At 54.4% G+C, this 69,648-nt stretch overlaps 7 long non-coding RNA genes across 7 annotated transcripts; all 7 read left to right on the plus strand.

Moving 5' to 3' along the window:
• The first annotated feature begins 14,450 nt into the window (after positions 1 to 14,450).
• LOC128799557 (uncharacterized) lies at positions 14,451 to 17,025 on the plus strand. Its single transcript, XR_008434761.1, has 2 exons — positions 14,451 to 14,810; positions 16,870 to 17,025. It is a non-coding gene; the product is annotated as an uncharacterized LOC128799557 (long non-coding RNA).
• Positions 17,026 to 18,646: 1,621 nt separating this feature from the next.
• Positions 18,647 to 21,220, plus strand: LOC128799551 (uncharacterized). Its single transcript, XR_008434755.1, has 2 exons — positions 18,647 to 19,006; positions 21,065 to 21,220. It is a non-coding gene; the product is annotated as an uncharacterized LOC128799551 (long non-coding RNA).
• Positions 21,221 to 22,842: 1,622 nt separating this feature from the next.
• On the plus strand, positions 22,843 to 25,416 carry LOC128799556 (uncharacterized). Its single transcript, XR_008434760.1, has 2 exons — positions 22,843 to 23,202; positions 25,261 to 25,416. It is a non-coding gene; the product is annotated as an uncharacterized LOC128799556 (long non-coding RNA).
• Positions 25,417 to 29,128: 3,712 nt separating this feature from the next.
• On the plus strand, positions 29,129 to 33,846 carry LOC128799529 (uncharacterized). Its single transcript, XR_008434751.1, has 2 exons — positions 29,129 to 29,494; positions 33,691 to 33,846. It is a non-coding gene; the product is annotated as an uncharacterized LOC128799529 (long non-coding RNA).
• A 1,615-nt stretch (positions 33,847 to 35,461) lies between these two features.
• Positions 35,462 to 38,039, plus strand: LOC128799561 (uncharacterized). Its single transcript, XR_008434763.1, has 2 exons — positions 35,462 to 35,827; positions 37,884 to 38,039. It is a non-coding gene; the product is annotated as an uncharacterized LOC128799561 (long non-coding RNA).
• A 1,858-nt stretch (positions 38,040 to 39,897) lies between these two features.
• On the plus strand, positions 39,898 to 42,234 carry LOC128799558 (uncharacterized). Its single transcript, XR_008434762.1, has 2 exons — positions 39,898 to 40,021; positions 42,079 to 42,234. It is a non-coding gene; the product is annotated as an uncharacterized LOC128799558 (long non-coding RNA).
• Positions 42,235 to 43,855: 1,621 nt separating this feature from the next.
• Positions 43,856 to 46,470, plus strand: LOC128799553 (uncharacterized). Its single transcript, XR_008434757.1, has 2 exons — positions 43,856 to 44,215; positions 46,275 to 46,470. It is a non-coding gene; the product is annotated as an uncharacterized LOC128799553 (long non-coding RNA).
• The last annotated feature ends 23,178 nt before the right edge of the window (positions 46,471 to 69,648 follow it).

Genomic DNA, 69,648 nt, shown 5'->3' on the forward strand with positions numbered 1-69,648 from the left:
AGATGTCGCTGTCGAGCAGGACGGGAACAGAGAACTCCAGATCAGAAGGCAAAGAAAATGAGCTCTGATTTATTTCAAATATACCGCTCTATATATAGAGGACATCGAGAAGACTAATTTAATTTGTCTTAGAGTAAAAACATGTCACACCATTGGTGTACAGTGAATGACACACAGTGGCAGGGCATAGCTATAAACAATGTGAATAACAAGATAGATTAGAGAATTATTTACATTTTTCCCAACTGTTTGCCAGGCTCTTGCCTGGTCAGAAAACCTTTCTCTTTCTCTCTGACTGAGCTGAGAATATCCACATTGTTCTTCCTGGGCTGGGCCAGAGCAGTGTCCCCAGGAGCAGAGCGGTCAGCAGCAGAGAGGGGGCTCTGACAGCAGTGGCCCCTGCAGCAATGGCCCAAAGCAGGCAGGAAGCCTTCAGCCACCCTTGCTGCTGGAGCCACGGGGACTCCTGGACCGGGAGGCGGCATCGGGCCACAGGCATGCCAAATCCACCTTCATGCTCTGAAGGCCATGGCAGCCTTGGGAACTGCGGGACCCGGATCTGGGCTGCTGCAGGGGCTGATGTTTAAGGCTTGGAGCCTCCAAAGGCTCCGGGCTTCGCTTGCCAGCCCGCCTTGCACTGCCCTGTGCCCGCACCGATCAAGAGACAAAAGCCAAGCCAGGGCATCCTCACGCTGCCCCCATTCCTGCTGCTGGCAGCGGCCACTGGCCCCTGTCCCCCACTCGGCTGACAGCTGGAGGGGCAGGGCAGGCTGTGCTGGGCAGGGGGCGGGGGGCTTTGGGCCTGTGGGTGCTGCTGCTGGGGGCCATGGGCCCACGTCTACCTTTTCCCTCTCTTCCCTCCTGTCCCTTTCCCCATTTTCTCTCTCTGGGAGCTTGGCTTCTCTCTCTCCTGTCTGCATGGTCAGCCGCACGTGGGACCCTGTAGGAACTGCCTGAACTACAGGGAAGTGGGAGGAGGACTCTTTCTCAGGAACTGTAGTCACAGGACAAGGGGGAATGGGATCAAACTGCAAGAGCTGGAATAGATTTGATGATGGGAAGAAGTTCTTTCCTGGGAGGGTGGTTGTCCCTGACACAGGGAGCAGTGCAGAGAGGCTGTGGATGCCCCATCGCCAGGAACATCCAAAGCCAGCTTGGACAGGGTCCAGAGCAACCTGGTGTGGTGGGAAGTTGCTCAGGTTGAAAGCAGATGATCCTTAGGGGCCCTTGCAAGCCAAAGCATTCAAGGATTTGATCATTCCATGATCCCTATCTCTCCGTCTGGAGTGGCCCTGAAACTTCTGTGACATCACAGCTCCCAGCGTGTTGCAGGAGGAAGGTCCAGGTCCTGGAAACGAGCACAGCAGACACTTCACCTGCTGCCAGCAGCCAGTTCTCCCTCGCCCTTCGCTCTGCCCGTCAGTGCCGAGCTGTTGCTGCTGCCTGGGCTTTTCCTGACGCTTGCTCTGAAGCCAATCCCGGCAGGATGGGCACTGCTGCCCCAGTGGAGGTACAGTGCCATTCCAGGGAGGGGGGCACCCTGCTTGGGCAGGCTGCAGCCATGTGGGAATGGATGGGGTGGGACAGCAAGCCCAGCGTGAGATTGTGCTGCCTCTTGCAGACGGTCAGAGACACCCTGGAGGAGATGGAAGTGGACATGGTGGTGCATGGAGAAGAAATGATGGAGGTGGACACAGAAGACACTGCCGAGGACATGGAGGTGGACGTGGAGGACGACATCGAGGAAATGGAGGTTGATGAGAAGGATGAGGAGGAGCCCATGGTCCTCGGATGAAGATGGAGTCCCACGAGCAAGAGAAGCAGATGCTTCCCACGCCCAGCCCACCTGAGCCACTGCTGGCAGCAGAGTCCAGCGCTGCTGCATCCTTTCCTCCAGGACTGAGGGAGATGATGGACACTGATATGACCCCTTTGTACTTACGGTCTATGTTTAGAGGTTTTCTGTAAATATGTTTTAAAGTTTGTGACCCTATAGGCTCCCATGTAAATATGTTAGCAAGTTTGTTAGACTATAGGTACCCATGTAAATACGTTAGGAAGTTTGTTAGACTCTAGGTACCCATGTAAATATGTTCTGTAGATTGTTACTCTATAGGCTGCCATGTAAACATGTTCTGTAGACTGTTGTTTTTATAAGGATTGTCCAAATAAAACATCTTCTGTAAATCCTAGCTTTTGCCTATCTTTGGGAAAAAAGTACTGTTTCTTTTTAAAATCTCAGTTCTCTTTGCAATGCCTTTGGGCCCAGGCGGCGTTTGCACCCTTGTGCTTTCCACTTGTTCTGGGTTGCCGGGGCTGGAGGTCCCTGGCGGGGCTGGCACGGCCACCCCGGGGCTGGGGGTCCCTGTGCACAGGGGGTCCCACCGACACCACTCCTGGCACTGGGCACTGCTGCTCTTCCTGGGCTGGGCCAGAGCAGTGTCCCCAGGAGCAGAGCTGTCAGCAGCAGAGAGGGGGCTCTGACAGCAGTGGCCCCTGCAGCAATGGCCCAAAACAGGCAGGAAGCCTTCAGCCACCCTTGCTGCTGGAGCCACGGGGACTCCTGGACCGGGAGGCGGCATCGGGCCACAGGCATGCCAAATCCACCTTCATGCTCTGAAGGCCATGGCAGCCTTGGGAACTGCGGGACCCGGATCTGGGCTGCTGCAGGGGCTGATGTTTAAGGCTTGGAGCCTCCAAAGGCTCCGGGCTTCGCTTGCCAGCCCGCCTTGCACTGCCCTGTGCCCGCACCGATCAAGAGACAAAAGCCAAGCCAGGGCATCCTCACGCTGCCCCCATTCCTGCTGCTGGCAGCGGCCACTGGCCCCTGTCCCCCACTCGGCTGACAGCTGGAGGGGCAGGGCAGGCTGTGCTGGGCAGGGGGCGGGGGGCTTTGGGCCTGTGGGTGCTGCTGCTGGGGGCCATGGGCCCACGTCTACCTTTTCCCTCTCTTCCCTCCTGTCCCTTTCCCCATTTTCTCTCTCTGGGAGCTTGGCTTCTCTCTCTCCTGTCTGCATGGTCAGCTGCACGTGGGACCCTGCAGGAACTGCCTGAACTACAGGGAAGTGGGAGGAGGACTCTTTCTCAGGAACTGTAGTCACAGGACAAGGGGGAATGGGATCAAACTGCAAGAGCTGGAATAGATTTGATGATGGGAAGAAGTTCTTTCCTGGGAGGGTGGTTGTCCCTGACACAGGGAGCAGTGCAGAGAGGCTGTGGATGCCCCATCGCCAGGAACATCCAAGGCCAGCTTGGACAGGGTCCAGAGCAACCTGGTGTGGTGGGAAGTTGCTCAGGTTGAAAGCAGATGATCCTTAGGGGCCCTTGCAAGCCAAAGCATTCAAGGATTTGATCATTCCATGATCCCCATCTCTCCGTCTGGAGTGGCCCTGAAACTTCTGTGACATCACAGCTCCCAGCGTGTTGCAGGAGGAAGGTCCAGGTCCTGGAAACGAGCACAGCAGACACTTCACCTGCTGCCAGCGGCCAGTTCTCCCTCGCCCTTCGCTCTGCCCGTCAGTGCCGAGCTGTTGCTGCTGCCTGGGCTTTTCCTGACGCTTGCTCTGAAGCCAATCCCGGCAGGATGGGCACTGCTGCCCCAGTGGAGGTACAGTGCCATTCCAGGGAGGGGGGCACCCTGCTTGGGCAGGCTGCAGCCATGTGGGAATGGATGGGGTGGGACAGCAAGCCCAGCGTGAGATTGTGCTGCCTCTTGCAGACGGTCAGAGACACCCTGGAGGAGATGGAAGTGGACATGGTGGTGCATGGAGAAGAAATGATGGAGGTGGACACAGAAGACACTGCCGAGGACATGGAGGTGGACGTGGAGGACGACATCGAGGAAATGGAGGTTGATGAGAAGGATGAGGAGGAGCCCATGGTCCTCGGATGAAGATGGAGTCCCACGAGCAAGAGAAGCAGATGCTTCCCACGCCCAGCCCACCTGAGCCACTGCTGGCAGCAGAGTCCAGCGCTGCTGCATCCTTTCCTCCAGGACTGAGGGAGATGATGGACACTGATATGACCCCTTTGTACTTACGGTCTATGTTTAGAGGTTTTCTGTAAATATGTTTTAAAGTTTGTGACCCTATAGGCTCCCATGTAAATATGTTAGCAAGTTTGTTAGACTATAGGTACCCATGTAAATACGTTAGGAAGTTTGTTAGACTCTAGGTACCCATGTAAATATGTTCTGTAGATTGTTACTCTATAGGCTGCCATGTAAACATGTTCTGTAGACTGTTGTTTTTATAAGGATTGTCCAAATAAAACATCTTCTGTAAATCCTAGCTTTTGCCTATCTTTGGGAAAAAAAGTACTGTTTCTTTTTAAAATCTCAGTTCTCTTTGCAATGCCTTTGGGCCCAGGCGGCGTTTGCACCCTTGTGCTTTCCACTTGTTCTGGGTTGCCGGGGCTGGAGGTCCCTGGCGGGGCTGGCACGGCCACCCCGGGGCTGGGGGTCCCTGTGCACAGGGGGTCCCACCGACACCACTCCTGGCACTGGGCACTGCTGCTCTTCCTGGGCTGGGCCAGAGCAGTGTCCCCAGGAGCAGAGCTGTCAGCAGCAGAGAGGGGGCTCTGACAGCAGTGGCCCCTGCAGCAATGGCCCAAAACAGGCAGGAAGCCTTCAGCCACCCTTGCTGCTGGAGCCACGGGGACTCCTGGACCGGGAGGCGGCATCGGGCCACAGGCATGCCAAATCCACCTTCATGCTCTGAAGGCCATGGCAGCCTTGGGAACTGCGGGACCCGGATCTGGGCTGCTGCAGGGGCTGATGTTTAAGGCTTGGAGCCTCCAAAGGCTCCGGGCTTCGCTTGCCAGCCCGCCTTGCACTGCCCTGTGCCCGCACCGATCAAGAGACAAAAGCCAAGCCAGGGCATCCTCACGCTGCCCCCATTCCTGCTGCTGGCAGCGGCCACTGGCCCCTGTCCCCCACTCGGCTGACAGCTGGAGGGGCAGGGCAGGCTGTGCTGGGCAGGGGGCGGGGGGCTTTGGGCCTGTGGGTGCTGCTGCTGGGGGCCATGGGCCCACGTCTACCTTTTCCCTCTCTTCCCTCCTGTCCCTTTCCCCATTTTCTCTCTCTGGGAGCTTGGCTTCTCTCTCTCCTGTCTGCAGGGTCAGCCGCACGTGGGACCCTGCAGGAACTGCCTGAACTACAGGGAAGTGGGAGGAGGACTCTTTCTCAGGAACTGTAGTCACAGGACAAGGGGGAATGGGATCAAACTGCAAGAGCTGGAATAGATTTGATGATGGGAAGAAGTTCTTTCCTGGGAGGGTGGTTGTCCCTGACACAGGGAGCAGTGCAGAGAGGCTGTGGATGTCCCATCGCCAGGAACATCCAAGGCCAGCTTGGACAGGGTCCAGAGCAACCTGGTGTGGTGGGAAGTTGCTCAGGTTGAAAGCAGATGATCCTTAGGGGCCCTTGCAAGCCAAAGCATTCAAGGATTTGATCATTCCATGATCCCCATCTCTCCGTCTGGAGTGGCCCTGAAACTTCTGTGACATCACAGCTCCCAGCGTGTTGCAGGAGGAAGGTCCAGGTCCTGGAAACGAGCACAGCAGACACTTCACCTGCTGCCAGCGGCCAGTTCTCCCTCGCCCTTCGCTCTGCCCGTCAGTGCCGAGCTGTTGCTGCTGCCTGGGCTTTTCCTGACGCTTGCTCTGAAGCCAATCCCGGCAGGATGGGCACTGCTGCCCCAGTGGAGGTACAGTGCCATTCCAGGGAGGGTGGCACCCTGCTTGGGCAGGCTGCAGCCATGTGGGAATGGATGGGGTGGGACAGCAAGCCCAGCGTGAGATTGTGCTGCCTCTTGCAGACGGTCAGAGACACCCTGGAGGAGATGGAAGTGGACATGGTGGTGCATGGAGAAGAAATGATGGAGGTGGACACAGAAGACACTGCCGAGGACATGGAGGTGGACGTGGAGGACGACATCGAGGAAATGGAGGTTGATGAGAAGGATGAGGAGGAGCCCATGGTCCTCGGATGAAGATGGAGCCCCACGAGCAAGAGAAGCAGATGCTTCCCACGCCCAGCCCACCTGAGCCACTGCTGGCAGCAGAGTCCAGCGCTGCTGCATCCTTTCCTCCAGGACTGAGGGAGATGATGGACACTGATATGACCCCTTTGTACTTACGGTCTATGTTTAGAGGTTTTCTGTAAATATGTTTTAAAGTTTGTGACCCTATAGGCTCCCATGTAAATATGTTAGCAAGTTTGTTAGACTATAGGTACCCATGTAAATACGTTAGGAAGTTTGTTAGACTCTAGGTACCCATGTAAATATGTTCTGTAGTTTGTTAGTCTATAAGCACCCACGTAAACATGTTCTGTAGATTGTTACTCTATAGGCTGCCATGTAAACATGTTCTGTAGACTGTTGTTTTTATAAGGATTGTCCAAATAAAACATCTTCTGTAAATCCTAGCTTTTGCCTATCTTTGGGAAAAAAAGTACTGTTTCTTTTTAAAATCTCAGTTCTCTTTGCAATGCCTTTGGGCCCAGGCGGCGTTTGCACCCTTGTGCTTTCCACTTGTTCTGGGTTGCCGGGGCTGGAGGTCCCTGGCGGGGCTGGCACGGCCACCCCGGGGCTGGGGCTCCCTGTGCACAGGGGGTCCCACCGACACCACTCCTGGCACTGGGCACTGCTGCTCTTCCTGGGCTGGGCCAGAGCAGTGTCCCCAGGAGCAGAGCTGTCAGCAGCAGAGAGGGGGCTCTGACAGCAGTGGCCCCTGCAGCAATGGCCCAAAACAGGCAGGAAGCCTTCAGCCACCCTTGCTGCTGGAGCCACGGGGACTCCTGGACCGGGAGGCGGCATCGGGCCACAGGCATGCCAAATCCACCTTCATGCTCTGAAGGCCATGGCAGCCTTGGGAACTGCGGGACCCGGATCTGGGCTGCTGCAGGGGCTGATGTTTAAGGCTTGGAGCCTCCAAAGGCTCCGGGCTTCGCTTGCCAGCCCGCCTTGCACTGCCCTGTGCCCGCACCGATCAAGAGACAAAAGCCAAGCCAGGGCATCCTCACGCTGCCCCCATTCCTGCTGCTGGCAGCGGCCACTGGCCCCTGTCCCCCACTCGGCTGACAGCTGGAGGGGCAGGGCAGGCTGTGCTGGGCAGGGGGCGGGGGGCTTTGGGCCTGTGGGTGCTGCTGCTGGGGGCCATGGGCCCACGTCTACCTTTTCCCTCTCTTCCCTCCTGTCCCTTTCCCCATTTTCTCTCTCTGGGAGCTTGGCTTCTCTCTCTCCTGTCTGCAGGGTCAGCCGCACGTGGGACCCTGCAGGAACTGCCTGAACTACAGGGAAGTGGGAGGAGGACTCTTTCTCAGGAACTGTAGTCACAGGACAAGGGGGAATGGGATCAAACTGCAAGAGCTGGAATAGATTTGATGATGGGAAGAAGTTCTTTCCTGGGAGGGTGGTTGTCCCTGACACAGGGAGCAGTGCAGAGAGGCTGTGGATGTCCCATCGCCAGGAACATCCAAGGCCAGCTTGGACAGGGTCCAGAGCAACCTGGTGTGGTGGGAAGTTGCTCAGGTTGAAAGCAGATGATCCTTAGGGGCCCTTGCAAGCCAAAGCATTCAAGGATTTGATCATTCCATGATCCCCATCTCTCCGTCTGGAGTGGCCCTGAAACTTCTGTGACATCACAGCTCCCAGCGTGTTGCAGGAGGAAGGTCCAGGTCCTGGAAACGAGCACAGCAGACACTTCACCTGCTGCCAGCGGCCAGTTCTCCCTCGCCCTTCGCTCTGCCCGTCAGTGCCGAGCTGTTGCTGCTGCCTGGGCTTTTCCTGACGCTTGCTCTGAAGCCAATCCCGGCAGGATGGGCACTGCTGCCCCAGTGGAGGTACAGTGCCATTCCAGGGAGGGTGGCACCCTGCTTGGGCAGGCTGCAGCCATGTGGGAATGGATGGGGTGGGACAGCAAGCCCAGCGTGAGATTGTGCTGCCTCTTGCAGACGGTCAGAGACACCCTGGAGGAGATGGAAGTGGACATGGTGGTGCATGGAGAAGAAATGATGGAGGTGGACACAGAAGACACTGCCGAGGACATGGAGGTGGACGTGGAGGACGACATCGAGGAAATGGAGGTTGATGAGAAGGATGAGGAGGAGCCCATGGTCCTCGGATGGAGTCCCACGAGCAAGAGAAGCAGATGCTTCCCACGCCCAGCCCACCTGAGCCACTGCTGGCAGCAGAGTCCAGCGCTGCTGCATCCTTTCCTCCAGGACTGAGGGAGATGATGGACACTGATATGACCCCTTTGTACTTACGGTCTATGTTTAGAGGTTTTCTGTAAATATGTTTTAAAGTTTGTGACCCTATAGGCTCCCATGTAAATATGTTAGCAAGTTTGTTAGACTATAGGTACCCATGTAAATACGTTAGGAAGTTTGTTAGACTCTAGGTACCCATGTAAATATGTTCTGTAGTTTGTTAGTCTATAAGCACCCATGTAAACATGTTCTGTAGATTGTTACTCTATAGGCTGCCATGTAAACATGTTCTGTAGACTGTTGTTTTTATAAGGATTGTCCAAATAAAACATCTTCTGTAAATCCTAGCTTTTGCCTATCTTTGGGAAAAAAGTACTGTTTCTTTTTAAAATCTCAGTTCTCTTTGCAATGCCTTTGGGCCCAGGCGGCGTTTGCACCCTTGTGCTTTCCACTTGTTCTGGGTTGCCGGGGCTGGAGGTCCCTGGCGGGGCTGGCACGGCCACCCCGGGGCTGGGGCTCCCTGTGCACAGGGGGTCCCACCGACACCACTCCTGGCACTGGGCACTGCTGCTCTTCCTGGGCTGGGCCAGAGCAGTGTCCCCAGGAGCAGAGCTGTCAGCAGCAGAGAGGGGGCTCTGACAGCAGTGGCCCCTGCAGCAATGGCCCAAAACAGGCAGGAAGCCTTCAGCCACCCTTGCTGCTGGAGCCACGGGGACTCCTGGACCGGGAGGCGGCATCGGGCCACAGGCATGCCAAATCCACCTTCATGCTCTGAAGGCCATGGCAGCCTTGGGAACTGCGGGACCCGGATCTGGGCTGCTGCAGGGGCTGATGTTTAAGGCTTGGAGCCTCCAAAGGCTCCGGGCTTCGCTTGCCAGCCCGCCTTGCACTGCCCTGTGCCCGCACCGATCAAGAGACAAAAGCCAAGCCAGGGCATCCTCACGCTGCCCCCATTCCTGCTGCTGGCAGCGGCCACTGGCCCCTGTCCCCCACTCGGCTGACAGCTGGAGGGGCAGGGCAGGCTGTGCTGGGCAGGGGGCGGGGGGCTTTGGGCCTGTGGGTGCTGCTGCTGGGGGCCATGGGCCCACGTCTACCTTTTCCCTCTCTTCCCTCCTGTCCCTTTCCCCATTTTCTCTCTCTGGGAGCTTGGCTTCTCTCTCTCCTGTCTGCAGGGTCAGCCGCACGTGGGACCCTGCAGGAACTGCCTGAACTACAGGGAAGTGGGAGGAGGACTCTTTCTCAGGAACTGTAGTCACAGGACAAGGGGGAATGGGATCAAACTGCAAGAGCTGGAATAGATTTGATGATGGGAAGAAGTTCTTTCCTGGGAGGGTGGTTGTCCCTGACACAGGGAGCAGTGCAGAGAGGCTGTGGATGTCCCATCGCCAGGAACATCCAAGGCCAGCTTGGACAGGGTCCAGAGCAACCTGGTGTGGTGGGAAGTTGCTCAGGTTGAAAGCAGATGATCCTTAGGGGCCCTTGCAAGCCAAAGCATTCAAGGATTTGATCATTCCATGATCCCCATCTCTCCGTCTGGAGTGGCCCTGAAACTTCTGTGACATCACAGCTCCCAGCGTGTTGCAGGAGGAAGGTCCAGGTCCTGGAAACGAGCACAGCAGACACTTCACCTGCTGCCAGCGGCCAGTTCTCCCTCGCCCTTCGCTCTGCCCGTCAGTGCCGAGCTGTTGCTGCTGCCTGGGCTTTTCCTGACGCTTGCTCTGAAGCCAATCCCGGCAGGATGGGCACTGCTGCCCCAGTGGAGGTACAGTGCCATTCCAGGGAGGGTGGCACCCTGCTTGGGCAGGCTGCAGCCATGTGGGAATGGATGGGGTGGGACAGCAAGCCCAGCGTGAGATTGTGCTGCCTCTTGCAGACGGTCAGAGACACCCTGGAGGAGATGGAAGTGGACATGGTGGTGCATGGAGAAGAAATGATGGAGGTGGACACAGAAGACACTGCCGAGGACATGGAGGTGGACGTGGAGGACGACATCGAGGAAATGGAGGTTGATGAGAAGGATGAGGAGGAGCCCATGGTCCTCGGATGAAGATGGAGCCCCACGAGCAAGAGAAGCAGATGCTTCCCACGCCCAGCCCACCTGAGCCACTGCTGGCAGCAGAGTCCAGCGCTGCTGCATCCTTTCCTCCAGGACTGAGGGAGATGATGGACACTGATATGACCCCTTTGTACTTACGGTCTATGTTTAGAGGTTTTCTGTAAATATGTTTTAAAGTTTGTGACCCTATAGGCTCCCATGTAAATATGTTAGCAAGTTTGTTAGACTATAGGTACCCATGTAAATACGTTAGGAAGTTTGTTAGACTATAGGTACCCATGTAAATATGTTCTGTAGTTTGTTAGTCTATAAGCACCCATGTAAACATGTTCTGTAGATTGTTACTCTATAGGCTGCCATGTAAACATGTTCTGTAGACTGTTGTTTTTATAAGGATTGTCCAAATAAAACATCTTCTGTAAATCCTAGCTTTTGCCTATCTTTGGGAAAAAAAGTACTGTTTCTTTTTAAAATCTCAGTTCTCTTTGCAATGCCTTTGGGCCCAGGCGGCGTTTGCACCCTTGTGCTTTCCACTTGTTCTGGGTTGCCGGGGCTGGAGGTCCCTGGCGGGGCTGGCACGGCCACCCCGGGGCTGGGGGTCCCTGTGCACAGGGGGTCCCACCGACACCACTCCTGGCACTGGGCACTGCTGCTCTTCCTGGGCTGGGCCAGAGCAGTGTCCCCAGGAGCAGAGCTGTCAGCAGCAGAGAGGGGGCTCTGACAGCAGTGGCCCCTGCAGCAATGGCCCAAAACAGGCAGGAAGCCTTCAGCCACCCTTGCTGCTGGAGCCACGGGGACTCCTGGACCGGGAGGCGGCATCGGGCCACAGGCATGCCAAATCCACCTTCATGCTCTGAAGGCCATGGCAGCCTTGGGAACTGCGGGACCCGGATCTGGGCTGCTGCAGGGGCTGATGTTTAAGGCTTGGAGCCTCCAAAGGCTCCGGGCTTCGCTTGCCAGCCCGCCTTGCACTGCCCTGTGCCCGCACCGATCAAGAGACAAAAGCCAAGCCAGGGCATCCTCACGCTGCCCCCATTCCTGCTGCTGGCAGCGGCCACTGGCCCCTGTCCCCCACTCGGCTGACAGCTGGAGGGGCAGGGCAGGCTGTGCTGGGCAGGGGGCGGGGGGCTTTGGGCCTGTGGGTGCTGCTGCTGGGGGCCATGGGCCCACGTCTACCTTTTCCCTCTCTTCCCTCCTGTCCCTTTCCCCATTTTCTCTCTCTGGGAGCTTGGCTTCTCTCTCTCCTGTCTGCAGGGTCAGCCGCACGTGGGACCCTGCAGGAACTGCCTGAACTACAGGGAAGTGGGAGGAGGACTCTTTCTCAGGAACTGTAGTCACAGGACAAGGGGGAATGGGATCAAACTGCAAGAGCTGGAATAGATTTGATGATGGGAAGAAGTTCTTTCCTGGGAGGGTGGTTGTCCCTGACACAGGGAGCAGTGCAGAGAGGCTGTGGATGTCCCATCGCCAGGAACATCCAAGGCCAGCTTGGACAGGGTCCAGAGCAACCTGGTGTGGTGGGAAGTTGCTCAGGTTGAAAGCAGATGATCCTTAGGGGCCCTTGCAAGCCAAAGCATTCAAGGATTTGATCATTCCATGATCCCCATCTCTCCGTCTGGAGTGGCCCTGAAACTTCTGTGACATCACAGCTCCCAGCGTGTTGCAGGAGGAAGGTCCAGGTCCTGGAAACGAGCACAGCAGACACTTCACCTGCTGCCAGCGGCCAGTTCTCCCTCGCCCTTCGCTCTGCCCGTCAGTGCCGAGCTGTTGCTGCTGCCTGGGCTTTTCCTGACGCTTGCTCTGAAGCCAATCCCGGCAGGATGGGCACTGCTGCCCCAGTGGAGGTACAGTGCCATTCCAGGGAGGGTGGCACCCTGCTTGGGCAGGCTGCAGCCATGTGGGAATGGATGGGGTGGGACAGCAAGCCCAGCGTGAGATTGTGCTGCCTCTTGCAGACGGTCAGAGACACCCTGGAGGAGATGGAAGTGGACATGGTGGTGCATGGAGAAGAAATGATGGAGGTGGACACAGAAGACACTGCCGAGGACATGGAGGTGGACGTGGAGGACGACATCGAGGAAATGGAGGTTGATGAGAAGGATGAGGAGGAGCCCATGGTCCTCGGATGGAGTCCCACGAGCAAGAGAAGCAGATGCTTCCCACGCCCAGCCCACCTGAGCCACTGCTGGCAGCAGAGTCCAGCGCTGCTGCATCCTTTCCTCCAGGACTGAGGGAGATGATGGACACTGATATGACCCCTTTGTACTTACGGTCTATGTTTAGAGGTTTTCTGTAAATATGTTTTAAAGTTTGTGACCCTATAGGCTCCCATGTAAATATGTTAGCAAGTTTGTTAGACTATAGGTACCCATGTAAATACGTTAGGAAGTTTGTTAGACTCTAGGTACCCATGTAAATATGTTCTGTAGTTTGTTAGTCTATAAGCACCCATGTAAACATGTTCTGTAGATTGTTACTCTATAGGCTGCCATGTAAACATGTTCTGTAGACTGTTGTTTTTATAAGGATTGTCCAAATAAAACATCTTCTGTAAATCCTAGCTTTTGCCTATCTTTGGGAAAAAAAGTACTGTTTCTTTTTAAAATCTCAGTTCTCTTTGCAATGCCTTTGGGCCCAGGCGGCGTTTGCACCCTTGTGCTTTCCACTTGTTCTGGGTTGCCGGGGCTGGAGGTCCCTGGCGGGGCTGGCACGGCCACCCCGGGGCTGGGGGTCCCTGTGCACAGGGGGTCCCACCGACACCACTCCTGGCACTGGGCACTGCTGCTCTTCCTGGGCTGGGCCAGAGCAGTGTCCCCAGGAGCAGAGCTGTCAGCAGCAGAGAGGGGGCTCTGACAGCAGTGGCCCCTGCAGCAATGGCCCAAAACAGGCAGGAAGCCTTCAGCCACCCTTGCTGCTGGAGCCACGGGGACTCCTGGACCGGGAGGCGGCATCGGGCCACAGGCATGCCAAATCCACCTTCATGCTCTGAAGGCCATGGCAGCCTTGGGAACTGCGGGACCCGGATCTGGGCTGCTGCAGGGGCTGATGTTTAAGGCTTGGAGCCTCCAAAGGCTCCGGGCTTCGCTTGCCAGCCCGCCTTGCACTGCCCTGTGCCCGCACCGATCAAGAGACAAAAGCCAAGCCAGGGCATCCTCACGCTGCCCCCATTCCTGCTGCTGGCAGCGGCCACTGGCCCCTGTCCCCCACTCGGCTGACAGCTGGAGGGGCAGGGCAGGCTGTGCTGGGCAGGGGGCGGGGGGCTTTGGGCCTGTGGGTGCTGCTGCTGGGGGCCATGGGCCCACGTCTACCTTTTCCCTCTCTTCCCTCCTGTCACTTTCCCCATTTTCTCTCTCTGGGAGCTTGGCTTCTCTCTCTCCTGTCTGCAGGGTCAGCCGCACGTGGGACCCTGCAGGAACTGCCTGAACTACAGGGAAGTGGGAGGAGGACTCTTTCTCAGGAACTGTAGTCACAGGACAAGGGGGAATGGGATCAAACTGCAAGAGCTGGAATAGATTTGATGATGGGAAGAAGTTCTTTCCTGGGAGGGTGGTTGTCCCTGACACAGGGAGCAGTGCAGAGAGGCTGTGGATGCCCCATCGCCAGGAACATCCAAGGCCAGCTTGGACAGGGTCCAGAGCAACCTGGTGTGGTGGGAAGTTGCTCAGGTTGAAAGCAGATGATCCTTAGGGGCCCTTGCAAGCCAAAGCATTCAAGGATTTGATCATTCCATGATCCCCATCTCTCCGTCTGGAGTGGCCCTGAAACTTCTGTGACATCACAGCTCCCAGCGTGTTGCAGGAGGAAGGTCCAGGTCCTGGAAACGAGCACAGCAGACACTTCACCTGCTGCCAGCGGCCAGTTCTCCCTCGCCCTTCGCTCTGCCCGTCAGTGCCGAGCTGTTGCTGCTGCCTGGGCTTTTCCTGACGCTTGCTCTGAAGCCAATCCCGGCAGGATGGGCACTGCTGCCCCAGTGGAGGTACAGTGCCATTCCAGGGAGGGGGGCACCCTGCTTGGGCAGGCTGCAGCCATGTGGGAATGGATGGGGTGGGACAGCAAGCCCAGCGTGAGATTGTGCTGCCTCTTGCAGACGGTCAGAGACACCCTGGAGGAGATGGAAGTGGACATGGTGGTGCATGGAGAAGAAATGATGGAGGTGGACACAGAAGACACTGCCGAGGACATGGAGGTGGACGTGGAGGACGACATCGAGGAAATGGAGGTTGATGAGAAGGATGAGGAGGAGCCCATGGTCCTCGGATGAAGATGGAGTCCCACGAGCAAGAGAAGCAGATGCTTCCCACGCCCAGCCCACCTGAGCCACTGCTGGCAGCAGAGTCCAGCGCTGCTGCATCCTTTCCTCCAGGACTGAGGGAGATGATGGACACTGATATGACCCCTTTGTACTTACGGTCTATGTTTAGAGGTTTTCTGTAAATATGTTTTAAAGTTTGTGACCCTATAGGCTCCCATGTAAATATGTTAGCAAGTTTGTTAGACTATAGGTACCCATGTAAATACGTTAGGAAGTTTGTTAGACTATAGGTACCCATGTAAATATGTTCTGTAGATTGTTACTCTATAGGCTGCCATGTAAACATGTTCTGTAGACTGTTGTTTTTATAAGGATTGTCCAAATAAAACATCTTCTGTAAATCCTAGCTTTTGCCTATCTTTGGGAAAAAAAAGTACTGTTTCTTTTTAAAATCTCAGTTCTCTTTGCAATGCCTTTGGGCCCAGGCGGCGTTTGCACCCTTGTGCTTTCCACTTGTTCTGGGTTGCCGGGGCTGGAGGTCCCTGGCGGGGCTGGCACGGCCACCCCGGGGCTGGGGGTCCCTGTGCACAGGGGGTCCCACCGACACCACTCCTGGCACTGGGCACTGCTGCTCTTCCTGGGCTGGGCCAGAGCAGTGTCCCCAGGAGCAGAGCTGTCAGCAGCAGAGAGGGGGCTCTGACAGCAGTGGCCCCTGCAGCAATGGCCCAAAACAGGCAGGAAGCCTTCAGCCACCCTTGCTGCTGGAGCCACGGGGACTCCTGGACCGGGAGGCGGCATCGGGCCACAGGCATGCCAAATCCACCTTCATGCTCTGAAGGCCATGGCAGCCTTGGGAACTGCGGGACCCGGATCTGGGCTGCTGCAGGGGCTGATGTTTAAGGCTTGGAGCCTCCAAAGGCTCCGGGCTTCGCTTGCCAGCCCGCCTTGCACTGCCCTGTGCCCGCACCGATCAAGAGACAAAAGCCAAGCCAGGGCATCCTCACGCTGCCCCCATTCCTGCTGCTGGCAGCGGCCACTGGCCCCTGTCCCCCACTCGGCTGACAGCTGGAGGGGCAGGGCAGGCTGTGCTGGGCAGGGGGCGGGGGGCTTTGGGCCTGTGGGTGCTGCTGCTGGGGGCCATGGGCCCACGTCTACCTTTTCCCTCTCTTCCCTCCTGTCCCTTTCCCCATTTTCTCTCTCTGGGAGCTTGGCTTCTCTCTCTCCTGTCTGCAGGGTCAGCCGCACGTGGGACCCTGCAGGAACTGCCTGAACTACAGGGAAGTGGGAGGAGGACTCTTTCTCAGGAACTGTAGTCACAGGACAAGGGGGAATGGGATCAAACTGCAAGAGCTGGAATAGATTTGATGATGGGAAGAAGTTCTTTCCTGGGAGGGTGGTTGTCCCTGACACAGGGAGCAGTGCAGAGAGGCTGTGGATGTCCCATCGCCAGGAACATCCAAGGCCAGCTTGGACAGGGTCCAGAGCAACCTGGTGTGGTGGGAAGTTGCTCAGGTTGAAAGCAGATGATCCTTAGGGGCCCTTGCAAGCCAAAGCATTCAAGGATTTGATCATTCCATGATCCCCATCTCTCCGTCTGGAGTGGCCCTGAAACTTCTGTGACATCACAGCTCCCAGCGTGTTGCAGGAGGAAGGTCCAGGTCCTGGAAACGAGCACAGCAGACACTTCACCTGCTGCCAGCGGCCAGTTCTCCCTCGCCCTTCGCTCTGCCCGTCAGTGCCGAGCTGTTGCTGCTGCCTGGGCTTTTCCTGACGCTTGCTCTGAAGCCAATCCCGGCAGGATGGGCACTGCTGCCCCAGTGGAGGTACAGTGCCATTCCAGGGAGGGTGGCACCCTGCTTGGGCAGGCTGCAGCCATGTGGGAATGGATGGGGTGGGACAGCAAGCCCAGCGTGAGATTGTGCTGCCTCTTGCAGACGGTCAGAGACACCCTGGAGGAGATGGAAGTGGACATGGTGGTGCATGGAGAAGAAATGATGGAGGTGGACACAGAAGACACTGCCGAGGACATGGAGGTGGACGTGGAGGACGACATCGAGGAAATGGAGGTTGATGAGAAGGATGAGGAGGAGCCCATGGTCCTCGGATGAAGATGGAGCCCCACGAGCAAGAGAAGCAGATGCTTCCCACGCCCAGCCCACCTGAGCCACTGCTGGCAGCAGAGTCCAGCGCTGCTGCATCCTTTCCTCCAGGACTGAGGGAGATGATGGACACTGATATGACCCCTTTGTACTTACGGTCTATGTTTAGAGGTTTTCTGTAAATATGTTTTAAAGTTTGTGACCCTATAGGCTCCCATGTAAATATGTTAGCAAGTTTGTTAGACTATAGGTACCCATGTAAATACGTTAGGAAGTTTGTTAGACTATAGGTACCCATGTAAATATGTTCTGTAGATTGTTACTCTATAGGCTGCCATGTAAACATGTTCTGTAGACTGTTGTTTTTATAAGGATTGTCCAAATAAAACATCTTCTGTAAATCCTAGCTTTTGCCTATCTTTGGGAAAAAAAGTACTGTTTCTTTTTAAAATCTCAGTTCTCTTTGCAATGCCTTTGGGCCCAGGCGGCGTTTGCACCCTTGTGCTTTCCACTTGTTCTGGGTTGCCGGGGCTGGAGGTCCCTGGCGGGGCTGGCACGGCCACCCCGGGGCTGGGGGTCCCTGTGCACAGGGGGTCCCACCGACACCACTCCTGGCACTGGGCACTGCTGCTCTTCCTGGGCTGGGCCAGAGCAGTGTCCCCAGGAGCAGAGCTGTCAGCAGCAGAGAGGGGGCTCTGACAGCAGTGGCCCCTGCAGCAATGGCCCAAAACAGGCAGGAAGCCTTCAGCCACCCTTGCTGCTGGAGCCACGGGGACTCCTGGACCGGGAGGCGGCATCGGGCCACAGGCATGCCAAATCCACCTTCATGCTCTGAAGGCCATGGCAGCCTTGGGAACTGCGGGACCCGGATCTGGGCTGCTGCAGGGGCTGATGTTTAAGGCTTGGAGCCTCCAAAGGCTCCGGGCTTCGCTTGCCAGCCCGCCTTGCACTGCCCTGTGCCCGCACCGATCAAGAGACAAAAGCCAAGCCAGGGCATCCTCACGCTGCCCCCATTCCTGCTGCTGGCAGCGGCCACTGGCCCCTGTCCCCCACTCGGCTGACAGCTGGAGGGGCAGGGCAGGCTGTGCTGGGCAGGGGGCGGGGGCTTTGGGCCTGTGGGTGCTGCTGCTGGGGGCCATGGGCCCACGTCTACCTTTTCCCTCTCTTCCCTCCTGTCCCTTTCCCCATTTTCTCTCTCTGGGAGCTTGGCTTCTCTCTCTCCTGTCTGCATGGTCAGCTGCACGTGGGACCCTGCAGGAACTGCCTGAACTACAGGGAAGTGGGAGGAGGACTCTTTCTCAGGAACTGTAGTCACAGGACAAGGGGGAATGGGATCAAACTGCAAGAGCTGGAATAGATTTGATGATGGGAAGAAGTTCTTTCCTGGGAGGGTGGTTGTCCCTGACACAGGGAGCAGTGCAGAGAGGCTGTGGATGCCCCATCGCCAGGAACATCCAAGGCCAGCTTGGACAGGGTCCAGAGCAACCTGGTGTGGTGGGAAGTTGCTCAGGTTGAAAGCAGATGATCCTTAGGGGCCCTTGCAAGCCAAAGCATTCAAGGATTTGATCATTCCATGATCCCCATCTCTCCGTCTGGAGTGGCCCTGAAACTTCTGTGACATCACAGCTCCCAGCGTGTTGCAGGAGGAAGGTCCAGGTCCTGGAAACGAGCACAGCAGACACTTCACCTGCTGCCAGCGGCCAGTTCTCCCTCGCCCTTCGCTCTGCCCGTCAGTGCCGAGCTGTTGCTGCTGCCTGGGCTTTTCCTGACGCTTGCTCTGAAGCCAATCCCGGCAGGATGGGCACTGCTGCCCCAGTGGAGGTACAGTGCCATTCCAGGGAGGGGGGCACCCTGCTTGGGCAGGCTGCAGCCATGTGGGAATGGATGGGGTGGGACAGCAAGCCCAGCGTGAGATTGTGCTGCCTCTTGCAGACGGTCAGAGACACCCTGGAGGAGATGGAAGTGGACATGGTGGTGCATGGAGAAGAAATGATGGAGGTGGACACAGAAGACACTGCCGAGGACATGGAGGTGGACGTGGAGGACGACATCGAGGAAATGGAGGTTGATGAGAAGGATGAGGAGGAGCCCATGGTCCTCGGATGAAGATGGAGTCCCACGAGCAAGAGAAGCAGATGCTTCCCACGCCCAGCCCACCTGAGCCACTGCTGGCAGCAGAGTCCAGCGCTGCTGCATCCTTTCCTCCAGGACTGAGGGAGATGATGGACACTGATATGACCCCTTTGTACTTACGGTCTATGTTTAGAGGTTTTCTGTAAATATGTTTTAAAGTTTGTGACCCTATAGGCTCCCATGTAAATATGTTAGCAAGTTTGTTAGACTATAGGTACCCATGTAAATACGTTAGGAAGTTTGTTAGACTATAGGTACCCATGTAAATATGTTCTGTAGATTGTTACTCTATAGGCTGCCATGTAAACATGTTCTGTAGACTGTTGTTTTTATAAGGATTGTCCAAATAAAACATCTTCTGTAAATCCTAGCTTTTGCCTATCTTTGGGAAAAAAAGTACTGTTTCTTTTTAAAATCTCAGTTCTCTTTGCAATGCCTTTGGGCCCAGGCGGCGTTTGCACCCTTGTGCTTTCCACTTGTTCTGGGTTGCCGGGGCTGGAGGTCCCTGGCGGGGCTGGCACGGCCACCCCGGGGCTGGGGCTCCCTGTGCACAGGGGGTCCCACCGACACCACTCCTGGCACTGGGCACTGCTGCTCTTCCTGGGCTGGGCCAGAGCAGTGTCCCCAGGAGCAGAGCTGTCAGCAGCAGAGAGGGGGCTCTGACAGCAGTGGCCCCTGCAGCAATGGCCCAAAACAGGCAGGAAGCCTTCAGCCACCCTTGCTGCTGGAGCCACGGGGACTCCTGGACCGGGAGGCGGCATCGGGCCACAGGCATGCCAAATCCACCTTCATGCTCTGAAGGCCATGGCAGCCTTGGGAACTGCGGGACCCGGATCTGGGCTGCTGCAGGGGCTGATGTTTAAGGCTTGGAGCCTCCAAAGGCTCCGGGCTTCGCTTGCCAGCCCGCCTTGCACTGCCCTGTGCCCGCACCGATCAAGAGACAAAAGCCAAGCCAGGGCATCCTCACGCTGCCCCCATTCCTGCTGCTGGCAGCGGCCACTGGCCCCTGTCCCCCACTCGGCTGACAGCTGGAGGGGCAGGGCAGGCTGTGCTGGGCAGGGGGCGGGGGGCTTTGGGCCTGTGGGTGCTGCTGCTGGGGGCCATGGGCCCACGTCTACCTTTTCCCTCTCTTCCCTCCTGTCACTTTCCCCATTTTCTCTCTCTGGGAGCTTGGCTTCTCTCTCTCCTGTCTGCAGGGTCAGCCGCACGTGGGACCCTGCAGGAACTGCCTGAACTACAGGGAAGTGGGAGGAGGACTCTTTCTCAGGAACTGTAGTCACAGGACAAGGGGGAATGGGATCAAACTGCAAGAGCTGGAATAGATTTGATGATGGGAAGAAGTTCTTTCCTGGGAGGGTGGTTGTCCCTGACACAGGGAGCAGTGCAGAGAGGCTGTGGATGCCCCATCGCCAGGAACATCCAAGGCCAGCTTGGACAGGGTCCAGAGCAACCTGGTGTGGTGGGAAGTTGCTCAGGTTGAAAGCAGATGATCCTTAGGGGCCCTTGCAAGCCAAAGCATTCAAGGATTTGATCATTCCATGATCCCCATCTCTCCGTCTGGAGTGGCCCTGAAACTTCTGTGACATCACAGCTCCCAGCGTGTTGCAGGAGGAAGGTCCAGGTCCTGGAAACGAGCACAGCAGACACTTCACCTGCTGCCAGCGGCCAGTTCTCCCTCGCCCTTCGCTCTGCCCGTCAGTGCCGAGCTGTTGCTGCTGCCTGGGCTTTTCCTGACGCTTGCTCTGAAGCCAATCCCGGCAGGATGGGCACTGCTGCCCCAGTGGAGGTACAGTGCCATTCCAGGGAGGGGGGCACCCTGCTTGGGCAGGCTGCAGCCATGTGGGAATGGATGGGGTGGGACAGCAAGCCCAGCGTGAGATTGTGCTGCCTCTTGCAGACGGTCAGAGACACCCTGGAGGAGATGGAAGTGGACATGGTGGTGCATGGAGAAGAAATGATGGAGGTGGACACAGAAGACACTGCCGAGGACATGGAGGTGGACGTGGAGGACGACATCGAGGAAATGGAGGTTGATGAGAAGGATGAGGAGGAGCCCATGGTCCTCGGATGAAGATGGAGTCCCACGAGCAAGAGAAGCAGATGCTTCCCACGCCCAGCCCACCTGAGCCACTGCTGGCAGCAGAGTCCAGCGCTGCTGCATCCTTTCCTCCAGGACTGAGGGAGATGATGGACACTGATATGACCCCTTTGTACTTACGGTCTATGTTTAGAGGTTTTCTGTAAATATGTTTTAAAGTTTGTGACCCTATAGGCTCCCATGTAAATATGTTAGCAAGTTTGTTAGACTATAGGTACCCATGTAAATACGTTAGGAAGTTTGTTAGACTATAGGTACCCATGTAAATATGTTCTGTAGATTGTTACTCTATAGGCTGCCATGTAAACATGTTCTGTAGACTGTTGTTTTTATAAGGATTGTCCAAATAAAACATCTTCTGTAAATCCTAGCTTTTGCCTATCTTTGGGAAAAAAAGTACTGTTTCTTTTTAAAATCTCAGTTCTCTTTGCAATGCCTTTGGGCCCAGGCGGCGTTTGCACCCTTGTGCTTTCCACTTGTTCTGGGTTGCCGGGGCTGGAGGTCCCTGGCGGGGCTGGCACGGCCACCCCGGGGCTGGGGGTCCCTGTGCACAGGGGGTCCCACCGACACCACTCCTGGCACTGGGCACTGCTGCTCTTCCTGGGCTGGGCCAGAGCAGTGTCCCCAGGAGCAGAGCTGTCAGCAGCAGAGAGGGGGCTCTGACAGCAGTGGCCCCTGCAGCAATGGCCCAAAACAGGCAGGAAGCCTTCAGCCACCCTTGCTGCTGGAGCCACGGGGACTCCTGGACCGGGAGGCGGCATCGGGCCACAGGCATGCCAAATCCACCTTCATGCTCTGAAGGCCATGGCAGCCTTGGGAACTGCGGGACCCGGATCTGGGCTGCTGCAGGGGCTGATGTTTAAGGCTTGGAGCCTCCAAAGGCTCCGGGCTTCGCTTGCCAGCCCGCCTTGCACTGCCCTGTGCCCGCACCGATCAAGAGACAAAAGCCAAGCCAGGGCATCCTCACGCTGCCCCCATTCCTGCTGCTGGCAGCGGCCACTGGCCCCTGTCCCCCACTCGGCTGACAGCTGGAGGGGCAGGGCAGGCTGTGCTGGGCAGGGGGCGGGGGGCTTTGGGCCTGTGGGTGCTGCTGCTGGGGGCCATGGGCCCACGTCTACCTTTTCCCTCTCTTCCCTCCTGTCCCTTTCCCCATTTTCTCTCTCTGGGAGCTTGGCTTCTCTCTCTCCTGTCTGCAGGGTCAGCCGCACGTGGGACCCTGCAGGAACTGCCTGAACTACAGGGAAGTGGGAGGAGGACTCTTTCTCAGGAACTGTAGTCACAGGACAAGGGGGAATGGGATCAAACTGCAAGAGCTGGAATAGATTTGATGATGGGAAGAAGTTCTTTCCTGGGAGGGTGGTTGTCCCTGACACAGGGAGCAGTGCAGAGAGGCTGTGGATGTCCCATCGCCAGGAACATCCAAGGCCAGCTTGGACAGGGTCCAGAGCAACCTGGTGTGGTGGGAAGTTGCTCAGGTTGAAAGCAGATGATCCTTAGGGGCCCTTGCAAGCCAAAGCATTCAAGGATTTGATCATTCCATGATCCCCATCTCTCCGTCTGGAGTGGCCCTGAAACTTCTGTGACATCACAGCTCCCAGCGTGTTGCAGGAGGAAGGTCCAGGTCCTGGAAACGAGCACAGCAGACACTTCACCTGCTGCCAGCGGCCAGTTCTCCCTCGCCCTTCGCTCTGCCCGTCAGTGCCGAGCTGTTGCTGCTGCCTGGGCTTTTCCTGACGCTTGCTCTGAAGCCAATCCCGGCAGGATGGGCACTGCTGCCCCAGTGGAGGTACAGTGCCATTCCAGGGAGGGTGGCACCCTGCTTGGGCAGGCTGCAGCCATGTGGGAATGGATGGGGTGGGACAGCAAGCCCAGCGTGAGATTGTGCTGCCTCTTGCAGACGGTCAGAGACACCCTGGAGGAGATGGAAGTGGACATGGTGGTGCATGGAGAAGAAATGATGGAGGTGGACACAGAAGACACTGCCGAGGACATGGAGGTGGACGTGGAGGACGACATCGAGGAAATGGAGGTTGATGAGAAGGATGAGGAGGAGCCCATGGTCCTCGGATGAAGATGGAGTCCCACGAGCAAGAGAAGCAGATGCTTCCCACGCCCAGCCCACCTGAGCCACTGCTGGCAGCAGAGTCCAGCGCTGCTGCATCCTTTCCTCCAGGACTGAGGGAGATGATGGACACTGATATGACCCCTTTGTACTTACGGTCTATGTTTAGAGGTTTTCTGTAAATATGTTTTAAAGTTTGTGACCCTATAGGCTCCCATGTAAATATGTTAGCAAGTTTGTTAGACTATAGGTACCCATGTAAATACGTTAGGAAGTTTGTTAGACTATAGGTACCCATGTAAATATGTTCTGTAGATTGTTACTCTATAGGCTGCCATGTAAACATGTTCTGTAGACTGTTGTTTTTATAAGGATTGTCCAAATAAAACATCTTCTGTAAATCCTAGCTTTTGCCTATCTTTGGGAAAAAAAGTACTGTTTCTTTTTAAAATCTCAGTTCTCTTTGCAATGCCTTTGGGCCCAGGCGGCGTTTGCACCCTTGTGCTTTCCACTTGTTCTGGGTTGCCGGGGCTGGAGGTCCCTGGCGGGGCTGGCACGGCCACCCCGGGGCTGGGGGTCCCTGTGCACAGGGGGTCCCACCGACACCACTCCTGGCACTGGGCACTGCTGCTCTTCCTGGGCTGGGCCAGAGCAGTGTCCCCAGGAGCAGAGCTGTCAGCAGCAGAGAGGGGGCTCTGACAGCAGTGGCCCCTGCAGCAATGGCCCAAAACAGGCAGGAAGCCTTCAGCCACCCTTGCTGCTGGAGCCACGGGGACTCCTGGACCGGGAGGCGGCATCGGGCCACAGGCATGCCAAATCCACCTTCATGCTCTGAAGGCCATGGCAGCCTTGGGAACTGCGGGACCCGGATCTGGGCTGCTGCAGGGGCTGATGTTTAAGGCTTGGAGCCTCCAAAGGCTCCGGGCTTCGCTTGCCAGCCCGCCTTGCACTGCCCTGTGCCCGCACCGATCAAGAGACAAAAGCCAAGCCAGGGCATCCTCACGCTGCCCCCATTCCTGCTGCTGGCAGCGGCCACTGGCCCCTGTCCCCCACTCGGCTGACAGCTGGAGGGGCAGGGCAGGCTGTGCTGGGCAGGGGGCGGGGGGCTTTGGGCCTGTGGGTGCTGCTGCTGGGGGCCATGGGCCCACGTCTACCTTTTCCCTCTCTTCCCTCCTGTCCCTTTCCCCATTTTCTCTCTCTGGGAGCTTGGCTTCTCTCTCTCCTGTCTGCATGGTCAGCTGCACGTGGGACCCTGCAGGAACTGCCTGAACTACAGGGAAGTGGGAGGAGGACTCTTTCTCAGGAACTGTAGTCACAGGACAAGGGGGAATGGGATCAAACTGCAAGAGCTGGAATAGATTTGATGATGGGAAGAAGTTCTTTCCTGGGAGGGTGGTTGTCCCTGACACAGGGAGCAGTGCAGAGAGGCTGTGGATGCCCCATCGCCAGGAACATCCAAGGCCAGCTTGGACAGGGTCCAGAGCAACCTGGTGTGGTGGGAAGTTGCTCAGGTTGAAAGCAGATGATCCTTAGGGGCCCTTGCAAGCCAAAGCATTCAAGGATTTGATCATTCCATGATCCCCATCTCTCCGTCTGGAGTGGCCCTGAAACTTCTGTGACATCACAGCTCCCAGCGTGTTGCAGGAGGAAGGTCCAGGTCCTGGAAACGAGCACAGCAGACACTTCACCTGCTGCCAGCGGCCAGTTCTCCCTCGCCCTTCGCTCTGCCCGTCAGTGCCGAGCTGTTGCTGCTGCCTGGGCTTTTCCTGACGCTTGCTCTGAAGCCAATCCCGGCAGGATGGGCACTGCTGCCCCAGTGGAGGTACAGTGCCATTCCAGGGAGGGGGGCACCCTGCTTGGGCAGGCTGCAGCCATGTGGGAATGGATGGGGTGGGACAGCAAGCCCAGCGTGAGATTGTGCTGCCTCTTGCAGACGGTCAGAGACACCCTGGAGGAGATGGAAGTGGACATGGTGGTGCATGGAGAAGAAATGATGGAGGTGGACACAGAAGACACTGCCGAGGACATGGAGGTGGACGTGGAGGACGACATCGAGGAAATGGAGGTTGATGAGAAGGATGAGGAGGAGCCCATGGTCCTCGGATGAAGATGGAGCCCCACGAGCAAGAGAAGCAGATGCTTCCCACGCCCAGCCCACCTGAGCCACTGCTGGCAGCAGAGTCCAGCGCTGCTGCATCCTTTCCTCCAGGACTGAGGGAGATGATGGACACTGATATGACCCCTTTGTACTTACGGTCTATGTTTAGAGGTTTTCTGTAAATATGTTTTAAAGTTTGTGACCCTATAGGCTCCCATGTAAATATGTTAGCAAGTTTGTTAGACTATAGGTACCCATGTAAATACGTTAGGAAGTTTGTTAGACTATAGGTACCCATGTAAATATGTTCTGTAGATTGTTACTCTATAGGCTGCCATGTAAACATGTTCTGTAGACTGTTGTTTTTATAAGGATTGTCCAAATAAAACATCTTCTGTAAATCCTAGCTTTTGCCTATCTTTGGGAAAAAAAGTACTGTTTCTTTTTAAAATCTCAGTTCTCTTTGCAATGCCTTTGGGCCCAGGCGGCGTTTGCACCCTTGTGCTTTCCACTTGTTCTGGGTTGCTGGGGCTGGAGGTCCCTGGCGGGGCTGGCACGGCCACCCCGGGGCTGGGGGTCCCTGTGCACAGGGGGTCCCACCGACACCACTCCTGGCACTGGGCACTGCTGCTCTTCCTGGGCTGGGCCAGAGCAGTGTCCCCAGGAGCAGAGCTGTCAGCAGCAGAGAGGGGGCTCTGACAGCAGTGGCCCCTGCAGCAATGGCCCAAAACAGGCAGGAAGCCTTCAGCCACCCTTGCTGCTGGAGCCACGGGGACTCCTGGACCGGGAGGCGGCATCGGGCCACAGGCATGCCAAATCCACCTTCATGCTCTGAAGGCCATGGCAGCCTTGGGAACTGCGGGACCCGGATCTGGGCTGCTGCAGGGGCTGATGTTTAAGGCTTGGAGCCTCCAAAGGCTCCGGGCTTCGCTTGCCAGCCCGCCTTGCACTGCCCTGTGCCCGCACCGATCAAGAGACAAAAGCCAAGCCAGGGCATCCTCACGCTGCCCCCATTCCTGCTGCTGGCAGCGGCCACTGGCCCCTGTCCCCCACTCGGCTGACAGCTGGAGGGGCAGGGCAGGCTGTGCTGGGCAGGGGGCGGGGGGCTTTGGGCCTGTGGGTGCTGCTGCTGGGGGCCATGGGCCCACGTCTACCTTTTCCCTCTCTTCCCTCCTGTCCCTTTCCCCATTTTCTCTCTCTGGGAGCTTGGCTTCTCTCTCTCCTGTCTGCATGGTCAGCCGCACGTGGGACCCTGCAGGAACTGCCTGAACTACAGGGAAGTGGGAGGAGGACTCTTTCTCAGGAACTGTAGTCACAGGACAAGGGGGAATGGGATCAAACTGCAAGAGCTGGAATAGATTTGATGATGGGAAGAAGTTCTTTCCTGGGAGGGTGGTTGTCCCTGACACAGGGAGCAGTGCAGAGAGGCTGTGGATGCCCCATCGCCAGGAACATCCAAGGCCAGCTTGGACAGGGTCCAGAGCAACCTGGTGTGGTGGGAAGTTGCTCAGGTTGAAAGCAGATGATCCTTAGGGGCCCTTGCAAGCCAAAGCATTCAAGGATTTGATCATTCCATGATCCCCATCTCTCCGTCTGGAGTGGCCCTGAAACTTCTGTGACATCACAGCTCCCAGCGTGTTGCAGGAGGAAGGTCCAGGTCCTGGAAACGAGCACAGCAGACACTTCACCTGCTGCCAGCGGCCAGTTCTCCCTCGCCCTTCGCTCTGCCCGTCAGTGCCGAGCTGTTGCTGCTGCCTGGGCTTTTCCTGACGCTTGCTCTGAAGCCAATCCCGGCAGGATGGGCACTGCTGCCCCAGTGGAGGTACAGTGCCATTCCAGGGAGGGGGGCACCCTGCTTGGGCAGGCTGCAGCCATGTGGGAATGGATGGGGTGGGACAGCAAGCCCAGCGTGAGATTGTGCTGCCTCTTGCAGACGGTCAGAGACACCCTGGAGGAGATGGAAGTGGACATGGTGGTGCATGGAGAAGAAATGATGGAGGTGGACACAGAAGACACTGCCGAGGACATGGAGGTGGACGTGGAGGACGACATCGAGGAAATGGAGGTTGATGAGAAGGATGAGGAGGAGCCCATGGTCCTCGGATGAAGATGGAGTCCCACGAGCAAGAGAAGCAGATGCTTCCCACGCCCAGCCCACCTGAGCCACTGCTGGCAGCAGAGTCCAGCGCTGCTGCATCCTTTCCTCCAGGACTGAGGGAGATGATGGACACTGATATGACCCCTTTGTACTTACGGTCTATGTTTAGAGGTTTTCTGTAAATATGTTTTAAAGTTTGTGACCCTATAGGCTCCCATGTAAATATGTTAGCAAGTTTGTTAGACTATAGGTACCCATGTATATACGTTAGGAAGTTTGTTAGACTATAGGTACCCATGTAAATATGTTCTGTAGATTGTTACTCTATAGGCTGCCATGTAAACATGTTCTGTAGACTGTTGTTTTTATAAGGATTGTCCAAATAAAACATCTTCTGTAAATCCTAGCTTTTGCCTATCTTTGGGAAAAAAAGTACTGTTTCTTTTAAAATCTCAGTTCTCTTTGCAATGCCTTTGGGCCCAGGCGGCGTTTGCACCCTTGTGCTTTCCACTTGTTCTGGGTTGCCGGGGCTGGAGGTCCCTGGCGGGGCTGGCACGGCCACCCCGGGGCTGGGGGTCCCTGTGCACAGGGGGTCCCACCGACACCACTCCTGGCACTGGGCACTGCTGCTCTTCCTGGGCTGGGCCAGAGCAGTGTCCCCAGGAGCAGAGCTGTCAGCAGCAGAGAGGGGGCTCTGACAGCAGTGGCCCCTGCAGCAATGGCCCAAAACAGGCAGGAAGCCTTCAGCCACCCTTGCTGCTGGAGCCACGGGGACTCCTGGACCGGGAGGCGGCATCGGGCCACAGGCATGCCAAATCCACCTTCATGCTCTGAAGGCCATGGCAGCCTTGGGAACTGCGGGACCCGGATCTGGGCTGCTGCAGGGGCTGATGTTTAAGGCTTGGAGCCTCCAAAGGCTCCGGGCTTCGCTTGCCAGCCCGCCTTGCACTGCCCTGTGCCCGCACCGATCAAGAGACAAAAGCCAAGCCAGGGCATCCTCACGCTGCCCCCATTCCTGCTGCTGGCAGCGGCCACTGGCCCCTGTCCCCCACTCGGCTGACAGCTGGAGGGGCAGGGCAGGCTGTGCTGGGCAGGGGGCGGGGGCTTTGGGCCTGTGGGTGCTGCTGCTGGGGGCCATGGGCCCACGTCTACCTTTTCCCTCTCTTCCCTCCTGTCCCTTTCCCCATTTTCTCTCTCTGGGAGCTTGGCTTCTCTCTCTCCTGTCTGCATGGTCAGCCGCACGTGGGACCCTGCAGGAACTGCCTGAACTACAGGGAAGTGGGAGGAGGACTCTTTCTCAGGAACTGTAGTCACAGGACAAGGGGGAATGGGATCAAACTGCAAGAGCTGGAATAGATTTGATGATGGGAAGAAGTTCTTTCCTGGGAGGGTGGTTGTCCCTGACACAGGGAGCAGTGCAGAGAGGCTGTGGATGCCCCATCGCCAGGAACATCCAAGGCCAGCTTGGACAGGGTCCAGAGCAACCTGGTGTGGTGGGAAGTTGCTCAGGTTGAAAGCAGATGATCCTTAGGGGCCCTTGCAAGCCAAAGCATTCAAGGATTTGATCATTCCATGATCCCCATCTCTCCGTCTGGAGTGGCCCTGAAACTTCTGTGACATCACAGCTCCCAGCGTGTTGCAGGAGGAAGGTCCAGGTCCTGGAAACGAGCACAGCAGACACTTCACCTGCTGCCAGCGGCCAGTTCTCCCTCGCCCTTCGCTCTGCCCGTCAGTGCCGAGCTGTTGCTGCTGCCTGGGCTTTTCCTGACGCTTGCTCTGAAGCCAATCCCGGCAGGATGGGCACTGCTGCCCCAGTGGAGGTACAGTGCCATTCCAGGGAGGGGGGCACCCTGCTTGGGCAGGCTGCAGCCATGTGGGAATGGATGGGGTGGGACAGCAAGCCCAGCGTGAGATTGTGCTGCCTCTTGCAGACGGTCAGAGACACCCTGGAGGAGATGGAAGTGGACATGGTGGTGCATGGAGAAGAAATGATGGAGGTGGACACAGAAGACACTGCCGAGGACATGGAGGTGGACGTGGAGGACGACATCGAGGAAATGGAGGTTGATGAGAAGGATGAGGAGGAGCCCATGGTCCTCGGATGAAGATGGAGCCCCACGAGCAAGAGAAGCAGATGCTTCCCACGCCCAGCCCACCTGAGCCACTGCTGGCAGCAGAGTCCAGCGCTGCTGCATCCTTTCCTCCAGGACTGAGGGAGATGATGGACACTGATATGACCCCTTTGTACTTACGGTCTATGTTTAGAGGTTTTCTGTAAATATGTTTTAAAGTTTGTGACCCTATAGGCTCCCATGTAAATATGTTAGCAAGTTTGTTAGACTATAGGTACCCATGTAAATACGTTAGGAAGTTTGTTAGACTATAGGTACCCATGTAAATATGTTCTGTAGATTGTTACTCTATAGGCTGCCATGTAAACATGTTCTGTAGACTGTTGTTTTTATAAGGATTGTCCAAATAAAACATCTTCTGTAAATCCTAGCTTTTGCCTATCTTTGGGAAAAAAAGTACTGTTTCTTTTTAAAATCTCAGTTCTCTTTGCAATGCCTTTGGGCCCAGGCGGCGTTTGCACCCTTGTGCTTTCCACTTGTTCTGGGTTGCCGGGGCTGGAGGTCCCTGGCGGGGCTGGCACGGCCACCCCGGGGCTGGGGGTCCCTGTGCACAGGGGTCCCACCGACACCACTCCTGGCACTGGGCACTGCTGCTCTTCCTGGGCTGGGCCAGAGCAGTGTCCCCAGGAGCAGAGCTGTCAGCAGCAGAGAGGGGGCTCTGACAGCAGTGGCCCCTGCAGCAATGGCCCAAAACAGGCAGGAAGCCTTCAGCCACCCTTGCTGCTGGAGCCACGGGGACTCCTGGACCGGGAGGCGGCATCGGGCCACAGGCATGCCAAATCCACCTTCATGCTCTGAAGGCCATGGCAGCCTTGGGAACTGCGGGACCCGGATCTGGGCTGCTGCAGGGGCTGATGTTTAAGGCTTGGAGCCTCCAAAGGCTCCGGGCTTCGCTTGCCAGCCCGCCTTGCACTGCCCTGTGCCCGCACCGATCAAGAGACAAAAGCCAAGCCAGGGCATCCTCACGCTGCCCCCATTCCTGCTGCTGGCAGCGGCCACTGGCCCCTGTCCCCCACTCGGCTGACAGCTGGAGGGGCAGGGCAGGCTGTGCTGGGCAGGGGGCGGGGGGCTTTGGGCCTGTGGGTGCTGCTGCTGGGGGCCATGGGCCCACGTCTACCTTTTCCCTCTCTTCCCTCCTGTCACTTTCCCCATTTTCTCTCTCTGGGAGCTTGGCTTCTCTCTCTCCTGTCTGCAGGGTCAGCCGCACGTGGGACCCTGCAGGAACTGCCTGAACTACAGGGAAGTGGGAGGAGGACTCTTTCTCAGGAACTGTAGTCACAGGACAAGGGGGAATGGGATCAAACTGCAAGAGCTGGAATAGATTTGATGATGGGAAGAAGTTCTTTCCTGGGAGGGTGGTTGTCCCTGACACAGGGAGCAGTGCAGAGAGGCTGTGGATGTCCCATCGCCAGGAACATCCAAGGCCAGCTTGGACAGGGTCCAGAGCAACCTGGTGTGGTGGGAAGTTGCTCAGGTTGAAAGCAGATGATCCTTAGGGGCCCTTGCAAGCCAAAGCATTCAAGGATTTGATCATTCCATGATCCCCATCTCTCCGTCTGGAGTGGCCCTGAAACTTCTGTGACATCACAGCTCCCAGCGTGTTGCAGGAGGAAGGTCCAGGTCCTGGAAACGAGCACAGCAGACACTTCACCTGCTGCCAGCGGCCAGTTCTCCCTCGCCCTTCGCTCTGCCCGTCAGTGCCGAGCTGTTGCTGCTGCCTGGGCTTTTCCTGACGCTTGCTCTGAAGCCAATCCCGGCAGGATGGGCACTGCTGCCCCAGTGGAGGTACAGTGCCATTCCAGGGAGGGGGGCACCCTGCTTGGGCAGGCTGCAGCCATGTGGGAATGGATGGGGTGGGACAGCAAGCCCAGCGTGAGATTGTGCTGCCTCTTGCAGACGGTCAGAGACACCCTGGAGGAGATGGAAGTGGACATGGTGGTGCATGGAGAAGAAATGATGGAGGTGGACACAGAAGACACTGCCGAGGACATGGAGGTGGACGTGGAGGACGACATCGAGGAAATGGAGGTTGATGAGAAGGATGAGGAGGAGCCCATGGTCCTCGGATGAAGATGGAGCCCCACGAGCAAGAGAAGCAGATGGTTCCTACGCCCAGCCCACCTGAGCCACTGCTGGCAGCAGAGTCCAGCGCTGCTGCATCCTTTCCTCCAGGACTGAGGGAGATGATGGACACTGATATGACCCCTTTGTACTTACGGTCTATGTTTAGAGGTTTTCTGTAAATATGTTTTAAAGTTTGTGACCCTATAGGCTCCCATGTAAATATGTTAGCAAGTTTGTTAGACTATAGGTACCCATCTAAATACGTTAGGAAGTTTGTTAGACTATAGGTACCCATGTAAATATGTTAGGAAGTTTGTTAGACTATAGGTACCCATGTAAATATGTTCTGTAGATTGTTACTCTATAGGCTGCCATGTAAACATGTTCTGTAGACTGTTGTTTTTATAAGGATTGTCCAAATAAAACATCTTCTGTAAATCCTAGCTTTTGCCTATCTTTGGGAAAAAAAAGTACTGTTTCTTTTTAAAATCTCAGTTCTCTTTGCAATGCCTTTGGGCCCAGGCGGCGTTTGCACCCTTGTGCTTTCCACTTGTTCTGGGTTGCCGGGGCTGGAGGTCCCTGGCGGGGCTGGCACGGCCACCCCGGGGCTGGGGGTCCCTGTGCACAGGGGGTCCCACCGACACCACTCCTGGCACTGGGCACTGCTGCTCTTCCTGGGCTGGGCCAGAGCAGTGTCCCCAGGAGCAGAGCTGTCAGCAGCAGAGAGGGGGCTCTGACAGCAGTGGCCCCTGCAGCAATGGCCCAAAACAGGCAGGAAGCCTTCAGCCACCCTTGCTGCTGGAGCCACGGGGACTCCTGGACCGGGAGGCGGCATCGGGCCACAGGCATGCCAAATCCACCTTCATGCTCTGAAGGCCATGGCAGCCTTGGGAACTGCGGGACCCGGATCTGGGCTGCTGCAGGGGCTGATGTTTAAGGCTTGGAGCCTCCAAAGGCTCCGGGCTTCGCTTGCCAGCCCGCCTTGCACTGCCCTGTGCCCGCACCGATCAAGAGACAAAAGCCAAGCCAGGGCATCCTCACGCTGCCCCCATTCCTGCTGCTGGCAGCGGCCACTGGCCCCTGTCCCCCACTCGGCTGACAGCTGGAGGGGCAGGGCAGGCTGTGCTGGGCAGGGGGCGGGGGGCTTTGGGCCTGTGGGTGCTGCTGCTGGGGGCCATGGGCCCACGTCTACCTTTTCCCTCTCTTCCCTCCTGTCACTTTCCCCATTTTCTCTCTCTGGGAGCTTGGCTTCTCTCTCTCCTGTCTGCAGGGTCAGCCGCACGTGGGACCCTGCAGGAACTGCCTGAACTACAGGGAAGTGGGAGGAGGACTCTTTCTCAGGAACTGTAGTCACAGGACAAGGGGGAATGGGATCAAACTGCAAGAGCTGGAATAGATTTGATGATGGGAAGAAGTTCTTTCCTGGGAGGGTGGTTGTCCCTGACACAGGGAGCAGTGCAGAGAGGCTGTGGATGCCCCATCGCCAGGAACATCCAAGGCCAGCTTGGACAGGGTCCAGAGCAACCTGGTGTGGTGGGAAGTTGCTCAGGTTGAAAGCAGATGATCCTTAGGGGCCCTTGCAAGCCAAAGCATTCAAGGATTTGATCATTCCATGATCCCCATCTCTCCGTCTGGAGTGGCCCTGAAACTTCTGTGACATCACAGCTCCCAGCGTGTTGCAGGAGGAAGGTCCAGGTCCTGGAAACGAGCACAGCAGACACTTCACCTGCTGCCAGCGGCCAGTTCTCCCTCGCCCTTCGCTCTGCCCGTCAGTGCCGAGCTGTTGCTGCTGCCTGGGCTTTTCCTGACGCTTGCTCTGAAGCCAATCCCGGCAGGATGGGCACTGCTGCCCCAGTGGAGGTACAGTGCCATTCCAGGGAGGGGGGCACCCTGCTTGGGCAGGCTGCAGCCATGTGGGAATGGATGGGGTGGGACAGCAAGCCCAGCGTGAGATTGTGCTGCCTCTTGCAGACGGTCAGAGACACCCTGGAGGAGATGGAAGTGGACATGGTGGTGCATGGAGAAGAAATGATGGAGGTGGACACAGAAGACACTGCCGAGGACATGGAGGTGGACGTGGAGGACGACATCGAGGAAATGGAGGTTGATGAGAAGGATGAGGAGGAGCCCATGGTCCTCGGATGAAGATGGAGCCCCACGAGCAAGAGAAGCAGATGCTTCCCACGCCCAGCCCACCTGAGCCACTGCTGGCAGCAGAGTCCAGCGCTGCTGCATCCTTTCCTCCAGGACTGAGGGAGATGATGGACACTGATATGACCCCTTTGTACTTACGTTCTATGTTTAGAGGTTTTCTGTAAATATGTTTTAAAGTTTGTGACCCTATAGGCTCCCATGTAAATATGTTAGCAAGTTTGTTAGACTATAGGTACCCATGTAAATACGTTAGGAAGTTTGTTAGACTATAGGTACCCATGTAAATATGTTCTGTAGATTGTTACTCTATAGGCTGCCATGTAAACATGTTCTGTAGACTGTTGTTTTTATAAGGATTGTCCAAATAAAACATCTTCTGTAAATCCTAGCTTTTGCCTATCTTTGGGAAAAAAAGTACTGTTTCTTTTTAAAATCTCAGTTCTCTTTGCAATGCCTTTGGGCCCAGGCGGCGTTTGCACCCTTGTGCTTTCCACTTGTTCTGGGTTGCCGGGGCTGGAGGTCCCTGGCGGGGCTGGCACGGCCACCCCGGGGCTGGGGGTCCCTGTGCACAGGGGGTCCCACCGACACCACTCCTGGCACTGGGCACTGCTGCTCTTCCTGGGCTGGGCCAGAGCAGTGTCCCCAGGAGCAGAGCTGTCAGCAGCAGAGAGGGGGCTCTGACAGCAGTGGCCCCTGCAGCAATGGCCCAAAACAGGCAGGAAGCCTTCAGCCACCCTTGCTGCTGGAGCCACGGGGACTCCTGGACCGGGAGGCGGCATCGGGCCACAGGCATGCCAAATCCACCTTCATGCTCTGAAGGCCATGGCAGCCTTGGGAACTGCGGGACCCGGATCTGGGCTGCTGCAGGGGCTGATGTTTAAGGCTTGGAGCCTCCAAAGGCTCCGGGCTTCGCTTGCCAGCCCGCCTTGCACTGCCCTGTGCCCGCACCGATCAAGAGACAAAAGCCAAGCCAGGGCATCCTCACGCTGCCCCCATTCCTGCTGCTGGCAGCGGCCACTGGCCCCTGTCCCCCACTCGGCTGACAGCTGGAGGGGCAGGGCAGGCTGTGCTGGGCAGGGGGCGGGGGCTTTGGGCCTGTGGGTGCTGCTGCTGGGGGCCATGGGCCCACGTCTACCTTTTCCCTCTCTTCCCTCCTGTCACTTTCCCCATTTTCTCTCTCTGGGAGCTTGGCTTCTCTCTCTCCTGTCTGCAGGGTCAGCCGCACGTGGGACCCTGCAGGAACTGCCTGAACTACAGGGAAGTGGGAGGAGGACTCTTTCTCAGGAACTGTAGTCACAGGACAAGGGGGAATGGGATCAAACTGCAAGAGCTGGAATAGATTTGATGATGGGAAGAAGTTCTTTCCTGGGAGGGTGGTTGTCCCTGACACAGGGAGCAGTGCAGAGAGGCTGTGGATGTCCCATCGCCAGGAACATCCAAGGCCAGCTTGGACAGGGTCCAGAGCAACCTGGTGTGGTGGGAAGTTGCTCAGGTTGAAAGCAGATGATCCTTAGGGGCCCTTGCAAGCCAAAGCATTCAAGGATTTGATCATTCCATGATCCCCATCTCTCCGTCTGGAGTGGCCCTGAAACTTCTGTGACATCACAGCTCCCAGCGTGTTGCAGGAGGAAGGTCCAGGTCCTGGAAACGAGCACAGCAGACACTTCACCTGCTGCCAGCGGCCAGTTCTCCCTCGCCCTTCGCTCTGCCCGTCAGTGCCGAGCTGTTGCTGCTGCCTGGGCTTTTCCTGACGCTTGCTCTGAAGCCAATCCCGGCAGGATGGGCACTGCTGCCCCAGTGGAGGTACAGTGCCATTCCAGGGAGGGGGGCACCCTGCTTGGGCAGGCTGCAGCCATGTGGGAATGGATGGGGTGGGACAGCAAGCCCAGCGTGAGATTGTGCTGCCTCTTGCAGACGGTCAGAGACACCCTGGAGGAGATGGAAGTGGACATGGTGGTGCATGGAGAAGAAATGATGGAGGTGGACACAGAAGACACTGCCGAGGACATGGAGGTGGACGTGGAGGACGACATCGAGGAAATGGAGGTTGATGAGAAGGATGAGGAGGAGCCCATGGTCCTCGGATGAAGATGGAGCCCCACGAGCAAGAGAAGCAGATGCTTCCCACGCCCAGCCCACCTGAGCCACTGCTGGCAGCAGAGTCCAGCGCTGCTGCATCCTTTCCTCCAGGACTGAGGGAGATGATGGACACTGATATGACCCCTTTGTAATTACGTTCTATGTTTAGAGGTTTTCTGTAAATATGTTTTAAAGTTTGTGACCCTATAGGCTCCCATGTAAATATGTTAGCAAGTTTGTTAGACTATAGGTACCCATGTAAATACGTTAGGAAGTTTGTTAGACTATAGGTACCCATGTAAATATGTTCTGTAGATTGTTACTCTATAGGCTGCCATGTAAACATGTTCTGTAGACTGTTGTTTTTATAAGGATTGTCCAAATAAAACATCTTCTGTAAATCCTAGCTTTTGCCTATCTTTGGGAAAAAAATACTGTTTCTTTTTAAATCTCAGTTCTCTTTGCAATGCCTTTGGGCCCAGGCGGCGTTTGCACCCTTGTGCTTTCCACTTGTTCTGGGTTGCCGGGGCTGGAGGTCCCTGGCGGGGCTGGCACGGCCACCCCGGGGCTGGGGGTCCCTGTGCACAGGGGGTCCCACCGACACCACTCCTGGCACTGGGCACTGCTGCTCTTCCTGGGCTGGGCCAGAGCAGTGTCCCCAGGAGCAGAGCTGTCAGCAGCAGAGAGGGGGCTCTGACAGCAGTGGCCCCTGCAGCAATGGCCCAAAACAGGCAGGAAGCCTTCAGCCACCCTTGCTGCTGGAGCCACGGGGACTCCTGGACCGGGAGGCGGCATCGGGCCACAGGCATGCCAAATCCACCTTCATGCTCTGAAGGCCATGGCAGCCTTGGGAACTGCGGGACCCGGATCTGGGCTGCTGCAGGGGCTGATGTTTAAGGCTTGGAGCCTCCAAAGGCTCCGGGCTTCGCTTGCCAGCCCGCCTTGCACTGCCCTGTGCCCGCACCGATCAAGAGACAAAAGCCAAGCCAGGGCATCCTCACGCTGCCCCCATTCCTGCTGCTGGCAGCGGCCACTGGCCCCTGTCCCCCACTCGGCTGACAGCTGGAGGGGCAGGGCAGGCTGTGCTGGGCAGGGGGCGGGGGGCTTTGGGCCTGTGGGTGCTGCTGCTGGGGGCCATGGGCCCACGTCTACCTTTTCCCTCTCTTCCCTCCTGTCACTTTCCCCATTTTCTCTCTCTGGGAGCTTGGCTTCTCTCTCTCCTGTCTGCATGGTCAGCTGCACGTGGGACCCTGCAGGAACTGCCTGAACTACAGGGAAGTGGGAGGAGGACTCTTTCTCAGGAACTGTAGTCACAGGACAAGGGGGAATGGGATCAAACTGCAAGAGCTGGAATAGATTTGATGATGGGAAGAAGTTCTTTCCTGGGAGGGTGGTTGTCCCTGACACAGGGAGCAGTGCAGAGAGGCTGTGGATGCCCCATCGCCAGGAACATCCAAGGCCAGCTTGGACAGGGTCCAGAGCAACCTGGTGTGGTGGGAAGTTGCTCAGGTTGAAAGCAGATGATCCTTAGGGGCCCTTGCAAGCCAAAGCATTCAAGGATTTGATCATTCCATGATCCCCATCTCTCCGTCTGGAGTGGCCCTGAAACTTCTGTGACATCACAGCTCCCAGCGTGTTGCAGGAGGAAGGTCCAGGTCCTGGAAACGAGCACAGCAGACACTTCACCTGCTGCCAGCGGCCAGTTCTCCCTCGCCCTTCGCTCTGCCCGTCAGTGCCGAGCTGTTGCTGCTGCCTGGGCTTTTCCTGACGCTTGCTCTGAAGCCAATCCCGGCAGGATGGGCACTGCTGCCCCAGTGGAGGTACAGTGCCATTCCAGGGAGGGGGGCACCCTGCTTGGGCAGGCTGCAGCCATGTGGGAATGGATGGGGTGGGACAGCAAGCCCAGCGTGAGATTGTGCTGCCTCTTGCAGACGGTCAGAGACACCCTGGAGGAGATGGAAGTGGACATGGTGGTGCATGGAGAAGAAATGATGGAGGTGGACACAGAAGACACTGCCGAGGACATGGAGGTGGACGTGGAGGACGACATCGAGGAAATGGAGGTTGATGAGAAGGATGAGGAGGAGCCCATGGTCCTCGGATGAAGATGGAGCCCCACGAGCAAGAGAAGCAGATGCTTCCCACGCCCAGCCCACCTGAGCCACTGCTGGCAGCAGAGTCCAGCGCTGCTGCATCCTTTCCTCCAGGACTGAGGGAGATGATGGACACTGATATGACCCCTTTGTACTTACGGTCTATGTTTAGAGGTTTTCTGTAAATATGTTTTAAAGTTTGTGACCCTATAGGCTCCCATGTAAATATGTTAGCAAGTTTGTTAGACTATAGGTACCCATGTAAATACGTTAGGAAGTTTGTTAGACTATAGGTACCCATGTAAATATGTTCTGTAGATTGTTACTCTATAGGCTGCCATGTAAACATGTTCTGTAGACTGTTGTTTTTATAAGGATTGTCCAAATAAAACATCTTCTGTAAATCCTAGCTTTTGCCTATCTTTGGGAAAAAAAAGTACTGTTTCTTTTTAAAATCTCAGTTCTCTTTGCAATGCCTTTGGGCCCAGGCGGCGTTTGCACCCTTGTGCTTTCCACTTGTTCTGGGTTGCCGGGGCTGGAGGTCCCTGGCGGGGCTGGCACGGCCACCCCGGGGCTGGGGGTCCCTGTGCACAGGGGGTCCCACCGACACCACTCCTGGCACTGGGCACTGCTGCTCTTCCTGGGCTGGGCCAGAGCAGTGTCCCCAGGAGCAGAGCTGTCAGCAGCAGAGAGGGGGCTCTGACAGCAGTGGCCCCTGCAGCAATGGCCCAAAACAGGCAGGAAGCCTTCAGCCACCCTTGCTGCTGGAGCCACGGGGACTCCTGGACCGGGAGGCGGCATCGGGCCACAGGCATGCCAAATCCACCTTCATGCTCTGAAGGCCATGGCAGCCTTGGGAACTGCGGGACCCGGATCTGGGCTGCTGCAGGGGCTGATGTTTAAGGCTTGGAGCCTCCAAAGGCTCCGGGCTTCGCTTGCCAGCCCGCCTTGCACTGCCCTGTGCCCGCACCGATCAAGAGACAAAAGCCAAGCCAGGGCATCCTCACGCTGCCCCCATTCCTGCTGCTGGCAGCGGCCACTGGCCCCTGTCCCCCACTCGGCTGACAGCTGGAGGGGCAGGGCAGGCTGTGCTGGGCAGGGGGCGGGGGCTTTGGGCCTGTGGGTGCTGCTGCTGGGGGCCATGGGCCCACGTCTACCTTTTCCCTCTCTTCCCTCCTGTCACTTTCCCCATTTTCTCTCTCTGGGAGCTTGGCTTCTCTCTCTCCTGTCTGCATGGTCAGCTGCACGTGGGACCCTGCAGGAACTGCCTGAACTACAGGGAAGTGGGAGGAGGACTCTTTCTCAGGAACTGTAGTCACAGGACAAGGGGGAATGGGATCAAACTGCAAGAGCTGGAATAGATTTGATGATGGGAAGAAGTTCTTTCCTGGGAGGGTGGTTGTCCCTGACACAGGGAGCAGTGCAGAGAGGCTGTGGATGCCCCATCGCCAGGAACATCCAAGGCCAGCTTGGACAGGGTCCAGAGCAACCTGGTGTGGTGGGAAGTTGCTCAGGTTGAAAGCAGATGATCCTTAGGGGCCCTTGCAAGCCAAAGCATTCAAGGATTTGATCATTCCATGATCCCCATCTCTCCGTCTGGAGTGGCCCTGAAACTTCTGTGACATCACAGCTCCCAGCGTGTTGCAGGAGGAAGGTCCAGGTCCTGGAAACGAGCACAGCAGACACTTCACCTGCTGCCAGCGGCCAGTTCTCCCTCGCCCTTCGCTCTGCCCGTCAGTGCCGAGCTGTTGCTGCTGCCTGGGCTTTTCCTGACGCTTGCTCTGAAGCCAATCCCGGCAGGATGGGCACTGCTGCCCCAGTGGAGGTACAGTGCCATTCCAGGGAGGGGGGCACCCTGCTTGGGCAGGCTGCAGCCATGTGGGAATGGATGGGGTGGGACAGCAAGCCCAGCGTGAGATTGTGCTGCCTCTTGCAGACGGTCAGAGACACCCTGGAGGAGATGGAAGTGGACATGGTGGTGCATGGAGAAGAAATGATGGAGGTGGACACAGAAGACACTGCCGAGGACATGGAGGTGGACGTGGAGGACGACATCGAGGAAATGGAGGTTGATGAGAAGGATGAGGAGGAGCCCATGGTCCTCGGATGAAGATGGAGCCCCACGAGCAAGAGAAGCAGATGCTTCCCACGCCCAGCCCACCTGAGCCACTGCTGGCAGCAGAGTCCAGCGCTGCTGCATCCTTTCCTCCAGGACTGAGGGAGATGATGGACACTGATATGACCCCTTTGTACTTACGTTCTATGTTTAGAGGTTTTCTGTAAATATGTTTTAAAGTTTGTGACCCTATAGGCTCCCATGTAAATATGTTAGCAAGTTTGTTAGACTATAGGTACCCATGTAAATACGTTAGGAAGTTTGTTAGACTATAGGTACCCATGTAAATATGTTCTGTAGATTGTTACTCTATAGGCTGCCATGTAAACATGTTCTGTAGACTGTTGTTTTTATAAGGATTGTCCAAATAAAACATCTTCTGTAAATCCTAGCTTTTGCCTATCTTTGGGAAAAAAAGTACTGTTTCTTTTTAAAATCTCAGTTCTCTTTGCAATGCCTTTGGGCCCAGGCGGCGTTTGCACCCTTGTGCTTTCCACTTGTTCTGGGTTGCCGGGGCTGGAGGTCCCTGGCGGGGCTGGCACGGCCACCCCGGGGCTGGGGGTCCCTGTGCACAGGGGGTCCCACCGACACCACTCCTGGCACTGGGCACTGCTGCTCTTCCTGGGCTGGGCCAGAGCAGTGTCCCCAGGAGCAGAGCTGTCAGCAGCAGAGAGGGGGCTCTGACAGCAGTGGCCCCTGCAGCAATGGCCCAAAGCAGGCAGGAAGCCTTCAGCCACCCTTGCTGCTGGAGCCACGGGGACTCCTGGACCGGGAGGCGGCATCGGGCCACAGGCATGCCAAATCCACCTTCATGCTCTGAAGGCCATGGCAGCCTTGGGAACTGCGGGACCCGGATCTGGGCTGCTGCAGGGGCTGATGTTTAAGGCTTGGAGCCTCCAAAGGCTCCGGGCTTCGCTTGCCAGCCCGCCTTGCACTGCCCTGTGCCCGCACCGATCAAGAGACAAAAGCCAAGCCAGGGCATCCTCACGCTGCCCCCATTCCTGCTGCTGGCAGCGGCCACTGGCCCCTGTCCCCCACTCGGCTGACAGCTGGAGGGGCAGGGCAGGCTGTGCTGGGCAGGGGCGGGGGGCTTTGGGCCTGTGGGTGCTGCTGCTGGGGGCCATGGGCCCACGTCTACCTTTTCCCTCTCTTCCCTCCTGTCACTTTCCCCATTTTCTCTCTCTGGGAGCTTGGCTTCTCTCTCTCCTGTCTGCATGGTCAGCTGCACGTGGGACCCTGCAGGAACTGCCTGAACTACAGGGAAGTGGGAGGAGGACTCTTTCTCAGGAACTGTAGTCACAGGACAAGGGGGAATGGGATCAAACTGCAAGAGCTGGAATAGATTTGATGATGGGAAGAAGTTCTTTCCTGGGAGGGTGGTTGTCCCTGACACAGGGAGCAGTGCAGAGAGGCTGTGGATGCCCCATCGCCAGGAACATCCAAGGCCAGCTTGGACAGGGTCCAGAGCAACCTGGTGTGGTGGGAAGTTGCTCAGGTTGAAAGCAGATGATCCTTAGGGGCCCTTGCAAGCCAAAGCATTCAAGGATTTGATCATTCCATGATCCCCATCTCTCCGTCTGGAGTGGCCCTGAAACTTCTGTGACATCACAGCTCCCAGCGTGTTGCAGGAGGAAGGTCCAGGTCCTGGAAACGAGCACAGCAGACACTTCACCTGCTGCCAGCGGCCAGTTCTCCCTCGCCCTTCGCTCTGCCCGTCAGTGCCGAGCTGTTGCTGCTGCCTGGGCTTTTCCTGACGCTTGCTCTGAAGCCAATCCCGGCAGGATGGGCACTGCTGCCCCAGTGGAGGTACAGTGCCATTCCAGGGAGGGGGGCACCCTGCTTGGGCAGGCTGCAGCCATGTGGGAATGGATGGGGTGGGACAGCAAGCCCAGCGTGAGATTGTGCTGCCTCTTGCAGACGGTCAGAGACACCCTGGAGGAGATGGAAGTGGACATGGTGGTGCATGGAGAAGAAATGATGGAGGTGGACACAGAAGACACTGCCGAGGACATGGAGGTGGACGTGGAGGACGACATCGAGGAAATGGAGGTTGATGAGAAGGATGAGGAGGAGCCCATGGTCCTCGGATGAAGATGGAGCCCCACGAGCAAGAGAAGCAGATGCTTCCCACGCCCAGCCCACCTGAGCCACTGCTGGCAGCAGAGTCCAGCGCTGCTGCATCCTTTCCTCCAGGACTGAGGGAGATGATGGACACTGATATGACCCCTTTGTACTTACGGTCTATGTTTAGAGGTTTTCTGTAAATATGTTTTAAAGTTTGTGACCCTATAGGCTCCCATGTAAATATGTTAGCAAGTTTGTTAGACTATAGGTACCCATGTAAATACGTTAGGAAGTTTGTTAGACTATAGGTACCCATGTAAATATGTTCTGTAGATTGTTACTCTATAGGCTGCCATGTAAACATGTTCTGTAGACTGTTGTTTTTATAAGGATTGTCCAAATAAAACATCTTCTGTAAATCCTAGCTTTTGCCTATCTTTGGGAAAAAAATACTGTTTCTTTTTAAAATCTCAGTTCTCTTTGCAATGCCTTTGGGCCCAGGCGGCGTTTGCACCCTTGTGCTTTCCACTTGTTCTGGGTTGCCGGGGCTGGAGGTCCCTGGCGGGGCTGGCACGGCCACCCCGGGGCTGGGGGTCCCTGTGCACAGGGGGTCCCACCGACACCACTCCTGGCACTGGGCACTGCTGCTCTTCCTGGGCTGGGCCAGAGCAGTGTCCCCAGGAGCAGAGCTGTCAGCAGCAGAGAGGGGGCTCTGACAGCAGTGGCCCCTGCAGCAATGGCCCAAAACAGGCAGGAAGCCTTCAGCCACCCTTGCTGCTGGAGCCACGGGGACTCCTGGACCGGGAGGCGGCATCGGGCCACAGGCATGCCAAATCCACCTTCATGCTCTGAAGGCCATGGCAGCCTTGGGAACTGCGGGACCCGGATCTGGGCTGCTGCAGGGGCTGATGTTTAAGGCTTGGAGCCTCCAAAGGCTCCGGGCTTCGCTTGCCAGCCCGCCTTGCACTGCCCTGTGCCCGCACCGATCAAGAGACAAAAGCCAAGCCAGGGCATCCTCACGCTGCCCCCATTCCTGCTGCTGGCAGCGGCCACTGGCCCCTGTCCCCCACTCGGCTGACAGCTGGAGGGGCAGGGCAGGCTGTGCTGGGCAGGGGGCGGGGGGCTTTGGGCCTGTGGGTGCTGCTGCTGGGGGCCATGGGCCCACGTCTACCTTTTCCCTCTCTTCCCTCCTGTCACTTTCCCCATTTTCTCTCTCTGGGAGCTTGGCTTCTCTCTCTCCTGTCTGCAGGGTCAGCCGCACGTGGGACCCTGCAGGAACTGCCTGAACTACAGGGAAGTGGGAGGAGGACTCTTTCTCAGGAACTGTAGTCACAGGACAAGGGGGAATGGGATCAAACTGCAAGAGCTGGAATAGATTTGATGATGGGAAGAAGTTCTTTCCTGGGAGGGTGGTTGTCCCTGACACAGGGAGCAGTGCAGAGAGGCTGTGGATGCCCCATCGCCAGGAACATCCAAGGCCAGCTTGGACAGGGTCCAGAGCAACCTGGTGTGGTGGGAAGTTGCTCAGGTTGAAAGCAGATGATCCTTAGGGGCCCTTGCAAGCCAAAGCATTCAAGGATTTGATCATTCCATGATCCCCATCTCTCCGTCTGGAGTGGCCCTGAAACTTCTGTGACATCACAGCTCCCAGCGTGTTGCAGGAGGAAGGTCCAGGTCCTGGAAACGAGCACAGCAGACACTTCACCTGCTGCCAGCGGCCAGTTCTCCCTCGCCCTTCGCTCTGCCCGTCAGTGCCGAGCTGTTGCTGCTGCCTGGGCTTTTCCTGACGCTTGCTCTGAAGCCAATCCCGGCAGGATGGGCACTGCTGCCCCAGTGGAGGTACAGTGCCATTCCAGGGAGGGGGGCACCCTGCTTGGGCAGGCTGCAGCCATGTGGGAATGGATGGGGTGGGACAGCAAGCCCAGCGTGAGATTGTGCTGCCTCTTGCAGACGGTCAGAGACACCCTGGAGGAGATGGAAGTGGACATGGTGGTGCATGGAGAAGAAATGATGGAGGTGGACACAGAAGACACTGCCGAGGACATGGAGGTGGACGTGGAGGACGACATCGAGGAAATGGAGGTTGATGAGAAGGATGAGGAGGAGCCCATGGTCCTCGGATGAAGATGGAGTCCCACGAGCAAGAGAAGCAGATGCTTCCCACGCCCAGCCCACCTGAGCCACTGCTGGCAGCAGAGTCCAGCGCTGCTGCATCCTTTCCTCCAGGACTGAGGGAGATGATGGACACTGATATGACCCCTTTGTACTTACGGTCTATGTTTAGAGGTTTTCTGTAAATATGTTTTAAAGTTTGTGACCCTATAGGCTCCCATGTAAATATGTTAGCAAGTTTGTTAGACTATAGGTACCCATGTAAATACGTTAGGAAGTTTGTTAGACTATAGGTACCCATGTAAATATGTTCTGTAGATTGTTACTCTATAGGCTGCCATGTAAACATGTTCTGTAGACTGTTGTTTTTATAAGGATTGTCCAAATAAAACATCTTCTGTAAATCCTAGCTTTTGCCTATCTTTGGGAAAAAAAAGTACTGTTTCTTTTTAAAATCTCAGTTCTCTTTGCAATGCCTTTGGGCCCAGGCGGCGTTTGCACCCTTGTGCTTTCCACTTGTTCTGGGTTGCCGGGGCTGGAGGTCCCTGGCGGGGCTGGCACGGCCACCCCGGGGCTGGGGGTCCCTGTGCACAGGGGGTCCCACCGACACCACTCCTGGCACTGGGCACTGCTGCTCTTCCTGGGCTGGGCCAGAGCAGTGTCCCCAGGAGCAGAGCTGTCAGCAGCAGAGAGGGGGCTCTGACAGCAGTGGCCCCTGCAGCAATGGCCCAAAACAGGCAGGAAGCCTTCAGCCACCCTTGCTGCTGGAGCCACGGGGACTCCTGGACCGGGAGGCGGCATCGGGCCACAGGCATGCCAAATCCACCTTCATGCTCTGAAGGCCATGGCAGCCTTGGGAACTGCGGGACCCGGATCTGGGCTGCTGCAGGGGCTGATGTTTAAGGCTTGGAGCCTCCAAAGGCTCCGGGCTTCGCTTGCCAGCCCGCCTTGCACTGCCCTGTGCCCGCACCGATCAAGAGACAAAAGCCAAGCCAGGGCATCCTCACGCTGCCCCCATTCCTGCTGCTGGCAGCGGCCACTGGCCCCTGTCCCCCACTCGGCTGACAGCTGGAGGGGCAGGGCAGGCTGTGCTGGGCAGGGGGCGGGGGGCTTTGGGCCTGTGGGTGCTGCTGCTGGGGGCCATGGGCCCACGTCTACCTTTTCCCTCTCTTCCCTCCTGTCCCTTTCCCCATTTTCTCTCTCTGGGAGCTTGGCTTCTCTCTCTCCTGTCTGCAGGGTCAGCCGCACGTGGGACCCTGCAGGAACTGCCTGAACTACAGGGAAGTGGGAGGAGGACTCTTTCTCAGGAACTGTAGTCACAGGACAAGGGGGAATGGGATCAAACTGCAAGAGCTGGAATAGATTTGATGATGGGAAGAAGTTCTTTCCTGGGAGGGTGGTTGTCCCTGACACAGGGAGCAGTGCAGAGAGGCTGTGGATGTCCCATCGCCAGGAACATCCAAGGCCAGCTTGGACAGGGTCCAGAGCAACCTGGTGTGGTGGGAAGTTGCTCAGGTTGAAAGCAGATGATCCTTAGGGGCCCTTGCAAGCCAAAGCATTCAAGGATTTGATCATTCCATGATCCCCATCTCTCCGTCTGGAGTGGCCCTGAAACTTCTGTGACATCACAGCTCCCAGCGTGTTGCAGGAGGAAGGTCCAGGTCCTGGAAACGAGCACAGCAGACACTTCACCTGCTGCCAGCGGCCAGTTCTCCCTCGCCCTTCGCTCTGCCCGTCAGTGCCGAGCTGTTGCTGCTGCCTGGGCTTTTCCTGACGCTTGCTCTGAAGCCAATCCCGGCAGGATGGGCACTGCTGCCCCAGTGGAGGTACAGTGCCATTCCAGGGAGGGGGGCACCCTGCTTGGGCAGGCTGCAGCCATGTGGGAATGGATGGGGTGGGACAGCAAGCCCAGCGTGAGATTGTGCTGCCTCTTGCAGACGGTCAGAGACACCCTGGAGGAGATGGAAGTGGACATGGTGGTGCATGGAGAAGAAATGATGGAGGTGGACACAGAAGACACTGCCGAGGACATGGAGGTGGACGTGGAGGACGACATCGAGGAAATGGAGGTTGATGAGAAGGATGAGGAGGAGCCCATGGTCCTCGGATGAAGATGGAGTCCCACGAGCAAGAGAAGCAGATGCTTCCCACGCCCAGCCCACCTGAGCCACTGCTGGCAGCAGAGTCCAGCGCTGCTGCATCCTTTCCTCCAGGACTGAGGGAGATGATGGACACTGATATGACCCCTTTGTACTTACGGTCTATGTTTAGAGGTTTTCTGTAAATATGTTTTAAAGTTTGTGACCCTATAGGCTCCCATGTAAATATGTTAGCAAGTTTGTTAGACTATAGGTACCCATGTAAATACGTTAGGAAGTTTGTTAGACTATAGGTACCCATGTAAATATGTTCTGTAGTTTGTTAGTCTATAAGCACCCACGTAAACATGTTCTGTAGATTGTTACTCTATAGGCTGCCATGTAAACATGTTCTGTAGACTGTTGTTTTTATAAGGATTGTCCAAATAAAACATCTTCTGTAAATCCTAGCTTTTGCCTATCTTTGGGAAAAAAAGTACTGTTTCTTTTTAAAATCTCAGTTCTCTTTGCAATGCCTTTGGGCCCAGGCGGCGTTTGCACCCTTGTGCTTTCCACTTGTTCTGGGTTGCCGGGGCTGGAGGTCCCTGGCGGGGCTGGCACGGCCACCCCGGGGCTGGGGCTCCCTGTGCACAGGGGGTCCCACCGACACCACTCCTGGCACTGGGCACTGCTGCTCTTCCTGGGCTGGGCCAGAGCAGTGTCCCCAGGAGCAGAGCTGTCAGCAGCAGAGAGGGGGCTCTGACAGCAGTGGCCCCTGCAGCAATGGCCCAAAACAGGCAGGAAGCCTTCAGCCACCCTTGCTGCTGGAGCCACGGGGACTCCTGGACCGGGAGGCGGCATCGGGCCACAGGCATGCCAAATCCACCTTCATGCTCTGAAGGCCATGGCAGCCTTGGGAACTGCGGGACCCGGATCTGGGCTGCTGCAGGGGCTGATGTTTAAGGCTTGGAGCCTCCAAAGGCTCCGGGCTTCGCTTGCCAGCCCGCCTTGCACTGCCCTGTGCCCGCACCGATCAAGAGACAAAAGCCAAGCCAGGGCATCCTCACGCTGCCCCCATTCCTGCTGCTGGCAGCGGCCACTGGCCCCTGTCCCCCACTCGGCTGACAGCTGGAGGGGCAGGGCAGGCTGTGCTGGGCAGGGGGCGGGGGGCTTTGGGCCTTTGGGTGCTGCTGTTGCTGGGGGCCATGAACCCAACAGGGCCCCAAGCTCAGCCCCTGCAGGGCAGCTGCCCTCAAATCCCCACACTCCCCAAGTATCCCCATCACAGATGGCAGTGGGCAATCCCACCTACTTCAGGGGAGAAATTCCCCGTAGGAACTAAACCAAGGGTTCCAATGGGAAAGTCATCACCAGCTGACGTTTAAAACACCTTTACAAAGCTGGCTGCAGGGCAGGTGTGATCTCCAGGGCCTCTGGCAGTGCCTGGTGTGCAGCTGAGGCTGTGGGGCTGCTCCCAGCGGGACACAGCACTGGGCTCAGGCCAGCCCGCAGCCCCTCACAGCTGATCCCAAGGGGGAGGCTCAGAAAGCACTTTCAGACCAGTTGCTGCAGATATTTCAAAGGACTAAATGTCATTCAAAGTAGCCATGTTATCAATTTTGTTCCGGTGTCGACGCATGAGAAGCCATGAAGGTGCCACTGAAAGTGCACTAAGGGCACCTCCACTGCCATCCCAAAGGGATCACAAAGGACAGGGCTCTGCTTTCAGCACTGCTGAGCTCCTAACCCAGCAGCTGAGTCCCAGGAAGAGGCAGTAACTGAGTGCACCAGGGACCCTGGCCTTTTAACAAAAGTCATGAATGCCACAGCCCACCCAACCCAATGCCTTGCATGTCTACCTTTTCCTTCTTCTCTCTTCCCTCCTGTCACTTTCCCCAGTTTCTCTGTCCGGGAGCTTGGCTTCTTTCTCTCCTGTCTGCAGGGTCAGCCGCACGTGTGACCCTGCAGGAACCGCCTGACCTACAAACAAAGGTCACGTTATTTCAGAGCGCTGCATTACTCCAGCTTTGGGAGGAACTGGGAACTGAAGGCACAGGCTCCTCCCTGGGAGAAGGGGAGAAAAGCTTCATCCCATATTGTGAGGAGTGGGATATTCACCACTGACGCTCCTCCCATCCAGCAGCACCCCTAAGGTGCTGCTTTTTCCTCCCAGAAATGCCACCCGAGCCACCAAAGGTGTCGCTGTACTGCCAGGCTGGCTCTGATCCACAGTGGAGGTGGAACCCTGAGCCCAGCAGACACTGGTTCCTTCCTCTCTTCTGGCCCAGGTCCTAGGAGAGCACTAAAACTTCACACCAGGAATGGATTTGGAGGCTACATGGAGAAAGGGGAATTGTTGCTGATTGGGGCAGACAGAATAAAATGAAGCTGCCAAAGGGAAATCAAAGCATCCCGCTGAGTACAGCCAGGTACGCTGCACATCAAGGCTGCGCTGGTGTGGAAATACTGTATTAAAAGGAATTTATGATCACTGCTATCTGCCAACAAAAATACACAGAATACATTAAGCTTTGGTTTTAAATTCAGAAAAGATTGGAAATTCAGAGTGGTTTTCAGCAGTTCAGCACAAACACATCTCAGTGGCCAGCCCAGCACTGGGGTGAAGAGGAGGCAATATTTGGTTACTACTTCTTGATGGCATTTCTTCTTCTCTCAGTGCAGGAATTCTGCCTGCCCAGGACAGCAAGGCTGCAGCTGAACAGCCACAGAGCTGCTCACAGATGGACAGACAGACCATAGCTGCTCACCCTCCTCCCTCCTGAGGATTCCTTATTCAGCCTTTCCTTTCTCTCTTCTTTTTACCTAAACATATACCTGGGATAGAGTAACAGCTTGCAGGAGACAGGGAGCATCTCCTACCAAAGGGAAGACAAGGGTAATTATTTTGTAGAATAAATACATGTACTTGCAGACAAAAAGCTCTGGTCTCAGGAACAACTGGATTGATCCCTCCCTGTTCAAGACCAAAGAGACATTTCCCTGATCAAAGGACCTGGTGCTTCTTATGTAAGACTGGGATGTTTGTGACAATTCAGACAGAAACATTTCAAAGCCTGTAGTCATCCAGTAGGTATAAATGCATTTAGAAAATGCAGGAAAATCCATCTTGGAGGATTTCCTATGAAAACAAGGTTTGCATTTCTGGCAGACTCTCTTTCTCTCCATCAGTCCCGCCCACTGGAAGTTGCATTGGTTGGATATGTGAGAGGACAGGTGTGATTATCTCCCCATTTTAGGGGAGGACAGGCTAGATGTGCCTCCTCCACACTTGAAGTGCTTTCCATGGACATGTCCCAACCTCCTCCTGCTCCTTAAACTTGTGATACATAGGACCTTTAATCACTGTCTATCTATGGGAGCATCCTCCCACGCTGGGAAGTTGGGCTCTGCAGGAATTTTGTGTCATCACCAATCTGTGCTCCTTGCTGGTGGTGGAGCTGGGACGTGCTGGTCAGAGAGGAGTTTGTAGGATCTCCATGAAAAGGGCAACACCGTTCGGGCAACACCGGGACAGGGCTCTGCCAGCAAGGAAAACACAGCCAATGAGAGCGTGGTGGAGTGGGAGATGTCCCTGCCCACAGCAGGGAGGTGGAACGAGATGAGCTTTAAGGTCCTTTCCAGGCCAAGCTGCTGTAGGATGAAATGCCATAGCGTGCTGTGCAAGAGGCAGGAGGGGATCAGCAGGACAATCCCCTCATCTGCAGACACCGAGGCGCTCAGGGGCAGAGCCAGGGCCCAGCTGGCTGTCTCCCCCCAAAGCCCAAAGCTTTCCTGGCCGTATCACCAGCGCTGGGCAGGCCAGGTCACAGCCCCAGCAGTGACTGCAGCAGCTCTGGGCTGTCACACAGCCGGGAATGGCCCCTGACAGGGAGCACAGCTGAGCTCCAGTTGCATCCAGCCACATCAGCCTCCCGCCTGCCAGGGGAGAGGAAGGAGGTGGACGGAATTCCTCTGAGGGAATCACCCAAAAGGAAAGCACGGGAGCAGGCTCCAGAAGGGTGGAGGGCTGGGGGGCTCAGCCCTCCCATTCCTGTTCTCAGTGTGAGAAACACTACTTGCTTCCAAAAAATTTAAGAGGTTTATTAAACCTTATCAAAAATACAACAGAAGACTGAAGAGAGAAAATATTACAGTGTTGGGAGCAGAGGATTTTCCCCACCATGTGCTCATCCACACAGTGGAGGTTTCACCTTTTAACCCTTTATCTCCCCCAAAGTTCTGTCCATCGACTCCTCCTGCTCTGCCCAGTGTTGGAGATCACTTCCTGACACCTTGACTGGAGGTCAGGTGCTGCCACAGTAAGGAGCCGACCCTCCCAAATGTCCCAAACCCAGGCACCCCTGATAACAGCACAAGGGGGATAAAACACAACTATAAATCTGTAAAACTTCTCCTAACAGATATACAGGATATTTGCCTTTGAATTGTGAGAGTCAGCCACGGCATCACTCATCTGTCACATAAGCAAGAAGGAAATAAAACCAAACCCAGGCATGGTGCTCATGAGCTGCACATCCAACACAGCCAAATCACAGTGTCTGCATCAGCCAAGACACAAACCCTTCCTGCTCCTGCTCTGCACACTAAATAAGATTTAACCAAGAGCATGTGAACCCCAGAGCAAAACTTGCAGCCTCGATGTGTTTAAGCAGCTCTTGGTGCTCCAGGGATTTCCCTCCCTTCTTGGCACAGCAGCCCAGGTTCATGGCACAGCAGGACAAATGCACTGCTTTAATAAATAAACCATGAAAAACATCTCTGTTTTCAACAAAAAGATTGACATTGACACTTAAAAATGTTACAGCTGTTCAAGGAAGGTCTTCTGTCTTATTTAGTTTGGGGTATTTTGAAGTCAACAGTGTGTTTGAGGGTGGGTTGACTTGCATAATGTGATTAAAATTGCTGATTTAGATGAGTAAGATGGAAATCCTGAATTTTAATCATGTTTCAGTATGTAGCTTCTAGACATTTCCCTTAAAAATAGTTGATTCTCTTTGATTCCTATAATTTGATACTATTCAACAACTGGGAGCACACACTGGAGCAATACATGTGTAAGCAATTACATAGCTTCACATGCTGCTAAAACAGAATCATTCTGTTAATAGCTTTTTCCCGAGAGAAATTAATTTTTTACTTATTGTTTGCATTAAGGTGCATTTGGGAAATGAAACTCAATTAAAAATACAAAACCCACGTTTTTATTTAAGGCATTTTTTAACATTTTTTCTCCTTGACACCTCAGACAAATACAAGATTTGTATCCACAGGTACGCACTGCATAGATGTGTTACTGAATGGTCCCTCTTCCCTGAGAGCTGCAAATCCTACAGCTGCCAGACCTCATTCATTGCTCCTCATAAAGGGAAAGGAGATTTTCCATTTGTAAGAGCCCGTCTGAAGCCCCTCATTCTCCATTCTGCCTTCCGATTGCCACGAGAAAGAATCCCTTCCTCCACTGCAGTTCCGGCTTAGAACAGGACACAGTGCAGGTGCAACCACTGAACCGTCATGCTAGCTGTTCCGAACAAGGCCTGGCAAGAACTTGGCAAGGAGTTGGCAAGGACTTGGCAAAGACCTGACACGGACCCAGCACGGGACAGCCTGATGCGTGGCCTGCTTCTAATCTCCGTTCTTAAGCCAAATGAACTTTTGGGGTGACTCCCGTGGTCCTTCATTGAAGACCCCTCATCTGCCTCGTTACCACTGTGACAAACAAAGAATGAGAACCCTCCTCCCAAGGACTGAGACCCCTGCTATAGGGAGGAGGGGAAATTGGTGGTCTGACCACAAATGACATGACCTGTTTCCCTTCAGTGATTCAAATGGACTTATTCTTCATTGTATTCGTCTTGCTTTGGTGGTTTCTGTGGACTCACCTGTTCCCTCAGGGCGATTACAATGGACTTTCATTGTTACACTTGTTCCCCCCTCTTTCCTCTGTGGACTATAATTGGACCCCCGAGTCGACCAGAACTTTGAAGACTTCCCCGACACGACAGACGGATCCCCATCGTCCGGACCACTGAGGATCTCGCCTGTGTTGGTAGCTATTCCCATACCCCTCTTCTCTCTCTCTCTATCCTTCTATCTCCTTTCTGATCCCCACTATTGCATTTACTGTTTTGGCCCCTAATAAAGGTGCATTTGTTGTGATTAACTGATAGTCCCTTGTTGTTTGCCTTGGTTGCACTTTTGGGATCGGTGAAAAGAACCATCACGACACCCCGCAATAAGCGGATCGTGACATTAAAATTGGCGTCACGGACAGGATTTCTGTCTAGACAGAAGGGTTGCAGCTGAAAAGGCACCCACACTGTCTTTGGAAATTCATAAAAGATTCCTTAGTGCAAAAGGCGGGACACTTGTTTTGTTGTTGTTGTGTATCTGGTCTGGGAAGGAAGGGACAACTTGAAGAAACTAAGCAGAGCCTCCCAGGCAGATTATTGTCCTTTCACCCACCCAGGGAAGCGAAGGGCGACACAGCGAGGGCTGTGTAATTTTGTGGAACTTAAGTTGTACCTCCCTGTCGTGGTTTTGGTCCCTTCACAAAATGAGTGATAACCTTAATGATAAAGCCAAAGTTGGGCTTTATGCTCTACTAGCTAAATACAATGCCAAACCTTCTCCGGGAGGAGAGGAATGGGCACAAAATAATTGGTTTAATTTGGATAATGTGGTTGATAGAGTATGTTCTTTACAACATGATACAAGAATAAAACTATCTTATGCTCAGTTTTGGGAGCTTGTCTTATGGCAGCCGTAGAAACTCGCTCACAACGAAGAAGTGAGCAAGAAATAATAATAGACTCCCTTCAAAATCTAGTAGAAATTTTACAAAAACAGTTATATGAAGAAAGAAATGTAACTTATGCATTGCGAGCTGCCTTAATACAAGAACATGTTAACAAATCACACAATGCTGATTCCCCTACAGAAACAGAGGAGAAGGAAACTCCTCACATTAAACAAATCTATCCTCATAAAGAACTTGAAGCAGCAAGTAATTGTGGGGAACGTTGCTGCCATCACTTGAGACCCTTGACTAAAACTATCTCAGTGTATAGCTATCTCAGTGATGATGATCTCCAACCTCACATCACAACCAAACACATACCATCACAACTAAACACTGCCACTGAGCTAGCTAAGCTTAAAAGGGAATATGGACACCCTCCACATGAATCAGAAACAGAATATGTTTTCCGGGTGTCCCTCACTGGTGGTGATCAAATTAAATTAACTGAACAGGAAGCCAGTGGGTACTGGGGACATGGTGTCTTCTTAACAACAGGAGATAAACGTGACACATGGTCCCTGACACAGCATGCAGCTTTTTGGGCCAGGGGAACAAGCCCCTTGGAAAGGGGAGATCCCATAGCTATAATCAGTACCCCCGATCAACTCTTGGAAAATGTGCACAAAGCTGCTTGCCTGCAAATGACTCACAAAAAGAAATTAATTCCTGACTTTGAATCCCTGATGCAATTACCTGTGAAGCCCAAGATAATGACCCCTTTAATTTGTGGGCTTCCAGAATCACTCAAACCTACAGCAATTCTCCTTCAAAAAACTATAGCAGCTGTATCTCCTGTAGAAAGACCAGATAGATTTCCTAGTAAGCAGAAGGACCCATTTGTTCCCCTTTATGACTTGTTGAGAAAAGGGGTGAAATGGGATTGGAGTCTTTCTCAGGAGTCAGCATTGCAATTGCTGATTTTTGAAGCAACAGCTCATCAAGCAGTGACCCCTATCCATCCTACAGATCCTTTCCAGGTGGAATGGGGATTTGCCTCCTCAGGGCTGTCAGTACACATATGGCAGCGGGGGCCTGAGGGTCCGACAAGACCTGTTGGTTTTTACTCCTGTGGTTCCAAAGATGTTGAGAAAAGATACACTACCCGGGAAAAAGGATTGTTTATGGTTATCTTAGCTTTCATAGAAGTAGAAAAAATTGCACAAAAACAACCAATTGTATTGAGAGGCCCCTTCAAGGTTATTAAGACAGCCACTAGTGGGACTCCCCCTCCTGACGGGGTGGCCCAGAGGGCCTCAGTGAGAAAGTGGTATGCTCAGGTTGAACATTACTGTAACTTCTTCTCAATGACAGAAAGACCTGTAAAAACTTCAGCAATCCAAGAAACTGAGAGCTTGGACAAACCTGCCTCTGTAATCAAAGTAACCCCTCCTTTCTGCCCCAAACAATCAGCAAACTCTTGGTTTACTGATGCTTCTGCTAAAGGGAAAGGAAAAGTATGGAAATATAGGGCAGAAGCCCTCCACTTTTCCTCTGGTGAGCAAATGATTACAGAGGGAGAAGGTAGTACACACAGTGGGGAGCTGATAGCTGTCTGGAGTATTTTTCAACGAGAAGCACAGAATTCCTCTTTGGTCTGCATCTACACTGACTCCTATGCTCTGTACCAAATGATCCTAATAATCCAGCTCATTACCCTGGCCAACCTGTTCTGGTGGACCTCTCTTACTATAGGACTAGTAGCACTTGTGCTAAAACCCCTTCTAAATAAATATGCATGGGAAGCCTCTGGTGCTCTAGGGAAAGAGCATTGGACAAATACATGCTGGATAATTCCATCATTCTAACTTTTCTGCCTCTCGGCGGCAGAATTCTGTTGTGTTTACTTTTTCAGAAGAACTCCGAGGGACATGAAGACCACCTAATCCATGATAAAACTGGTAATACTTTTCTGCATCCTACCACAACCCCATGGCCAGAAACCAGCTGAGTGACCATGGTCTGAAATAATTGTGGTAGCATGCAGAAAAAGTGAAAGGATCTCTTTAAGCACAAAAAGGTTTGTATGCACCCAAGCATACAGGATTGTTGGCACAATTTTACACTAACACAGACTGCAGAAGTGGTTTGCTTATGGGGAAAAAACACCAAAGGGCTTTCTTTTAAGTTTATAATAAATGCTGTAGCCCAATCTACTACGGGTTATACCACCACCACTACCACCACTCGAGCCCAGCCACCAGTTATGCTTACCCCGAAAATTTTTGAAGTTGGACCATATATAATCAGGAAAATTGGCCAACAACAGATATTATTTAATCCGGCATGGTCTCTTAAACAAGTCAAATTGCTGATGCAAAACAATGTCTCAGAAATACAACCAGCTTGTTCACCCTTTTTGCAAATCTCTTTTCAGGGTTGGACAACCTGGCTGCAACAGTGGAACCCTCCTAAAAACCAGGTGCAAAGAGACATAACTGGTGTCGTGGGAACGGGACTGGGAATCCTAAATAGTATTGATTCAGAAGTATTAATGAATAAATTGGCCTCTATGACTAGAGATTTAACCAAAATACAGCAGCCACTGCAATCGTCCTTATCGGCTTTGGGAACACATCAGTGGTTGCTATCAAACATTCTACCAAATTGGGAAAAGATAAATGTGAATGATAGCAAATTGATAATTGATGCACTTAATGCCACACAAAGCAACGTTTCCTTAGCTCTTAGCTGTATCCAGGCTCAATTATGGATGCAGTCAGTTGCTGCCTCAATTATAAGAGAAGGTGAAGAAGGCACTTTTCCTACTGAAATTAGGAAAATAGTCTGGGACAGTGCCACTGACTTTGAAAGAGATTTCCAATCCTGGTGGAATTTAGTGAATTTTACCTATGACCCTAACACAAACACAGCCACAGCATTTGTGTTGACCATAAGAAATGCCTCGGTGCATTTGATATTCCCTATCATTGCACTAGGATTAAATCATGACGGAGCCATTTTCTATCCCTCTGAACATAGAGAATGGGCCCGTCAAATTAATGACAAATGGCAAACTGTCAATTTAGAGTCCTGTACTATCCGAGAACAACTAGGGTTTATCTGTGAAGGTAATGCAATTATAGCTCAAGATATCTGTTTAGACACAGAACAAAATATCTGTCATTTTGACATCCACCCTAACGAGACTTCTGAAACAGTCCTTGTATATACAGGCAATGGGTGTGCCTGCTTCAGAACTGCTTGTGATACTGTGTTTATAGAAAGTACAGTAGTAGATACTAAAAATCATTCAAATTTTTGTGCTTGCAACTTTACTAAAATTGCAGGATGTGATTTTTCTTTTGTAGCTCCAGTTACTTCAAATGAACTTTTAGAATCCAATCTCACGTTGATTCACAAGCTATTGCCTACTCCCATTGGGATGAACCTCACTCTGGTAAAGCAATTATTACTTCATCAAGATCTAATAGAGATCCTAGGAAAAATCAAGGGGAATGGACAGAAAACTCTGGTAACTGTTCATCATGATGTGCAAGAAATACATCGTGTTGTAGAAAGGGTGAAAAGTGATGCCGAGCACAAGTGGTGGGATACCCTTTTCGGGTGGTCACCCACCGCCACCGGTGTCCTGAACAAATTGTGTCATCCCATTGTTGTTCTTTTGATTTTAGTTATGATTGGTTTTGTTTTATCAGTAATCTTGCTTATTGTAAATTGGAGAATGATGAAACGATTAACAAAATTAACATTTATAATTAATGCACACCACTTGGCCGACATCCTTTACACTATAGATGTTCCCAAAACTGTAGACACAAGAAGATTATAAGCTTAGAAGATATGTTTTAATCATTGTTTTAATTATTTTTTTTGTTTATTGATTATAAAATTGTACTCAGTAATATTGATTATACTAGGTTTATTACTTTATTTTTTAATATTGATTATACTGGTTTATTATTTGATCAATCTATTGTTTAATTGATGAATATTGATTATTATCTGAACAATTTATTGTTCAACTATTATTGATTTAATTAATACTAATTGTATTTTGCTTATTGTTTAATTGTGATTGTTTTAGTTTTCCTGTTTTCTCTTTCTTTCCCTTTTCCTCTTCTCTTTTCCCTGGGACGTGCTGCCAACACTTGACGAGTCCTGAAGACTCCACAACGACCCCATGAAATCCTACTGATGAAGATCTTTCGAGGGCAATCGTCAGTCACGGGGTGGTGTAAGAGCCCGTCTGAAGCCCCTCATTCTCCATTCTGCCTTCCGATTGCCACGAGAAAGAATCCCTTCCTCCACTGCAGTTCCGGCTTAGAACAGGACACAGTGCAGGTGCAACCACTGAACCGTCATGCTAGCTGTTCCGAACAAGGCCTGGCAAGAACTTGGCAAGGAGTTGGCAAGGACTTGGCAAAGACCTGACACGGACCCAGCACGGGACAGCCTGATGCGTGGCCTGCTTCTAATCTCCGTTCTTAAGCCAAATGAACTTTTGGGGTGACTCCCGTGGTCCTTCATTGAAGACCCCTCATCTGCCTCGTTACCACTGTGACAAACAAAGAATGAGAACCCTCCTCCCAAGGACTGAGACCCCTGCTATAGGGAGGAGGGGAAATTGGTGGTCTGACCACAAATGACATGACCTGTTTCCCTTCAGTGATTCAAATGGACTTATTCTTCATTGTATTCGTCTTGCTTTGGTGGTTTCTGTGGACTCACCTGTTCCCTCAGGGCGATTACAATGGACTTTCATTGTTACACTTGTTCCCCCCTCTTTCCTCTGTGGACTATAATTGGACCCCCGAGTCGACCAGAACTTTGAAGACTTCCCCGACACGACAGACGGATCCCCATCGTCCGGACCACTGAGGATCTCGCCTGTGTTGGTAGCTATTCCCATACCCCTCTTCTCTCTCTCTCTATCCTTCTATCTCCTTTCTGATCCCCACTATTGCATTTACTGTTTTGGCCCCTAATAAAGGTGCATTTGTTGTGATTAACTGATAGTCCCTTGTTGTTTGCCTTGGTTGCACTTTTGGGATCGGTGAAAAGAACCATCACGACACCCCGCAATAAGCGGATCGTGACACCATTCTAGTTAATTTCTCAGCTCTAAATCAACTACAAGTGAGCAGAAATAGCTGTGAAATCTCCTCCACAAACCTACCAGAAGGGCTCCAGCTGTGGAGGGGGAAGCGGCAAACTCCTGCCCCCACAAATGGTTTGGACCCCTTAAAAAATATTTCACTCTTGGGATTTTTTAAACTACAACTAAAATAAATTAAAATCAGTTAAAAATAAGATCACAGAATCCCCAAATGGTTTGGGTGGAAAGGAACCTTAAAGCTAATCCAGTGCCACCCCTGCCATGGCAGGGACACCTCCCACTGTCCCAGGCTGCTCCAGCCCCAGTGTCCAGCCTGGTCTTGGGCACTGCCAGGGATCCAGGGACAGCCACAGCTGCTCTGGGCACCCTGTGCCAGGGCCTGCCCAACAGGGAAGAATTCCTCCCTAATATCCAATCAGAACCTGCTCTCAGTTGGAATAGGTGTTATTGCATTGCCTTGGGGTGATGGATTGAGAGAAAGCCACAAGGTTTGAGCAGAGCTCCCAGTGCCTCTGCTGGGAACGTGTCACCCACGTGCCCCTCAGTCACTCAGCTGCTTTGCAGCCAAAAAGACAGCGTCCAACAGGTAAAGTACCCAGAGGATAAAACCGTTGTCACTGCACAAATGACAAGGTCTTTATTGGGAATAAATGTCAAAGCAGAGCGACAGCATTTATTTTCCAAGCAGGAGACACTGATCCTGTGGTGACACTGCAGGGATGGTGTTATTCCTGTTCCTGATTTAATCCCTTTATCAGCTGCAGAAGCACCAGGACAGGCTTTGGTCTCCCATGCAAGCTCTGACTGACACTGCTGTCCCCACAAGCTGTCCCCACCCCTTGGTGCTGCCTCTGCAGCCCAAAGCACCTGGAGGTCCCTCTGAGCTTTAGCACTCCTTCATTTGGATGCACTCTGTCCATAAAGTTGCTTAAAGAGATGCCAAGGAAGACTTTAATTTATAGCCCCATTCTTTTAATCTTGGTCAGCCAGATTTTTTCAGACATCTGTTTATATCTCCTTATAATATATTGGCTGGAGCAGCAGCACCAGGCAGCAGCTCCCTCGCAGGGGCTCTGCTGACATTTATAAACCGAAGCGATTTCTCTCATGTGCTTTATGTTATCAGCTAAACCTGTCCACTTAAATTATTGCCTTGTAACCAAATCACAACTATCTGTTACTCCACTCTGTGCATGTTTCCCAGGCTCTATACCAATATCAAGCTTTGCAGAGGCTAAAAACACAATGATAAATTAATAAACAAATGGAAAACAGGACATGCTTCCACCAGGCTCACAACTGAGGGAGGATCAGGTACGTTGTGCACCACATTACTAAAAGCAGAGGGCTGCTGTGTGGAATATGCAGCATGCAGTGACGTCCAAAGAACCCCATCTCTCTTCTTCTAGACCAACCAAATGACCAGCTGTGTTTCCTCACTAAAGGAGAAAGGTTTCATCCTGCCCAGCTCCTTTCCAGCACATCATTCCACATTCCACAAGTGGGTTTGTGTTCCAGCATGGGGACAGGGCTGAGCCCCAACTCATGGCACAGCTACAGGCTGGGAAGTTGTACATCACACACTGACCTGCAAACCTCCCGCCAAGGTTGTGCAGTAACTCACTGCACTTCTGGCAGTGCCTTCCCCATCCCATCCCATCCCATCCCATCCCATCCCATCCCATCCCATCCCATCCCATCCCCACCCCTTGGACAAAGCTGCCAGCCACTGACTGCCAATCAAGAGGAGCCCAAGAGGGACACGAGACTCTTCCCCTGCAGCACCACCCTGTCCCCGTGGCAGAGCAATCTCCCCTGGGAAGGCTGGGGCAAGCAGAACAAAGGTGATCCAGCTCGCTGAGGCAAATCCCTAGCTTGTCCCCAAGTGAGCAACCTTGTTTGGCATTGTTAGAGAATTCAAAAATCTATCAAGGGATTGAAAACAAGCCCCAGTTATGAGTCAGTAAGCGGCTCTGCAGCTCTCAAAAATTACCTCGGTATGTGAGCAAGCCTCAGATAACATCTACTTTCCTTTACTCTTTGTTTCTCTCCACACAGGGAGTGAGAGAAAAGGGACTTTCTTTCTAGTACAGGCAACAAAGGAATCTGGAATCAATATGTGAATGTTCTAGCAAAACACATCAGCAGTGCTGCAGAACTGAAATAATCACACTGCCAGAGCATCCATAATAACTTATCTGATGGCACCGCACCTTCTCCATTAATAAAATAATGACTAAAAACTACCAGGAGACAAATCCCAGGGAGCAGCAGAGCTCCCCACAGCTGCGTCCCCAGCTCCACGAGCCACCACTGCCATGCTGGGGAACTGGCTGAGGCCAGGGCATCCTGTGCTGGTGACACACAGGGGACACTGTGCCTGACTCCAGCTGTGCCTGGGTGGATGGGATGTCCCACACCAGGGTGCTCGGAGGAAAACAGAGGAGCCAGGCCCATCTGGGGGGCTCAGCTCACACCCTGACCCCAGACTCTGGTTAGAGCCGCTGAGCAAAGAAGTAGCAAAGCCTGCCTCTGTTTTTTTTTTTTTTTTTTCCTTTCTTTCCTACAAAGGCAAGTCCTACCACTCTCCAGATTGTTTGTTACTTCAAAACAGAACATTTTTACACAGAAAAGGAAGACATGTAGCAGACACAGGAAGAAGAGGCCCAGAGCCTGAATCTCGTTTTATTTCTTTCTGTCCCTTTTTCACTCAGCTATAGCCTTTTGCATTAGTTCACTGTCTGGCACTCACTGCTCCTCTCAGTTAAGTGCCACTGGAAAATGTCATTAATATGCTTTATGTCACCTCCTCTTGATAGCTGGTGGAGAGGTTTCACAGCACCAGGCCTGCAAGCTCCCCCAGCAGCTGCCCCAGCAGCCCCAGCATTCCCCACTTCGGGCAGGGAGGAAGCTCAGACACCTGTGTGCACATCCCAAGTACAAACTCCCGTGATGCTGGATGAAATGCTTTACAAATCCATTCCCTGGGCAGCTCTTCCTCCCACTGTACTGCTGGGAAGCCACAGCTGCCTGTTGAGTGCAGCAGCTCCTCAGAGAAGCACCAGCCTGGCCACTGCTTCTCGATTTCTCAGGTAACCAGTAACAGCAGGGGCTCTGTTACCTACTGCAAATAATAATAGACAAAACTCTTTTATAAAATCACTGTCTGCTGTCCATGTTCATAAAGTGTCCCTTAAGCATAAGCTTTGCAGGGGATGGGATGCAGGACGAACCCCTGGAGTGATGCACCATGCCCAGTGCCATGGATCACCTCTCCCAGGCACTGCCCAGCTTGGGCTGAAGGAGCTGGGCTGCCTCTGCCTGTGAGTGACCAGCCCTGGTGGTGCCAGCCTGGTTTCATCGCTGCTGTTATGTTTGATCTTTGCCCAGAGGGCTGACAAGGACAGAGATGTCCTCCTATTCTGGGATTGCAGAGGAAACTCTAAGAGAGGAGTTTTGTCCTTCCAGCATGAGCAAACAATTGGCACTGCTGCTCCCTTCTGCCTCCCAGGGCACCCAGACACACAGGGAGCAGGCAGGGCCTGATCCCCCAGCCACAGACCTCACAGAGGCTCTTCCAGAAAGGGATGAATTGTTGAGAGACTGAATGAAGAGTTCAAAGCACCTCAACAAAACCAAGGAAGTCTCATGTAAGAACTTCAGTTGGTTAGTTTATCTGACAAACCCGTCTATGACATTCCAAGCTATGTTAATAAACATCCTGGAAATCGACCTGTCAAAAGGCGATGTCTAAGTACAACATCTTCTCCAACACTGATTTTGTTCTGTGCTGCAGTGGAGCAGGGACAGAAGCCATCTGAAATGCTTTCAAGCTTGCCAAAGGTAAACCTGTCCCCCATTCAACACCCAGCACTGCTGCTGGCAGCAAAGGCATTCCTGGGAAAGCCCCAAAGCCACACTATTCTAATACATCCCAACAGCAGGTGTGGTCCTGCCCAGGCTCCTCACAGGTCCCAAAGCAGCAGCACTGCCTTCTGCTGGACTTGAACCCCACTTGAACAGGGGCAGGGAAAGAATTATTGAATGGTTTGGCATGGAATGGACCTTAAAGATCATCTGGAGCTGGATCATCCGGCCCTCCTGCCACAGGCAGAGATGCCACCCCAAAAGGGCTGATCCCATTGCAGTTTCTCATTTAGCAAGAGAGAAGCGACCCACTGGTGCTTGCTGTGCTACTGCTCTCCTGTGGCTGATGCCACAGAGCTCACTGGGTGCACTCAGGGTGGTAAGGGCTCCTCACACCAGGATTACAGGAGACACACGCCCACAGTGTGGGGAGAACTTTCTTGCACCCTGTGATTTTTAATGCCAACCTTGCTGCAATAACCACATCTTTAAGCACCATCCATCAGGCCTTCAACTCAAACAATTGTTTGGCTGAAAAGGGTTTTAGAGCCACTCTTTTGTCACAGTGCTGAGAGGTATTCTCTGTAATTTGTTGCCCTCAGCAAATAGAATGAAAACGTTTTTAAAATGATGCCAGAATCCAATCCCTCCTCCCGAGATTCAATCCACAGCTAGCAGAGAACAAAGACTCACAAGGAAGGGGCTCCCCACTAAGTAACCCTTGATTAGAGATGTGAAAGCACCATTCCATTTGGACATTGGGCTGGACAGTGCTCACAACTGGCCCTTTTCCCTGAGCCAGGGCTCTCCTGTGGCACTGGGATTTATGTTCTCCCAACTGATCATCTGGTGCTGAGTGCTCTGAACTCTGCTGTTCAAACCAGAGGCAGCCCGTGAGGCTGGGCTGGGCTCACTCCTCACACCACCTGCCAAATCCGTTTGGCTTCTCCTGCAGCTCCTGCAGCAAGAGGGAAGGAGGGCCAGGTGAGCCCATGGGGACAGGCAGGGCCCTGGCTGGCAGTGCCAGAGCAGGTCCCTGTGACTGCCACCCGCCCTCGCTGGCAGCCAAGGTGACAGTGATGATGATGGCACACGTGGCTCAGCCTTGTGCCCATAGCTGAGCCAGCTGCCTGCTGAACACACACCAAACCTCATCCCTCTCGTGCACGGGAACCACGAGGACAGGAGGGGTGCTTGTCACACACGGGGCACAGTGTGGCCCTCCCATGAGGTGCCTGGGCCCCCTGGGAAGTCTCGAAGTGATGGAAGAGAAGGTTGAGGCCAGCGAGGTGCCAGGGGAGGAGGGGTCACAGGAGGGCTCGAGAGGGAAATACAGTGCCTCTGATGGAGGCACTGCTGCAGCATCTGCTGATGTATCTGCTGCTGCTGCTGCAGGAGGCAGCAAAAAGCTCCCGTGGATAAAAGCTCCTCCAGCAAGTGCTCCGCCCTCCCACCTCCCTCCAGCGAGGGCTGCTCTGCCTTGCAGCGCCGCCGCAGCAAACACACCAGGAAAAAAAAATAACCACAGGGCAGGAAGAAGAAGGGTTGTCCTTTTGTAGAGTGGGCACAACGTTTTCACTTTCTCAGCAAACCCTTCTCCCCCGTTTCAAGGTCGCTTCCCGGCGTCTTTCGGCAAAAGAGGCGCTCCGGAGCGCACCGCTGCCGCTCCAGTGATCTGGGCGTCAAGTAGCCGCTTCTTCGCCTCCGGCAGCCGGAGATCGCGGTAGCTTGCAAGAGGCGAAGAACGAAGCCGCGAAGAAGCCGGCTTGTGTGCGAAGCTCGCAGACTACTGCAGGACGGTGGCTGCCGCTCTCCTGCCTCTTGAATTCACTCTTGGCATGCCAATAGAAGGTGTTCCAGGACAACTTGCCTGGGTTTTGACGTAGTCCTGATGCATCCGTCCTTGGAAAGTCCTGCTGTTCTCCAGAGGCTCCGAAATGCAGAGAACACGGTGGCAGCTGCTGAAAAGAAGGGCAACTGTGAGTTGGTCAAGAGCAAGAACATAGGCAGCTGCCTGTGCTTGGCAAGGAGCAGCTGCTGGATTCTTGCAATTGCCTTCAGTGTGCACAGAAGCCCACTGCTCTGCTGCTTGCTTTTTCGCCTTCAGTCAATTGCACACTACTGAAGCTGAGGCAGGCTGTTCAGCTTTGCTGCTTTCAGCATCTCAGCTGCCCTTCTGCTCTGTGGCAGCTCTCCAGGTTTCTTGCCTTCGCCAGGCTGCAACGTGCCCGCTACTACCCAGAGCTGGGCAGGAGTGGGCAGAGAGCACGGCCATTTGCCAGCAGGTTGCAACTTGCCCTGGAAAATGCAGTGTCCTTAGAATGTGCAGCAAATCTCATTTCTTGGCAAGGTCGGGCTAAGTGAGCAGTGCTGGTACACTTTCTCCTTGAGAACTGGAGCGGAAAAGCTTTTCGCTAAGATGTAGGCGACTAGAGAGGCAGAATATGCAGCTGCGGAGCTGGCCGAAAGCAAGTGCCGCTTGCCGGCGTCTTTCGGCAGAAGCGGCGCTCCGGAGCGCACCGCTGCCGCTCCAGTCATCTGGGCGTGAAGTAGCCGCTCCTTCGCCTCCGGCAGCCGGAGATCGCGGTAGCTTGCAAGAGGCGAAGAACGAAGCCGCGAAGAAGCCGGCTTGTGTGCGAAGCGCGCAGGCTGCTGCAGGACGGTGGCTGCCGCTCTCCTGCCTGTTGAATTCACTCTTGGCATGCCAATGGAAGGTGTTCCAGGACAACTTGCCTGGGTTTTGACGTAGTCCTGGTGCATCCCTCCTTGGAAAGTCCTGCTGCTCCCCAGAGGCTCCGAGATGCAGAGAACACGGTGGCAGCTGCTGAAAAGAAGGGCAACTGTGAGTTGGTCAAGAAGCAAGAACATAGGCAGCTGCCTGTGCTTGGCAAGGAGCAGCTGCTGGATTCTTGCAATTGCCTTCAGTGCGCACAGAAGCCCGTGCTCTGCTGCTTCGTTTTTCGCCTTCTGTTTAGTGTGCACTACTGAAGGTGAGCCAGGCTATTCAGGTTTGCTGTTTTTCAGTTTCTTTGCTCCACTTATGCACTTCGACACCTCTCAAGGCTTTTTTCTTTTCCAGGGTGCAATGCGGCCACTGGGACAAGGAGCGGAGCCAGTGTGCGCCGAGAGAATGGCTAGCTGACAGCAGTTTGCCTAGGAAAGTGCAGTGGCATAGATAGGCCCAGGAGACAGATTTTTTTGGCAATATCGGGGAATGTGTGCTCTGTTGGTACGCGTTCTCTTAGCGAAATAGAGCGGAAAAGCTTTTCGCTTAGAAGCAGCAGACAAGAGAGGCAGAATATGGGGTCTCGGAGAGCTCCGAAGGGGAGAGCCGCTCCCAAGCGTCTTTCGGCAGAGGTAGCGCTCCGGAGCGCACCGCTGCCGCTCCAGTATTCTGTGCCTGAAGTAGCCGCCTCTTCGCCTCCGAGAGCCTGAGAGAGCGCTGTAACCTGCAAGAGGAGAAGAACGAAGCCGCCAAAACTGGGCTTGTGTGCGCAACCCTCGAACTGCTAGAGAACAATGGCTGACCCTCACCAGCCTGATGACTGCACTCTTAGCATGTGACTGGAAGCCCTTCCAGGACAATTTTACTGGGTTTGGACTTAGTCCTGAGAAGTCCTTCGCTGGAAATTTTTGCTCGTGGCCTCAGGCTCCACGGTGCCGAGAACACGAGGTCACCTGCAAAAAAGAAGGGCAGCAGGGAGTTTGTCAAGACACAAGAAGCTAGACAGCGGACAGTGCTTTTGAAGGAGCATCTGCTGGATTCTTGCAATTGCCTTCAATGCGCACAGGACCCCGCTGCTCTGATGCTTCCTTTGTCGCCTTCCATGTAGTGTGCACTACTGAAGCTGAGGCAGGCTGTTCAGCTTTGCTGCTTTTCAGCATCTCAGCTGCCCTTACGCTCTGTGATAGCTCTCGAGGTTTCTTGCCTTCGCCAGGATGCAACGTGCCCTTTAGTACGAAGAGCTGCGCAGGAGTGGGCAGAGAGCCTGCTCATCTGCCAGCAGTTTGCAGGTTGCCCAGGAAAGTGCAGTGTCTTTCGGATGTGCGGCAAATCCAATTTCTTGGCGAGTTCGGGGGACGTGAGCAGTGCTGGTAGACTTTCTCCTTGAGAAATGGAGTGGAAAAGCTCTTCCCTAAGATGCAGGCAAGTAGAGAGGCAGAATACGCAGCTGCGGAGCTGACTGAAGGTAAGTGCAGCTTCCCGGCGTCTTTCGGCAGAAGCGGCGCTCCAGTCATCTGGGCGCCAAGTAGCCACCTCTTCGCCTCCGGGAAGCAGAGATTGCGGTAGCTTGCAAGAGGCGAAGGACAAAGCTGCAAAGAATAGTGCTTGTGTGCGAAGCTTGCAGATTGCTGCAGGACGGCGGCTGCTGCTTTCCTACCTGTTGAATTCAGTCTTGGCATGCCAATGGAAGGTGTTCCAGGAAGGTGTTCCAGGAAGGAAAACATCCCTAGGTTTTTAATTAGTCCTCATGCGTCCCTCCTGGGAAATTCTTGCTGCTCTCCAGAGGCTCCAAGATGCAGAGAACATGATGGCAGCTGTTGAAAAAAAAGGCAACGCTGAGTTTGTCAAGAAACAAGAACATAGGCAGCTGCCTGTGCTTGGCAAGGAACAGCTGCTGGATTCTTGCAATTGCCTTCAGTGCGCACAGAATCCCGTTGCTCTGCTGCTTGGTTTTTCACATTCAGTCAATTGCACAGTATTAAAGCTGAGGCAGGTTATTCAGCTTTGCTGCTTTTCAGTATCTCAAATGCTCTTTTGCTCTGTGACAGCTCTCGAGGTTTCCTGCCTTCGCCAGAATGCAACCGGCCCGCAACTACGAAGACCGGGGCAGGAGTGGGCAGAGAGCACGCTCATCTGCCAGCAGTTTACAGGGTGCCCAGGAATGTGCAGTGTCCTCGGAATGTGCAGCAAATCCGACTTCTTAGTGAGTTTGGGGGACGTGAGCAGTGCTGGTAGACTTTCTCCTTGAGAAATGGAGTGGAAAAGCTCTTCCCTAAGATGCAGACTACTAGAAAGGCAGAATACGCAGTTCCGGAGCTGGCCGAAGGGAAGTGCCACTTCCTGGCGTCTTTCGGCAGATGCGGCGCTCCGGAGCGCACCGCTGCCGCTCCAGTGATCAGTGCGCTGAGTAGCCTCTTCTTCACCTCCGGGTGCCCCAGAGAGCGCCGTAGCCCGCAAGAGGAGAAGAATGAAGCCGCCAAAACCGGGCTTGTGTGCGCAGCCCTCGAACTGCAAGAGAACGATGGCTGACACTCACCGGCCGGATGACTGCACTCAGCATGCAACTGGAAGGCGTTCCAGGAAAATTTTTCTCTTTTTCAACTTAGTCCTGCGAAGTCCATCGGTGGAAATTCTAGCTCGTGGCTCATGGGTCACTTCAGAACACCTGTGTCCCTGACCGGGTCATTTGAGGTAATTTGGGGTCACTTCAGGACATCTGAGGCCTTGACTGGGTTCACTTGAGGTATTTTTCGGTCACTTGAGGTCACCTGACGCCCGGACTGGGGTCACTTGATATCACTGAGGCACTGAGGGTGTCACTTGATGTCATTCGCGGTCACTTGAGGTCACCTGACTCCCTCACCGGGGAAAATTCAGGTCATCTGAGGCCCTGACCCGGGGCACTTGAGGTCATTTAGGGTAGTTTGCCATCACCTGAGGCTGGACCGGAGTCACTTGAGGTCATTTGTGGTCACTCCAGGTCACTTCAAGCCCTGAGCGCGGTAACTTGAAGTCACATGAGGCCCTGACTCGGGTCAGTTGAAGTTTCTTGGGGTCACTTGAGGTCACCTGGGACCCTGACCCGGAATCACTTAATGTCATCTGAGGCTCTGACAGGGATCACGTGAGGATATTTGGGGTCACTTGAGGTCACCTGAGGCCCTGACTGGTGTCACTTTAGGCCAGCTGAGGCCCTGAACGGGGTCACTTGAGGTCACTGGAGGCTTGGAGTGGGGTAACCTGATGTCATTTTTGGTCACTTGAGGTCACCTGAGGCCGTGACAAGGGTCACCTGAGGTCATTTGGGGCCACTTGAGGTCATCTGTGGCCATGACTAGGGTCACTTGAGGTCATTTTTGGTCACTTGAGGTCACCTGCCGACTGGACCGGGGTGACTTGAGGTCGTTTGTGGCCACTTGAGGTAATTTGGGGACACCTGAGGTCATTTGGGGTCACTTGAGGTAACATGAGTCTCAGACTGCAGTCACTTGAGGTCCTTTGGGGTCATTTGTGGTCAACTGAGATCTTGATTGGGGTCACCTGAGGTCATTTGGGGCCACTTGGCATCATTTGGGGTCACTTGATGCCACCTGAGGTCTGGATGGGGGTCACTTGAGTCAGTTGGGGTCACTTGAGGTTGTCTGCGGCCATGACTGGGGTCACTTAAGGTCATTTTAGGATTATTTGAGGTCAGATGAGGCCCCGACTGGTGTCACTTGATATCATTTTTGGTCACTTGATATCACCTGAGGGCTGGACCGGGGTAACATGAGGTCCATTGGGGTCACTTGAGATCACCTGAGAACCCGACGGGGGTCACTTGAGGTCATTTTGGGGTCACTTGAGGTCATCTGGGGACACTTGAGGTCACCTGAGGCCCCGACTGGTGTCACTTGTTGTAATTTTTGGTCAATTGTGTTCACCTGAGGCCTGGACTGAGGTCACCTGAGGTCCTTTGGGGCCACTTGTCATCATTTGGGGTCACTTGAGGTCACCTGACACCCTGACTGGCATCACTTGAGGTCATTTTGGGACTCTTGGGATCACCTGAGACCCTGACTGGGGTCACTTGATGGCATCTGGGGACACTTGCGGCCACCTGACACCCTGTCCGGGGCCACCTGAGGTCATTTGGGGCCACTTGAGGTCATTTGGGGTCACTTGAGGTCACCTGAGGCTCTGACTGCTGTCACTTGATATCATTTTTGGTCACTTGAGGTCACCTGAGACCTGGGCCGGGGCCACTTGAGGTCATTTGGGGTCACTTGAGGTCGTCTGAGGCCGTGACTGGGGTAACTTGAGGTCATTTGGGGACACTTGCGGTCACCTGAGACCCCGACCGGGGTCACCTGAGGTCATTTGGGGACACTTGAGGTCACCTGAGGCCCTGACTGGGGTCACTTGAGGTCATTTGGGGTCACTTCAGGACACCTGAGGCCTTGACTGGCGTCACTTGAGGTAATTTCGTGGCCTTTGAGGTCATTTGGAGACACTTGCGATCACCTGAGACCCCGACCGGGGTCACCTGAGGTCATTTGGGGACACTTGAGGTCACCTGAGGCCCTGACTGGGGTCACTTGAGGTCATTTGGGGTCACTTGAGGACACCTGAGGCCTTGACTGGGGTCACTTGAGGTCATTTTCGGTCACTTGAGGTCACCTGAGGCCCTGATTGGTGTCAGTAGATTTAAGTTTTGGTCACTTGCAGGCAGCTGAGACCCTGAACGGGGTCACTTGATGGCATTTGCGGCCACTTGACCTCATTTGGGGTCACTTAAGGTCATCTGAGGCCAGAACTGGGGTCACTTGATGTCATTTCTGGTCACTTGCGGTGACCTGAGGCTTTGTGCGGGGTCATTTGAGATCATTTTGGGATCACTTGAGGTCCACCGAGGCCCTGACTGGGATCACTTGAGGTCATTTGGGGCCACTTGAGGTCATTTGGGGCATTTGAGGTTATTTGGGGTCACTTGAGGTCAGCAGAGGCCCTGACAGGGGTCACCTGGGGTCATTTTGGGTCACTTGAGGTCATTTGGGGCATTTGAGGTTACTTGGGGTCACTTGAGGTCACCTGAGACCCGAACGGGGGTCACTTGACATCATTTTTGGTCACTTGGGATCACCTGAGGCCCTGACTGTGGTTACTTGAGGTCATTTGGG

Source organism: Vidua chalybeata, chromosome 24 (genome assembly GCF_026979565.1).
Source record: "Vidua chalybeata isolate OUT-0048 chromosome 24, bVidCha1 merged haplotype, whole genome shotgun sequence".
Lineage (NCBI taxonomy): Eukaryota > Metazoa > Chordata > Aves > Passeriformes > Viduidae > Vidua > Vidua chalybeata.